This window comes from Microcebus murinus, chromosome 10, assembly GCF_040939455.1.
Source record: "Microcebus murinus isolate Inina chromosome 10, M.murinus_Inina_mat1.0, whole genome shotgun sequence".
Classification (NCBI taxonomy): Eukaryota; Metazoa; Chordata; class Mammalia; order Primates; family Cheirogaleidae; genus Microcebus; species Microcebus murinus.
The window spans coordinates 92542743-92614831 of NC_134113.1; the positions used below are offsets into that span (position 1 = coordinate 92542743).

The 72089-nt window shown below is 37.7% G+C and overlaps 1 protein-coding gene across 1 annotated transcript; it reads left to right on the plus strand.

Moving 5' to 3' along the window:
- The first annotated feature begins 12130 nt into the window (after positions 1–12130).
- On the plus strand, positions 12131–33186 carry KLRB1 (killer cell lectin like receptor B1). Its single transcript, XM_012747062.2, has 6 exons — positions 12131–12505; positions 27360–27458; positions 28142–28216; positions 29568–29722; positions 30104–30219; positions 33022–33186. The coding sequence occupies exons 1-6, from the start codon at positions 12421–12423 to the stop codon at positions 33167–33169; spliced, it is 678 nt and encodes a 225-aa protein (XP_012602516.2). The 5' UTR covers positions 12131–12420; the 3' UTR covers positions 33170–33186.
- The last annotated feature ends 38903 nt before the right edge of the window (positions 33187–72089 follow it).

Consider the following 72089-nt stretch of genomic DNA (forward strand, 5'->3'; position numbering starts at 1 on the left):
AGGAGCTTTAGTGGCCAAAGTAATGTGTCTATTTAGATACCTGACTCTATATCATACAGATAGAAATCAAGTTCTTGATAGCTCAGACCAGACCTTATTCCCTGTGATAAATTTTAGTGCTTCCTGTGCAAAATTGAAAGTAAGAACATTTTCCAGGTCAAAAATCTAATATTTGGAATAATAACTTTCCACACTACTTCACAAATTACTTAAAATAAATAACATTTTTGAATGACTAACGGGTGCCACTCTACTTTGTACACATAATTTATTTTTTATTTTACAGTGACTGTCTAAAATAATGTAGCTAAAATATATTGAGCTTACCAGGAGTTAGCAAAGCTCTCTTAAGCCTACTACATATATTGTCTCTGTCTCCACTGGGCAGTATTACCTCAAAATTATTCTGATTAAGAAAAAAATTTAAAGACTTTAAATATCTTGTCCAAGGTGATAGAATAAGTAAGTAGGAAAGGGCGTACTGACACTTAACAAAGTATGTGATACTTAACTATCACATACTGACAGTTGATGTGGTAATTTACCGTAGCTTATAAACATTTGTTTCTGTGGAGAGTTTTGTGGTAAGTATTTCCTATGCAACTGACCTAATTTTGTTTGCAGTGGAAATTTCTGAACTTTGAACATCAAAAACTTTTATGCAGTATCTTTTTCTCACCATAATTTTGAAAATCTTGTGAATATTGATATAATCTATTGTGGAACAAGTTTTAGAAAGTGCACTTAAGTATTCGAAAGAGTTTGTATTTGATGTTTTGTATTAACCAGTGGGTTCAGGTTTCAGAAGTCATGAAATTTGTTGTATGATCTGCTTGTATTAACTATAAATTCAGTTATAATGCCAAACTATACATGCAAAGTCATGTTTTGCAGACAAATATAACCATTAGCCTGGATTAAATGTGGAAAATTCATTAGGAAATGTTATGAACTGAATTGACCCCCAAATCATAGGTTGAAATTCTAACGTCCACTGCCTCAGACTGTGTCTGTGGTAGAGATGGGGTCTTTTAAGAGGTAATTAAGTTAAAACATGTCATTAGAGTTAGCCTTAATCCAATATAGTGGCATTGTTTTAAGAAGAGATTAGTACACAGACACATACAAAGGGAAGAGTATGTGAAGATAGAAGATGGCCATGTACAATCCAAAGTGAGAGGGCTCAAAAGAAACTGACTCTGCCAACACTCTGATCTCAGATTCCAGACTCTAGAACTGTTGAGAAAATCCACTTGTATTCTTCAAGCCACCCAGTCTGTGGCAGTCCATATGGAAGCCCTAACCAACTGGTACAGGTGGTTGTACATCCCAGATCTACATCCCAGTGCAAATGTGAAGCATAGCATAAGCACAATAAGTACATCACATACTCATTTTTTCTTCAATTATACATTTTCCACATACTTTCATGTAATCATTAATTCTCTGGCATTATAAAAATAGTCACAGTTCAAGGGAAAATTTCCATTTCATAGCAGAAATAGGAATAAATTGATATTACCACATTCAAATATATTATAAATATGTTTTGTGTGCAAAATCTATAGAAACACAGACACAAGCATACAAGGTACCTATTTTTATAGAACACTGAAGAATTAAGACTTAAAAAAATGAAGCTTACTTGGTACAACTGGACTCTAATGATTGAAAAGGCCTAGCAAAGAGATAACCCATAGCCAAATGATGAGTTCCTTCTGTGGTTGGAATTTATCTACTTTAATTACTGGAAACCACATCTGGTCCTTTTAATATTTTAAAAAGTTCTTAGACATCAATAAGTATTTTTAATTGTTTAAATTTAGCAAGAATAATTTTGTTTATGGTTCTATATTTGAGTGAGCTGGTTATGGTTCACACAAGCTCATGTGTCAATGACAGATGAAGTAGGACACAGTGGAGTGGTACTGCTACACACTCTTTAATCCTTAGAGGCTTTTACTCACTCTCCCATCTTCATTGTCTTACTGAATTTCTCCAATGATTTACCATTTTCCAATTCTGTGGGTGAGGAGAGAGAAGATATTTTATTGAAAACACTGTCCTTGCATCTTCCACCCTTTCAGACCCTAGGCCTCTCTTCCCTTATTTGTCATCCTTGAACATTAGCTCTTCCCTAGTTACAAAACTTTTCTTTCCTTTTTTATTGTGTTAAAAACATTTAACATAAAATGTATCAGCTTAACCATTTTTAAATGTACAGTTTACCTGTATTAAGTATATTGACATTGTTTTAAAACAGCTCTCCAGATCTCTTTTCATCTTGCAAACTTGCATCTATGTACACTTTAAACAATGCCCCTACCTGCCCCCTTCTCCCAGACCCTGGTAGCCACCATTCTATATTTTGTCTCTATGAATTTGACTCCTCTAGGAACTTCATATAAGTTTAATCATACAGTATTTGTCTTCTTGTAATTAGCTTATTTCACTTGGCATAATGTTCTCAAGTTTCCTCCATGTTCTAGCATGAGTCAGGATTTCCTTCCTTTTTTAGGCTGGATAAATTTCCATGTTTTCTTGTATGCATATACCAGGTTTTAGCCCTACTCCTGCTGATAGACACTTGTGACATTTTTATCTTTTGGCTTTTGTGAATAGTACTGCTATGAACATGGGTGTGCGAATATCTCTTTGAAACTGGCTTAGTCCATTTGTGCTGTTATAACAAAATACCCGAGACTGGGCAATTTACAAAGAACAGAAATTTATTTCTTATAGATCTGTAATGTGGAAAGTTCAAGATCAAGGCACTGGCATTTTGTACATAATAAGGATCTTTTTGCTGCATTTTTACATGGTGGAAGAGGCAAAAAGGACAAGAGATGAGTGCTGTGTCCTTCTAAGGTGGAAGGCAGAAGGATAAAAAGGGTCTAGCTAGTTCCCTTCAGTCCTTATGTAAGATTACTGATTTATTCACAAGGATGGAGCCCTCATGAGTTAATCAGTTCACAAAAGGCCTTACTTTTTTTTTTGAGACAGAGTCTCACTTTGTTGCCCAGGCTAGAGTGCCGTGGCATCAGCCTGGCTCACAGCAACCTCAAACTCCTGGGCTCAAGCAATCCTTCTGCCTCAGCCTACCAAGCAGCTGGGACTAAAGGCATGCACCACCATGCCCAGCTAATTTTTTTTTTGTAAATATATTTTTAGTTGGTTAATTAATTTCTTTCTATTTTTAGTAGAGATGGGGTCTCGCTCTTGCTCAGGCTGGTTTCGAACTCCTGACCTTGAGCGATCTGCCTGCCTCGGTTTCCCAGAGTGCTAGGATTACAGGCGTGAGCCACCGTGCCCGGCCAGACCTTACTTCCTAATACTACTGAAATATGGATTAAGCTTCAGCATGAATTTGAAGAGAGCACATTCAAACCAAAGCAGAGACCCCACTCTCAATTTTTAATATAAATATCCAGAAGTGAGATTATTGGATCATGTGGTTCTATGTTTAGCTTTTTTGAGAAACCTTCATACTATTTTCCATAGTGATAATACCATTTATAATCCCACCAATAATGCACAAGGGTTCCAAATTCTTCACATCCTTACCAGCATTTATGTTTTGTTTTGTCGACAGTAGCCATCCTAGTAGGTTTGCGATGATACATCATTGTGGTTTTAATTCTAACATCTCTTCCGTGTCTGGTTCTGAGGCTTGCTCTGTTTGTTTCTCCAAATTTTACTTTTTATCTTTTGAAATACCTTGTAATTTCTTTCTCGATAGCCAGGCTTGATATACCAAGAAAAAAGGAGCTGCTATAATTAGACCTTTGTAATGTGATGGTGAGGTGTGAGGAGAGGGGAAGTGTGATTAGATCTCGATTCTTTAGTGGGGCTATGACTCTGGACTGTGAAATTCACAAGCGTTTTCTAATTTTTTTCTCTCTCCCCTTAGGTGATAGAGGATGGCTAGTACAGGCTGCAGTTGTGCATTTCCTTTCACCAACATTTAAGGGTAGAGTAGACTGAAGCGGAGTTTTTCCTTCTCCCGTGTGGAAGGCTAGAGCTGACTGTATTTGATATTACTCTTCTTCCAAGCCAGTTAGGCTCTAATAATACCCCCATAGATTAAGTCCTGGTTTACTTGTTTCTTCTGAGGGAATACCTTGTTAAAAAGAACAGAGTGCTCTGGCATATTTTAAAATTATTCCTTTTCTTCTCCTCTTGCTGGAAGCATAGGAGGATTTTTTTTTTCTGACGCATGAGGCTGGTGGTGAAGCTCCTGGAGGGAAACCTCACAAAACTGTGGGGATCGCCTTATGCCTGGGTGCCTGGAGTTTTTAACTCTCAAAACTGTCCACACTGAGCCTCCAGCACCCCATCATAGTTTAGGTTTTCCTATTGTGGCACTGGCTGCCATGGTGGTTTCTTCTGCTGAGTCTCTGTATTTGTCTGTTTCTACAATCCTGGGGACGATGGTTCGCCCTGTTTCCTCACTTTTCCTCCATATCCTAGAAGAGTTGTTGATTTTTTCTCTGTTCATTTTTCTACTTGTTAGGATGAAGTGCAGCTTCCAAGCCCCTTACATAGGGAACTGGAAATTAGAAGTCTTTTTTCATTTTGGTATTGATTTGAAATTTTACAGTGATTAGTGATATTGAGCAACTTTTCATATGCGTGTTGGCCATCTGTATGTTATCTTTGGAGAAATGTTTATTCAAGTCCTATGCCTGTTTTTCTATTGGGTTATTTGATTTTTGTTAAGTTGTAAGAGTCTTTATATATTCTGGATATTAATCTCTTATCAGATATATGACCTACAAATCTTTTATCCTATTCCATAGTTTTCCTTTTCACTCTGTTTATTGTGTCCTTTGTTACATGAAAATTTTTAAGACTCTGTTTTGTCTATTTTTGCTTTTGTTGCCTGTGCTTTTGGTGTCTTATCGAAGAAATCATTGCCAAGTACAATGTCATGAAATTTTCTCTATGTGTTTTGTTATAGGAATGTTATAATTTTAGGTGTTATGTTTAGGTCTTTAGTCAATTTGAGTTATTTTTTTAATAAGGTATAAGTGTCTAAATTTATTCTTTTGCATGTAGCCATCTAGTTTTTCCGGTACAATTTGTCAAAAAGACTGCTTTTCTTCATTGAGTTGTCTTAGAATGCTTGTCGAAGATCATTTTACCACATACATAAAAATTTATTTATGGGCTCTATATTCTATTCAGTTGATCTATTTTTCCGTCTTTCTGCCAGTTCCACATTGTTTTGATTACTATAGATATGTAATATGTTTGAAAATCAGGAAATGTAAGTCCTTCAACTTTGTTCTTTTTCAAAATTGTTTTGACTAAATATTCAGAGTCTCTTGAGAGCCCACATGAATTTTAGGATTTTTTTTTTACTTCTTCAAAAGATTCCATAGGATTTTGATAGCGATTGCACTGAATCAGTAGATAACCTTGGATAGGATGAACATCTTAACAATATTATGTCCTTCATCCATTAACATGAGATATCTTTTACTTATTAGTGTCTGCTTTAATTTCATTCAGCAATGTTTTGTAGTTTTCAGTGTACAAGTCTTTCATTTCCTTGGTTAAATTTATTCTTAAGCATTTTATTATTTTTAATGATATTGTAAATATAATTATTTTCTTAATATCCTTTTTATATTGCTAACTGTTAATATAAACAACTGATTTCTATATGTTGGTTTTGTATCCTGCAACTTTGCTGAATTCATTGATTAATTCTAATAAGTTTTATTGTGTGTGGACTCTATATGGTTTTCTACATATAAGATTATGTCCTCTGTGAACAGAGAACATTTTGCTTCTTCATTTCCAAAGTGCATGCATTTTATTTGTTTTTCTTCCCTAAGTGTTTTCACTAGGATTTTCAGTACTATGTTTAGTGTGGTGAAAGTAGGCTCTTTGGCTTGTTTCTAATCTTAAAGAAAAAGCTTTAAGCTTTTCTTTATGTGAAAAAGCTCATCTTTTCACATTGAGTATGATGATATCAGTAGGCTTTTTATAAATGTATTCATTATGTTCATGAATGACCTTCTTTTCCTTATCATGAAAGGATGTTTAATCTTGTCAAATGATGTTTCTGCATCAACTGAGATGATCATGTGATTTCTATCCTATCCTATTAATGTGGTATATTATATTGACTTTCACATGATGAACCATCCTTATATTATAGGAGTAAATCCCACTTGGTCATAGGATATAATCCTTTTAATGTGCTATTGAATTTGGTTTACTTGTATTTTGGTAAGGATTTTTACATCCACATTTATCAGGGATTTTGATCTATACTATTTATACTTTTCTTTCTTTGTAGAGTCTTTGCCTGGCTATTGTATCAGGGTAATTTTTGCCTGATAGAATGAACTTGGAGAAGTTCTCATGTCTTCAATTTTGTGAAAGAGTTTCAGGAGAATTGGTGTTAATTCTTTTTTTAGAGTTTGGTAAAATTGTCCAAGAAAGCTTTCTGGTGCAGGACTTTGTTTTTTGAGAGGCTTTTGATTATTTCTTCAATCTCTATGCTCATTACTGATCTGTTCAGATTTTCTATATCTTTATAATTCAGTCTTGGTAGGTTGTATGCTTCTAAGAATTTGTACATTTCTTTTAGGTTATTCATTTTGTCGGCATACAATTGTTCATAATATTCTCTTATGAACCATTTTTATTTCTGTAGTATCAACTGTAATGTCTCTTTTTTCATTTTTGATTTTAGCTATGTAAGTCATCTCTTTTTCATAGTTAATCTAGCTAAGGGTTTATCAATTTTGGTGACTTTTTCAAAAAAAAACTCTCAATTTTGTTGATTTTTTTTCTATTATTATTATTTTCTAGTTTGTTTTTCTCTAGTGTAATCTTTATTTTCCTCCTGCTAAATTTGAGTTTGGTTTGTTCTTATTTTCTAGTTTCTTAAAGTATAAAGTTAGGTTGTTGATTGAAATCTTTCTTCTTTTTTAGTCTATGCATTTATAACTATAAAATTTCCTTAGCATTGCTTTTATTGCATCCGCAAGTTTTGGTATGTTGTGTTTTCATTTTCATTTGTTTCAGGCACTCTCTGCTTTCCATTGTGAGTTGTTTCTTGATCCACTGGTTGTTTAAGAGTTGTTTAATTTCCACATATTTGTTGATTTTCTGGTTTCCCTTGTGTTATAGTTTCTAGTTCACTCCATTGTGATTGGAAAGGACACTTTTTAATATTTCAAAGTTTTTGAATTTGTTAAGACTTGTTTTGTGCATTAACATGTGGTCTATTCTGGAAAATATTCCATATACACTTGAAAAGAATGTATATTCTGGTGTTGTTGGTTGGAATATTTTGTATAGGCATGTCAGGTCCAATTGGTCTACCGTGCTGTTCAAGTCCTCAGTTTCCCTACTGACCTTCTGTTTGGCTCCTCTGTCAACTATTAAATGTAGGGTATTAAAGTCTCCTCCTATTATTTTGTTGTTGTCCATTTCTCCCTTTAATTCTTTGAAAGCTTATTTTTATATTTAGAAGCTCTTAGGTTTGGTGCATAAATATTCATAATTGTTATTGGTGACTTGACCCTTTTTTCACTATATGATGTCCTTCTTTTTCTCTTGTAGCAGTTTTTAACTTAAAGTCTATTTTTTATGATATTAGTGTAGTCACCCTTACTCTCCTCTGGTTACTATTGGCATAAAATATATTTACACTTTTCCTCATTTTTAGCCTATGTTCATTCTTAGATAAGGAAAGATTTGCTTTACCATTTTGTTATTTTTTTATATCTTTTATGTGTTCCTCATTTCTTCTCTTACTGACTTCCTTTGTATTTCATTGATTTGGGGGATAATTATATACTTTCTCTTCTTATTTCCTTTTTTCTATATGCTATTCATATTTTCTTTTTGCTCACCATTGTAATTACTTAAAGTATCTTAATGTTATAGCATTCTATTTTAAACAGATAACAACTTCAATCATATGCAAACACTCTACTTTGTAGCTCTATTCCACCAACACATTATGTTATCGATGTCACAAATTATATCCTTATATATTGGATACACATTAACATAAAATTATACTTTTTTGCTATATGCTTTATCACTTAAAATCTATGCAACAAAGTTACAAAAGTAAGGATTAACATATGTGTTCCTATATTTACCTTGTTGAAGAACTTTGTATTTTCTTACAGCTATATTTTGCAGTCTACTGTCCTTTGTTGCAACTTTACCATTCCTTGTAGACCACATCTGATGATAATGAACTCCCTTAGCTTTTTTGTGTCTGGGAAAGTTTTAATTTCATGATCATTTTTGAAAGATAGTTTTGCTAGATACAGTATTATTGTTTGACAGTTTGTTCAGCACTTTACATCAGCCTACTCTCTTCTGGCCTGCAAAATTTCTGCTGAGAAATTCACCAATTATTTTAAGAACTTCATTTCATATGATGAATCACTTTTATTTTGTTGTTTTCAAGGTTCTTACTTAAAAGTCCCTGATTTCAGATAATTTAGTTATAATGCATCTTGATGTGATTCTCTTTAGATTTATTGTAGTTGGAGTTCTTTTAGGTTGTTGAATCTGTATATTCATTTCTTTCCTCAGATTTAGGAAGTTTGGGGGATTTTTCCTTTACATAAATTCTCTGCCTCTTTCTTTCTCTCATGTCTTTCTGAGATTTCCAGAGTGTCTATATTGGTCTGTCTGATGGGGCCTGATAAGTCCCTTAGGCTATCTTTGCTTTTCTCCATTTTTAAAATTTTTGCTCCTCTGATTCAATGATATTTCAAAAGGCCTGTTTTCAAGTTCGCTGATTCTTTTACTGCTTGATTAAGCCTTCTTTTGATCATTCTAATAAGCTTTTCAGTTTAGTTATTGTATTTTTCACTCAAGATTTGTCTATTGGTTTAATAGTTTCTGTCTTTTTTATATAACTTCATTTTGCTCATGCCTCATTTGTAAAATTTCCTGTAGTTCTCTGTGTTCTTTTTTAGTTTATTAAGCATCTTTGTGACAATTTTTAATTTTTTTTGCCAAGCAACTCATAGGTCTTTGTTGCTTGACAATAGGTTTTATTTTGTTCTTTTGATTGGGCCATGTTTCTCTGTTACTTTGTATGCCTTGGAATTTTTTTTTCTGGGATTTGGGCATTTGAAAAGACAATGACCTGTCCTAGCCTTTGCATGCTTTCCTTATGAGGGAAAATTTTCACCAAACAACCCAGTTTGAGGTAATGAGACCTCTCAAATCTTTTCTCATGTCCTGCTCTCCTTGGTGTCTGCCAATGAAACTGCAATTCTGATGTTCTCCTTGCCTCTGCTTTCAGTAGCTTCCAAACTGTGCCACAAGTCCCCTCACCAGTCTGAGGCAGGCAAGACAGAAACCATTTCCTCAGGCAATCCCCAGACAAGTCAGAACATTGGATACACAGTCCACTCTTTTATTTCCATGAGGAGGGAGGAGCCCTTATGTGGACAGTTTCCTCCTGCTTGCTTCGCAGTATGATGCATAGAGAAAGGACATGAATGAGCATGTCAAATGTCACAAATTTTGCTACCCCTTCCTTTGTGATTCCTTCTGGTTTTACAATGAGCTGGTGCTACAGCTTCCCAACTAGTCTCTAGAGTGTTCACAGAGGTATTCTGGTCTGTAATTTTTGAATGCAATGTGTCATGCAAGAAGCAGCTCCTCTAGTTTCCTACTCTACCATTTTGCTGATGTCAGCCTTTTAAAAGTTGGAGTGGATTCTCTTAGCTCATGATTAGTACTTGCTGATTCTTGTATTTTGACCTTTGTTCACAAAGTTATTCTCTTATCACATCTTTTTTTAGCCATCTTCTGGCCTCTATTGTGCTTCCTCATGTTTAAGAGTAAGACTGTTTTTATTGTACTGTATTTTCTTATCTACCTCAACTCCTACTATTCACCTGGCAAAGCTCAATGTCAACAATATGTGATCTAGTTAAGAACCTGTCTTTATTGTACCCTTATCTACTCAATATTACCACTACTATTACTATATTCTAAATCTCAGAGTTACTTATAATCATTCACTCTTTGACATTTTTAGCTTTAATGTTATACTGTGTGTGTGTGTGTGTGTGTGTGCAATCTCTCTCTCTCTCCATTTTTTAGTGATATATTATTCCTGAATTCTGACAGGTGTCATTTAGGTGATTAGATGATCAAATGAATACATTAGCACAACTATAAAAATTCTTCAAATGTGTACTTTCTTGATATATATATATGTATATATATATATATATATACACACAAACACACACACACACATATATATATACATATACATACACAAAAATGATTGTATAATAAGGATCTTTTGTGATAGAAGATAATTGTTCAGGTGGTTGGTTGTTGCTCTCCATACTTCATATAAGCAAAATGATTTATAAATATATTTTGTGCACATATAAACAAGTGAAGACTCTTCTTTGGTTGATATTTATAGCTAGTTTATACTTTTCCAGCTTATAGGATTTTGCAAGCATCTGTTTGAAGGAAATATCTTACCTTAAATTAATTATTTTTGATGTGGCCATTATGGATTCCTAGCAGTCACAGTCATGCTTCAGAACTTGAAGTTAAACTTCAGGGCAGTAAAGCACTCTTTTAATCCCCTGATTACATCATCAGACTTCTATTTATTCCATTGACCTTTCCAAGATATCTCCACAGTTTTCACTTACTACAAATTGTTCTAATGCCGTCCATGAACCACATGAAATATCTGGAATGATTTTTAGGACATTCTTCACCTCAAGCTAACTGTGTTTTTGGAGGTTTACATTGCAGGAATCTGCATTATTAACACATTTTCAAATGATTGTTAAGTATACTAAAGCTTCAGATCCTTATGTTCATTAAAGCCTACATATATGAAAGCTCTAGAGTAGTTCTACAAGTATATAGAATTATTCTGTTTAGATGATCCAGGTTACTGTTTTATAATTCTGGTAGGTGTCTGTATCCTAAAAATTTAAATAAGGTATGTGGCAGAACCAAATATCCTAGCACTAATAAAATGACTGCTAACTATCTAATAAATAGTTAGAGAATACTTCAATTCAATTGCTAAATAGTGGATTGTGAAGTTCTCACAGATGGATCCATCTCACTTCATAATTATCAGTGATCTTTAGGGAATAAGTGTGTGCTCCCATGACAAACACATGAAAATGTAAATTTTCTTCCATGAATATGCACTTCGTATTTTCTGGGTTCACAGCCAGGAGACTGGTCAGGCACCATTGCTCATGCCTGTAATCCTAGCACTTTGGGAGGCCAAAGCAGAAGGATAGCTTGAGGAGTTCAAGACCAGCCTGAGCAAGACCTTGTCTCTGCAAAAAAATACAAAAATTAGCTAGGTGTGATGATGCGTGCCTGTAGTCCCAGCTGCTCAGGAGGCTGAGGCAGGAGGAACCCTTGAGCCCAGGAGGTGCAGTAAGTTATGATCATGCCACTGTACTCTACCCTGGGCAACAGAGAAAGACCCTGTCTCAAATTTAAAAAAAGAAGTAAGAAAAAAAAAAACTAAAACAGCCAAGAGACTGCTTCCACTGTCAAGTAATTTTGAGCACCTGGTACTATAGTCCAATCATAGAATGTGACTTTTAGGAAGTTCCTGATTTTGCTCTTTTTTCATGTATAATGTGAGGATGTCAGACTTGATGGCATCTGAGGTCTTGCTTAAGATTCTACTGAAAATCCTTAAAAGAAATAGGAAATTCTAACGCTTTCATTTTTCATAATTCTGGCAGACTTAAATTTCTTTTAATTTTGTGGAGATTCTATTATATCTACGAGTACCTACAGAACTAAGCTAGGAGTAGTCTATATATCTTTAGCTCATTGTTTTTTCAGTTGTATAATTCAGTGGCCTTTCCCACATTTATACTCCCATTTTTCACATTTTATAACTTTCTCTGGAGCACAGGTATATCAGCACGATTTTAGAGGTTTTGAATAGCATCATGGACTTTTTTGCATTAATTTTAATTTTATCAATATTAATTTTATCAATATTGTATTAAATATTACTTATTTTAATTACTCAGTTTTGGGGGGCCCTCTTAAATGTGAACACTATGTGAGTGCTTCATTTGTCTCACCCTGATCCTGTTCCTAAGATAGAAGCTCAGATGAGATAGTCAGAGGAACAATAGCAAACAAGCCCTTCCAGAATTTTGTCAAAAACCGATCAATTGAGAAAAATAGATATTACATATCAAAGTATAATAGACACACAATAAGTTGATCATCTCGATAATTGGTGGAGAAACCCCACAACTAGAAGTGTGGGCGGGTGGGGACAAAAGAGAGAAAACAAAGCATTTCAGGCAGGACACTTCCTTTCGCTGATTTTGTCTCATAGAATTAAGGGTTTGTTCTTATACACAAGTTTAATGTCACCTTCTCCTGTCTGCAATGGACAGACGAGTGATATATGCTGATTTTACAGTATCCAGAGATTCAGGCCCTGAAAGCTCATCACCCTCATCTCTTCCTCAGGGTAAGTGGCTTTAATTTTCCTTTTCACATTTGTATATCTTCCAAAATTAGATTTTCCTCTTATGTGTATGGTTTTAAATCATTGCTTTGAAGACAAGCAGCAATTCCATATTAATGTTTCATAGGTGTAATGTAGCATGCCTGCGGATAATCACAACTGGAGGAAAAGTAAAAATCTCATAAATTTATTTTTTATCAAGATAGTCAGCATGGAAAGGAAACATCACTTCTCTTAATGAGCCTTGGTTAAAAGACTCCAAAGAATAAACATTTTGCATGTATAAATGAAAGGATATTTTAAGAGACACATTGCAAATTTGCTATAATAGCAACTTACTTTATTCCAAATCCTACCACAAAATATCAATATTATGATTAAATTCCAGCGTATTTGAATCCATAAGATTCATTTCAGAATACAAAATGTAGACCTCATGATTAGCGTCCTCTGCTCTCCAAAGAGAGTGGGGAATTTCCTGGGAGAAATCATATTCAAGATCAAAGACTTGAATATAATTACAACCTGATAGTTTCTAATTTGAAAAGTATCACGGTTTAGAAGGAGATATATACAACTATTGTCTACCTAGAATTAAAAGTTAAAATTTTTTTTTAAAGGAGGAGATAAGAAACTGGACCATCTCAGTGATGAATCTATTTAACATTTGTTGAAATTGGCACTTTTCTGTGTGTCAGAGGAGTTAGTATTCTGAGTCAAAGGAATGGGGAACACCATGTGAGCTAATATGTGATAAATAGTATGGCTTGGGGATGAATAAGAGGCCAGAGACTGAGGCAGAAAATAAGTATGAAATTATTATGACATAGTATTTCCTCCTGAAATCTAACTGAATTTACTGACATTGATAACATTATTTAATACAATTATTTTCCAATCTTATATTCATTCCATATTGTGCCAAGTACGTGAGTTGTACTTTTTAGGGCTGTTTGTTACATATTTAAAACTTTCAAATTATCAAAGTTTTTGGTCAGGAATAAAGTGTTAGGATTTTCAAAAAATTTTCACTATAATCTTCATATAGTGGTCAGAGAAAATTGAAGCATTTTGATAACTACAGGGAGGATTTGGTTGAGCCACTTATTCTTTCTTTTTAAATGGAGTAAGGCCAGTTTTTTTTCGCTCTATTCAGATCTAGCAAAAGTATGTGGGGTTGGGCTTTGAAAGGTGTCAGAAAATGAACATACAGAGAGGTAGAATTTCCCCAAATGCTACTACCTACAATCCCAAATCATTGTATCCAGAAAATTTGTCTACTTGGGTTGTAACCATTATCATACAGAATATCACCTTAAAAGTAAATCTAAAAGAAAAATAATAAAATAAAGCCAGAGCAAAATATGTCACTACAGAGCACTGATCTGGTATTACGATGGCTGTGAAACCACTACTGGACTCTGTCTAAGATGTGCAGGCTGTGGTGACTGTGTGGCACAGTGATTGTATCTAAAGCAGCAGCAAAACCAGAAAGAGAGATGTGCGTGATAACTTTAAATTTGTTTATGTCCAAATGGCCAAGGATTTGGTCTGCTAGAAAAGTGGATAATGTGTTTGCAAATGCTTCTAGAGTTTATTCATTCATTCAAAAATAAGCACTTACTATGTGCCAAGTATGCTGAAAATACAGCAGTGAATAAAATAGAGAAGATGTTTTTGCTTCATAGAGTTTATATTACCATGGAGGCATACAATCAATAAAGTAAATAAATAACTAAATATGTATAAAAGATTAGATGGTGCTGGTGCTATCAAGAAAGAATTTAGGCTGGGTGCGCTGGGTCACCCTTATAATCCTAGCACTTTGAGAGGTAGGGGAGGGAGGATAGCTTAAGCTCAGGAGTTTGAGACAAGCCTGAGAAAGAGCAAGACCCAGTCTTTTCTAATAGTAGAAAAATTAGCCAGGTGTGGTGGCACACACATATAGTCCCAGCTACTGGAGAGGCTGAGGCAGGAGAATCGCTTGAGCCCATGAGTTTGAGGTTGCTGTGAGCTAGGCTGACGCCACAGCACTCTAGATGGGGCAACAGAGTGAGACTCTATCTCAAAAAAAATTAAAATGGAAATGGAATTTAGCTTTGGGGAAGAGTTGGTACCATATCAAACAAAATAATTATGGAAGGCCTCTCTGAGAAAATGCTGTGTGCATCAGGACCTGAAAGAAGTGAGGGACAAAGGCATGATCTCTGCGGAAAGAACCTTCCAGGAAATTGGACCAGCAGCAAGTACAAAAACCTTGAGATGAGCACATGCCGTCGTATTGTGGAGAGAGTCTGCGTGCAGAGTGCACACATGCAGACCAGGTGGAGATGAAAGCAGAGAGGTAACAGGGAGCCAGATTGAACAAGAATTTGTAAACCATTTTATAGACTATGATTTGCATGAAGGAAAGCCATTGAAAGATTTAGAAAAATGAAGTGAGATGATTTAACACCCTATTTACACCCAAACAAAGAATAGCTCTAAGTAGATATTTCCAGGTCATTAAAGTTCACCTGACCTCTTCAGTGATCTATTGTTAACTTCATTATTGTAATCTCATGCAGTGCAGCAAAAAAGACTTAGTACAGGAGAGCATGCACCCCCAGGTGTAGAGCAATACTCTACTCAATTCCTTAAATTTTAGCATGAATGAGTAACAATTTTTAATAGTCACCAAATTGTCTTTTTATCTATTGTTTAAAAAACACTTAAAACTACAAAAACAAAATCTGCTATTTATTGAATAGTCACCATGTGCCAGACACTATGCCCAACATTTAGGAGAATTGTTTCATATAATCGTCTCCAAAACCTTATCAAGTAAGGTTTTGTGAAGGTTGGATATATTGCCCCAAAATAACTTGTTCAAACTCAGATCTGCTCAATTTGAAAGACTGTTCTTAATGCTAGACTTTAGTAATAAAAATTACTAAATTAATTTTAGTAATACATTTTTATTAGATTTTTTTGTTTTTTATTATTTATTTAATTTTATTTTTTCCAGCATATTATAGGGGTACAAATGTTAAGGTTACATATATTTCCCTTGCCCTCTCTCCCCCCTTGATTCAGAGCTTCAAACGTGACCATCACCCCAGTTGGTGTGCATCATATTCATTATGTATATATATACCCATTCCCTACACACGTGCCCGTCACCCGATAGATGTTATTCATATATATCCACTTATGTGTTGATCAGTTAATACCAATTTGCTGGTGAGTACATGTGGTGTTTATTTTTCCATTCTTGGGATACTTTACTTAATAGAATGGGTTCCAGCTCTATCCAGGCATATACAAGAGGTGCTATATCACCATTGTTTCTTTTTAATTTTTTTCCCTTTTATTTCATCATATTATCGGGGCAAAAATATTGTTAGGCTTACAAATATTGCCCCTGCCCCCCTCCCTCCCACCAATGTGCCAGAGATTCAGGTGTGTCCAATCCCTAGGTGGTGCGCACCGCACCCATTATGTAAGTATACACCCTTCTCCTCCTCCCCCTCCCACCTGCCCACCACTGGATAAAAATTTGTTTGGTGTTTTGTGTTTTTTTTTGACATTTTGGTTACATTGTATATCTTTGCCTCTCCCTAAGAAGGGTTAGACTTATGCCCTTCCCCTCCAAAATGCTCACCACATCCCTAAGATTGAGTCTCTACACCCCCCATCCTGAATCCCTGGTGAATATTATCACAATTTGAGCACCATAGCTTTAATGAGTCAGTACCAATTTGATGGCCAGTAGATGTGGAGTCCATTTTCCATATCTTGTGTCGCCTCACTTTGGATAAGGGGCTTAAGCTTAATCCAGGATAGCATAAACGGTGCTAGCTCACTGTCGTTTCTTAGAATTGAGTAATATTCCATTGTGAGCATATACCACATTTTAATTATCCACTCATGAATTGACAGGCATATGGGTTGTTTCCATGACCCTGCATTAGTGAATTGTGCTGCCATAAACATTCAGGTGCAGATGTCTTTATAATAGAATGTCTTATGCTCTTTCAGGTAGATGCTGAACAATATTATTGCTGGGTCAATAGTATTTCTATTTCTAGCTGTTTGAGGTATCTCCAAATTCTTTTCCACAAAGGTTGCACTAATTTGCAGTCCCACCAGCAGTGTAAGAGTGTTCCTGTCTCTCCACATCCTGGCCAGCATTTGTTGTTTTGGGATTTCTTGATATAGGCCATTCTTACTGGGCTTGGGTGGTACCTCATTATGGTTTTGATCTGCATTTCTCTGATTATTAGAGATGTTGAGCATTTTTTATATGTTTGCATGCCATTATTCTGTCTTCTTTGGAGAAGTTTCCGTTCATTTCCATTGCCCATTTCTTGATTGGATTGTTTGATTTTTTCTTGTTAATTATTTTAATTTCTAGACAGATTCTTGTTACTAGAGTTTTATCATAGGTGTAGAGAGCAAATATTTTCTCCCACTCTGTGGGTTGTCTGTTTGCTCTACTGATGGTTTCCTTGACTATGTAGAAACTTTTTAATTTGATCAGATCCCATTTGTTTATTTTTGATGCTGCAGTGATTGCCTTGGGGGTCTTCCTCCAAAGTTATTTACCTAGACCAATGTCTGATAGGATTTTCCCAACATCTTCTTCTAGGATTCTTAAGGTTTCATGCCTTAAGTTTAAGTCTGTTATCCATCTTGAGTGACTTTTTGTGAGAGGTGAGAGGTAGGGATCCTGATTTGCTCTTCTGCCTGTAGCTAACTAATTTTCCCAGCACCATTTATTGAAGAGAGATTCTTTTCCCCATTGTATATTTTTGTCAGCTTTATAAAAGATTAGATTACCGTATACTGATGGTTTCATCTTTGGTATCTCAGATCTATTCCAGATATCCATGCTTCTGTTCTTGTGCCAGTCACAGGCTGATTTAACTATTATTGCTTTATAGTACAGCTTGAAGTCAGGAAGACTGATGCCTCCCAGTTTGTTCTTTTTATTTAAGAATCCTTTGGCTATATGAGGTTTTTTTCTGGTTCCATACAAAGTGAAGAATTATGTTTTCTAGGTCTGTAAAGAATGCTGGTGGGATTTTGATGGGGATTGCATTGATTCTATAGATCACTTTAGGTAATATTGACATTTTAACTATATTGATTCAACCAATCCATGAACAAGGTAGATTATTCCATCTGTTTAAATCTTCTGCAATTTCTTTTTTACTGTTTCGTAGTTCTCCTTGTATAAATCTTTTGTATCTTTCATTAAGTATACTCCTAGATATTTAATTTTCTTTGGGGCTATAGTAAAAGGTATTGTGTTTTTGATTTGAGTTTCTGCTTGATGGTTCTTGGCATATATGAATGCTTCTGATTTGTGTATATTGATTTTATAACCTGAAATTTTACCAAATTCAGTTAGCAAGTCTAGGAGCCTCTTGGAAGAGTCCATGGGGTTTTCTAGGTATAATATCATATCATTGGCAAAGAGCGAGAGTTTGATTTCATCTGCCTCCACTTGAATGCCCTTAATACCCCCTCCTGCCTGATTGCTATTGCTAGGACTTCACACACTATATTGAATAGGAGAAGAGATAGTGGGCATCCTTGTCTAGTTCCAGATCGAAGGGGGAAAGATTTCGATTTTTCCCTGTTTAGAATGATATTATCAGGGGGTTTGTCATGGATGGATTTGATAAGTTTAAGGTATGAGCCATCTATGCTTATTTGCCTATTTCGATAAGAGTTTTTATCATAAAGTTGTGTTGGACTTTGTCAAATGCTTTTTCTGCATCTATTGACAGAATCATATGGTCTTTGTTCTTGATTTTATTTATGAAGTGAATTGCATTTATAGACTTGCATATGTCGAATCATCCTTGCATCTCTGGAATAAAGCCCACTTGGTCATGGTGAATTATTTTTTTGTTATGTGCTACTGAATCTATTTGCTAAAATTGTATTTAGGATTTTTGCACCTGTCTTCATGAGGGATATTGGTCTGTAATTTTCTTTTTTTGTTGCATCCTTTCCTGGCTTTGGTATTAAGGTGATATTGGCTTCATAGAATGAGTCAAGAAGGATACCATCTTTCTCAATGGTGTGGAATAGTTTCTGTAGTATAGGTATGAGTTCATCTTTGTATGTTTGGTAGAACTCTGAAGTGTAGCCACGTGGCTTGGGACTTTTCCGTTTGGGGAGGTTTTTAATTACTACTACAATTTCTGACGTTGAGATTGGTCTGTTCAGGAATTCTGTTACCACCTGTTTGAATATAGGAAGGTTGTATGAATCCAGGAATTTGTTCATTTTCCCTTCGTTATGTAGTTTTGGGGCATACAGTTTTTTATAATAGTCAAATATAATGTTTTGTATTCTGTGGTGTCTGTTGTGATCTCTCCTTTTTCATTTCTTATTGAGTTTATTAGAGTCCTTTCTCTTTGAGTCCTTGTCAATCTAGCAAGAGGGTTATCGATTTTGTTTATCTTTGTGAAAAACCAGCTTCTGGTTTTGTTGATCTTCAGTATAGTTCTCTTGTTCTCCATTTCATTCAGTTCTGCTTTGATCTTCGTTATTTCTTTTCTTCTATTAGGATTGGAAATTGTTTGCTCTTTTTTTTCCAATTCCTTGAGCTTATTCATTAAGTTGTCAGTATCTAAGCTTTCTGTTTTTTGGATGTGAGTCTTAATTGCTATTAGTTTTCCTCTCAGGTAAGCTTTTGCTGTATCCCACAGGTTTTGGTAAGAGGTATCACCGTTATCATTTTGTTCAAAGAAATTCTTGATTTCCCTCTGAATTTCTTCCTTTACCCAATAATTTTTCAATAATAGATTGTTTAGTTTCCATAATTTTTTGAGGGCTTGAGTGTTTCTATAGGAATTAAACTGTAATTTTATACTGTTATGGTCAGAAAAGATACAAGGTATAATTTCTATTTTCTTGAATTTTTTGAGATCTGATTTGCAGCCTAGGATGTGATCAATTTTAGAGTAGGATCCATGGGCTGCTGAGAATAATGTAAATTCAAGTTTATCGGATGGAATGCTCTATAGAGATCTGTCAGACCTTTTTGATCAAGGGCTTTGTTCAGGTCCGTTATTTCTTTGCTTATTTTCTTGGAGGATCTATCCAGATCATTCAATGGAGTGTTGAAGTCCTCTTCTATGATGGCAATGTTGTGTAACAAGGTGATTAGATTAGACAAGGTTTGCTTTAAGTAATTGGGTGCTCCTGTATTGTGTGCATAGATATTAAGAATTGTTAAATCTTCTTGTTGGATCTTCCCTTTCACTATTATACAATGGCCATCTTTATCCTCTTTTATTTTTGCTATTTTAAAGCTTATATTATCTGCAAATAGTATAGCTACTCCAGCTTTCTTTTGACTCCTGTTTGATTGGATGATAGTTTTCCATCCCTTGACCTTCAGATGGAAGGCATCTTTGTGGGTTAGATGTGTTTCCTGTAGACAGCAAATACAAGGCTTGTAAATTTTTATCCACTCTGCCAGTCTATGTCTCTTCAGAGGACAGTTTAAGCCATTTACATGTATTGAAAGGATTGAAATTAGAGGAAGATTACCACTCATATTGTTGGGTGGTGACTTGTTGCTTTGTTTTACTTCTTGAGCCATCATGTAGTTCGAGATCTAACCTTCAATTCTTTGGTGATTTTACTTTGAGGAGTGTCTACTGCCTTGTTTGGTTAGAAATGCTGGTCTGAGAACTTCCTGTAGGGATGGTCTGGTCTTTGCAAATTCCTTGAATGATTGTTTGTCTGAGAAGGACTTTATTTTTCCCACATAGATGAAACTTAATTTTGCCAGATAAAGAATTCTAGGTTGGGCTTTTTTCTGTTTTAGAAGATTAAGGATAGGCACCCAATCTCCTGGCTTATAAGGTTTCAGATGAGAAGTCTGTTGTTAGTCTGATAGGCTTACCTTTTTAGGTCATTTGTTGCTTTCATCTCACTGCACAGACAATTGTTTCTTTCACATTTACTTTGGTCAGCCTAAAAACCATGTGGCAAGGTGATTGCCTGTTTGCATTGAGTCTCCCAGGAGTTTTGTAGTTCTTGTATTTGGATACCAAGATTTCTGGCCAGACCTGGCATATTTTCTTCCAGTATTCCGTGAAATAAGTTTTCCAGCCCTTGTGAATATTCCTCTTCACCTTCTGGAATCTCAATCAATCTGATATTCAGCTTTTTAACATAATACCAACTTCTTGTAAACTTTGGTCTTGTCTCTTGTTTCTGTGTTCCATTTCTTCCTCTGATTAGTTTAGAGCATAGGCATAATCTTCAAGTTCTGAGATTCTTTCCTCTGCATGGTCCATCCTGTTCTTTAGGCTTTCCACTGAATTATGGAGATCCTTGATTGTTTTCTTCATTGCCAGAATTTCTGTTTGGTTTTTCTTGATAGTCTCAATTTCTTTGGAGAATCTTTCATTCATTTCCTGTATTGTTCTTGTGGTTTCTCTATGTTGTGATTCTATTTTCTCTTCAATTCCATTTATGTTTGTAGCAATCCTTATTTGGAAATCTTCCTCTGTCAGTTTAGTCATATCACGTAAGTTGGTGTCTGAAGATGGAGAATGAGTATTTTGCTTTGGAGTTGACTTTTCTCTTTGCTCTTTCATGTTTCCTGTACATTTTTGTTGATTCATTTTCATCTGGGTGCTTTATTGAGGATCAGAGGTGCAGGGGATGGATTATAAGTTAAAATCTGGAATTCTGGAGGGATGATCCTGGGCAGATCAGGGGATATGTGCTGTAGACCTATACTGTCGTAGAGGAGTTTGAGCCTGTTGGATTATCTTTGGCCTCTTGTCTTCACCATATTTTAATAGACATTAGTGAGATTGGAACCCTAGCTTAGACTCCCCGGAATTATATCCCTCTTGTGAGCGTGATTCCCCTATCAACTAGTCATATGAAGAGAGAGGCACTCTGATGAACTATGAGGTTGTTCTCTCTTTTCGTTGCTTGTGTTTGCGAGTGGAGGTCAGTTATCAAGCTATCCCAATACCTATGTAATGAGCTCTAAACTCTTAATGTGGTAAACAGGACTCTCAGCCTTTGGGGAGTGCCGTGCCTCTCCCAGGGAATCCTTGGGCCCTATTATCTATTTAGTTGGGGTGAGATAAGCAATAGGTATTAGCAAGTTTAAGAGATTAATCTTCAAGGTTGCTTGATCTATGGCTACAGGGGAGATGCTAAAAAGTTATTCAGAGATCATTCACTGCATATTTCTGGCAGCTCCTGGTGGAGAGAGTCTTTTGGTGCAATTGTTAAGGATTCTGGTTGAGATTTTCCTTCTCAGAACCCAGGTCTATAATTTGGCAACTGCCTGGATACCAAGGACAAGCCCTTGTATTCTGCTTTTAACAGATGATCCAAACCAACTTGCTGTAGTAGGACAACAACTCTTTTTACTCTGCCCCCCCCAAGGATGGTGTGAAGTTTATCTGGATGGTGTGAAGTTAAAGGCTCAGGGCTATTGAAAAGGCCCTGCTCAGGGGTGCTGAGGGAAACAGTACTGAGAGCGACCTGCCTGGCAACTCTGCTCCTGCATATGAGGGGTCAGGCCCTTCCCTATGGAATACCAGTGGTCTGGTCGCAGACAAGGACCTTCTGCAACCCAGGCGGGCCTTAGCCTTAAAAGCAGACTCTCTCACTACTGTGTGTTTCCAGGGCTGGGTCTGATCCTTTGGCTGAAGACACTGTCTTCTAGATCACCTCCAGGATATGAGTTCATGTCTCAGCTTGGGTATCAGTCTACAGAAACTGTTACTAAACCCTTTCAGGGGAGGGGTCTGGGCCTTTGGCGAGAAACAGGCCAGCAATGGATACTAAGCAATAGTAGATAGGAGTCCAGCCTCTGGTTTCAGTTTGAATAATGGCTTGTTTCACTACTCCACCCAGGGGTGGAGTCTGTAGTATTGGAGAGAAGCACCTATCTCAATACCCCAGAACATGCTGAGGGTACAATTGTCCCAAGTCAGAGTTGGAAAATCACTCTCTTTCCCATTTCCACCTGGTTAGGGTGGGTTCTGTTCATTAGGAGCAAAGCAGAGGCAGTTGGGTGGGATAGGGAACTGCCTGACCTCACCAGAGGACACCACCTGGGGAGCAATCTCTCTCTCTCTTCCCTCCCTGGTGGGACTTGAGAATTTGGGATCAGCCAGGAGGCTTCAGCAAAGGGTGAGCTCCTTCCATCTTCTGTCCCCTCATTAATGGCTCTTGAGCTGCCGGGGACCACTGAGAAGCTCCGCTGAGAGGTGAAAACTATCCCTTTTCTGTGTGTCACCAGCAGAGCTTGGGCCACTGCGGACTCCTGGGGAGGATCTGCAGAAGATCGTGCTCACTCCCTCTTCTCCCCCTGCATCCTTGCAGGTTAGATGTGTTTCCTGAAGGCAGCAGATACTTGGCTTGTCTTTTTTAATCCATTGGCTAGCCTATGTCTCTTAAGTGGGGGGTTCAAGCCATTCACATTTTGAGATAACTGATAGGTGGGGCAAACTTCTGTTCATCCTTTTGGGTTGAACCTTTTTGCTTTGTGTTCTCTCTTGAGCCATTGTGGTATCTGGCCTTTGATCTTTAGCTTTGAGTAGATTTACTTTCATGAATGTTTATTGTGCTGATCTGTGGGTAGCACTGTTTTGAGTACTTCTTTTAGGGCTGGTCTTCTCTTGGTGAATGCCCTCAGTCTTTGCTTATCGGAGAATGTCTTTATTTCTCCTTTGTATACAAAATGTAGTTTTTCAGGGAACAAGATTCTAGGCTGGGCATTTCTCTGTTTCAAAACAGTGAGAATTGGGCCCTAGTCTCTCCTTGCTTGTAAGGTCAGAAGAGAAGTTTGATGTTATTCGGATTGGCTTTCCTTTGTATGTTTCTTGCTTATTTTGCCTTACAGCTAGTAGAAGGGCCTCTTTAGTTGATATTTTGGTCAGTCTGATGACCACATGTTGTGGTGTCTTCCTGATTGCATTGAATCTCCCAGGGATCCTTTGAATTCTTGTACTTAGATATCTAGATTTTTAGGAAGGCCTGGGAAATTTTCCTCTATTATATCTTCAAACAGCTTATCCAACCCTTGTGTGTTTTCTTCTTTCCATTCTGGAGTCCCTATAACCCTCACATTAGGTTTCTTCTCATAATCCCACATTTCTTGTACACTTTTATTTCTCTGTTCTATCTCTATGACTGACTTATTTAATTGGAAGGTGTTATCTTCAATCTCTGAGATTCTTTCTTCTGTTTGATCGACCCTGTTCTTGAGGCTTTCCACTGTGTTTTGTGGTTCCCTGAATAGATTCTTCATTTCCAAAAATTCGGTTTGATTTTTCTTTATTATTTCAATTTCTTTAGTAAATTTTTGTTTTAGGTCCTGGATTTTTTTTTGTGGTTTCTTTGTGTTGGTTATCTCTTTTTTTCTTGCAAGTCATTGAATTTTCTTATGACCCATGCTCGAAATTCTTCTTCTGTCATTTTGGTGGTCTGATTTTGGTTGATGTTCATTTCTAAGGGGCTGGTGTTCCTCTTTGGGGGTGTGCTTTCCATTTGAGTCTTCTTACTTCCCAAGTTCTTTTGTTGATTTTTTCTCAACTGGATCAGTTTTTCTTCTTACCTTTAGGTATTTGCTTGGATATGACATGCCCTGTTTAGTCCTGAGCCCTGTTTAGTCTCTGAGCCAGTAGGTGGTGTTTGTATGTGACATTTGACTACACCCTGTATGATGAATCAGTAGATGCCATAATAGGGTGTGCACAATGACCTCCCTCTCAGTAGGTGGCACTTGCTAGGAGGACGAGGCTACAGTGTTATTTTTGTGTCCTGTAACCAGTTCTTGTTCTTCTGGAGAGGCACTCTAGTGCGTCAGGTGGTGGGTGGGGCTCTGGGACTTCCACGTGTGTCCTTATTCTCCACCTCAGTGAGGGTTGATCTGGGATTGAGTCTGGGCATAGCTGGGTTGCGTAATCCTGCCCTCAAGCACCACAAATGCTGTTATCAGGGGTCAATGTTCTGTTCTCTGTTTCTGGGCAAAGCTGTTATGGAGGGCTGTAATGTCCCCACTCAGTCAGAAAGTCTGCGTGTGGGGGTGGGGCTGTTTGAGACCTGCAGTCTGGAGCAGGCCTCAATCATTTCCATCCTTCCCAACTCCATGGCTTCTCCTGGGCTTCTGCCAGGCAGACAGACTTCATGCCAGCAAGTATCCCCTGGTTATGATGCAGGGCAGGAGGTTCCCTGCACTGGATCGCAGCCTGGGCTGGGGACATGGACCCCCACCTTGGGAGAAGGGTTGCCCACAAGCACACTGATGTGCCCCTGAAGGCACACACATGTTAGTAGGATTGTTCAAGGATATCCCTTCTTTGCCCTGGGGCAATATGAGACCTGGGTGCATGGAATCTGGTCTGTAGGTCTGACCTCTGGGCCCCAGAATTTAATCCCTGACCTCACCTTGGCATGAGTGCCAGTCCTAATTCTCCCATGGGGAGCCCAAACTGGGTCATTGTCTCTCAGCCTCAGGATCTGCCCTGTTCTCCTGGAGTCATCAAGCCAGCAGCACCTGGGAGGGCTGGTGGGTAGGGTGCTCACCATCTAAGTACCCCTCAGTCAGCTGTAGGCGCCCCAAGAAGAAGGTCCTATTTCCTGGAGATGCCTCCAGCTGGTGCCTATATTGTCTCTCTTGGCAGCCGCAGATAGGGAGGGTGAGGGGAGAATGGAGCAATATGGTGCCTGCCGAGCAACTCAGGTCTGTGCACAGGGTGGTGCCCTGAGGGAGTTGGGAGCCTGGTGCCACCTGTCCATCAGGCTTACCGCTCCCTGGCAGTGGCCATCTCTGGGCTGGTGTCCACAGGTCTCTCCAACTGCTGGGGAGCCCACCAGCAGTCCAAGATGTGAGGGAGGGGAAAGTTAGCTGCTTCTCCTACCCTTGTCGCTGGTCTCCAAGCTTCTTGGGAGCTCTCTTCTTCCAGTTCTCCTCTGCGACCTCCCATGGAATCTCCCATAGTGTCAGGTACCCCTCCTTCCAACCCTTGCCCCAAGTATGTTTGTCTGCTTGCTTATTTCTTCTATCTTCTTCTAAAATCTGTCTTTTCTGCAGAGACACTCTGGCTGGTGGTTTTCCTCATCCACCCTTCTGCTGTCCCAGTAATAAAATTACTATGAAATTAAAATAGTGACTATATGGAGCTTTCCTTATTTTGCAAACAAACTTGGAGTTTTAAGGAAGGAAAGGGTGAAGAAGAGAAGAGATAAAATGGTGAAATAATGTATATATTAATAAAACTGAAAGGAAAGACATCCTAGTGTTGTACTAGGCTCATTGACTGGGTGTAGCCACTCTTATGTCACACTAGCTCTCATTAGAAATTTTGAACTCATATTGCCAAGCTTGGTTTCCTCATTTCCAGATGCATCCATGGGACTTTGTAGTTTCCTCTAGATGTCTACTCCTATCTCCCCACCCAATTGATACATGCCCTCAATAATATCTGATGATCATCCACATGTCACTACCTTGACTCTAATGTAATATTCTTCCCACAATCTTTTATGATATTTAGCTATACTAAATTATATCTTCTCATCAACATTTCAGGGAGAGAGGACTCACTTATATAAATGTCAGCATCCTAATGCTAGAGACTATTAAATCTGTGAACTGACTTGCACAACTTAATTCTCAAATGTAATGTGCACCAAAAAAAGTAGAAATGGCTATATAGACCATTCTGAAAAATATAATGAAAATAAAAGACAGTATTGTAATCATTTATATTGAGAAATATTAGAAAATATTTTTAAAAGGATAGATAATATAAATAAATCAATAGCTTCAGATAAATTAGAAAAACTTTACTTATGAATGCCCTTGGCTCCAATAATCCATTTTAGAATATAATTTATAATTGTCATATATCTGTTATAAACAAAATGGGAACAAAAGAGGTCTTATAATTAAATCAGAAATATAGGAGCTGTCTAAACATAACTTCAAGCAATGTAATTGAGACATATCAAACCAGAGTAATTTCCTGCCAGAACTTATTTAATTTTGATAGCTAAAACCCAGTGTTTCTAAAGAATATTTTCATAAATAAATCCTTTTATTGTTTTCCCTATGAAATTCATGTTATAAAGCAAAATATATAGCTGTGATTAATTTATAACATTTCATTAATCAAAATAATCATAACTTCTGATGACCATGATATGTACATAATATAGTAATTACTATGATTACAGAGAAAAGCAAAGATAGCTGACATTTTGTTTAGACTATGCAATGTTGCAGAGATAAGTGCATGTTATATTTTACTAGTTTAATACTGAAAATAAATGCACTCACAAAATATTCTTCCTTGAATGCCATACATTTGATTCAATTGGAGATGATTATTTTAGATAACAATAAAGCAGAGTATTCTGTGTTAAAGAATAGAAAATAGAAATGTTTTATATCACCAGTAACTATCATGGTGCTTGGCACAAAATAGAGACATAAAATATCTTGAATAAATGAAGATTTTCCTTCTTAGATAAAATGTTTTAACTTACTTCCTGCAATAGGGCATGCACTTCATTTTTGTATATCACTTGGCAATTTTCAAAACATCTTCCCATCTAGCTCATTTGATTTTTATCCTTTGTATATAAGATATACGTAAATATTCCTATTTCACCAATGAGCAGACTCTCAGCTGTGTCTGAAGACCTGTGCTGTGGGACTCTACTTTTAAGATTTCTGATAAAGGTTCTTTCCTACCTGCAACCTGTAAGCTGAATCTCATTGTCTCACTGTTATCCAAACCGACTTTGATTTTTGTACCAGATGTACTCAGCTGAGTTCATTGAGTAATTTTTTTTAACATCTCAGACCTTTGTCAGGGTCCACGTTGGCATCAATTTGCTCTGAAACTTGGCTGTGCTGGAGTTACTCTTCTTGTCTTAGCTGTGATCAGGTTGACTATTTCAGGTAAGTAAGGCAAGATCATTTGCTTCACAATATTTACTCATCATAAACATCAGAAAATCTTAATACAATTTGGCCACCCCAAACTTAGTGAAAGACCAATTAAATAAAAAGTTAGAAAGCATTGTTTCTGACAGTCAGCTTATACATTGAAAACTTCAGTCTTTCACATTTATCTTCCTAATTGCTCTGAAAGTCATCATGGTGTACTTACTATATATGTGCTCTAAGAACTTTAAAAAAGATCACTATTGTGAAAACAATTGACAATAACAAAAAAAGTAAAAATTCCAGTTATTTACAGATTATTAAGTACCTACTAAATTCCCTATTGCAGTAGACCATCTCCCTGCTGGGATAGGCATAAATACATTCGTGCTGAAGATCAGAGAGTTCAGACAAGAGTGTAAGCAATTTAAAAGTTTAAGAAATGCCTTTAGGTTGATTTATCTACTAGATAATAGGTAAGCTAATATCTGTGTGAGTCTACTTGTTAATATTTTTCTTATTTATGTCAGCTGCCTCTTAACTAGAACCTTTGTTACCACGTTGCTATCCTTTATCTTTTGTCCTCAGTCTAGCTTGTTGAGATAACTTAGTTTCCTAAACTGATACATATAACCTGTCCACTCTGCCACACATTTCAGCATTTAATCTTCTTAATGGTGGTGTTTCCTTACTTATAGTGATATCCTTACAACAAAAATCACCAATAGAGAAAAGCAGTGTGGATGTTCAGCAGAACAGGAATGAAACAACAGGTAATTTTGTGGCTTGAATTTCCTAAGAAAAATAGTTAATATTTGATAAATATCATGCATGACCTTAGTTAAAGTTCACAACAAACTGTATGTTTAAATACCATTATCACCGTACTTTTATGTTTGAGAAAACTGAGGCACAAAAAGGTTAAGCAACTTGTTGAGGGTCACACAAACGGTAAGTGGTGACACCAGGAATTGTACTTGGGTGGTCTGACTTCAGAGCCTAAGATCTTAACCACCAGGGCGTGCTGCCTCATGAGAAGCCTCTGCTGGGATATTTGATCATAAATAGGCAAACATCGAGTTAAATGTAAAATATACTTTTAAGTGAAATATTTGATTATTTTAATGAATGTGTCAAACAGTTAAGTTTGGTCTGAAATTAATTAATAGAACTCAAAACATAGAATGAATTCTTTCCTATTTATCATATTTCCTCAATATGTAGCAACATTAATCTTGTTCCAGTGTGTGTGTATAAAGACGACTATTGGTGCCCTCTCCAGCGAGCCCACCCTCCACCCACCCGGGGTCTCCTTCCACCTTCCTCCTCCTTCTTCTCCACCCCCCCTAAAAATGATAATATTGTTGAGTAACTGTAGCAGAATATGATCTGTTTGCACATTCTCACAGAACAGAAACTTTAAGAAGCTTGGAACATCTGTCTGGAAAATGCTATCCAATAAATAGTATTAAATGGGCAAATATATCATTTGGCAATTGCAAATTTTCTTGTGATTTTTTTATTTGTAGTACTTATTAATTTAGTGAAAAGAATTATTATTTGCTTTGCATTTTGCATGTTGTTTAAAGTCAGCATTTTTTAGATAAGTTTGATGCTGCTGTCTATGTAGTAGAATAAGTCCTGGTGGTGAATTTAAGGAAACTGAGAAATAGTCTTTTTTAGTTTTTTATTTTTTTATTTTGTGGCAAATTTCTTATTTCATGATTCATCCCCAGTGTCTTTCTGGTGGCTGTTTTTAAAATCTTTGGCTGAGAAATAGTCTTGACTCTACCATCCATCAAATCCATTGGGTGGATTTGAACAAGATATTCTGTTTCTCAGTGTCTTAAAATGTAAGATATGTCTGTTTAAATTATTCTGATGGCATCTTCCTATTTTAGTATTCTGTGATTCAATTTATGCTCAGCATAACTGGCCACTAATTCCCAATTCTTGGTACCAGAATAAACAGTAGGTCTCATAATTATAATAAATCCATCATTCTCACAGGGATAATCAAAGACTTCTAAGCATTTATAATGATGTGTGTGTGTTATTGTGTGGTGTGGGGGGACAGGTTAGAAATATAACACATTTATTTCTTCTTTTGGTTTCTTATTTTAGAGAGCCCACAACTGTCAGAGTGCCCAGCACGTTGGCTACCACTCCAAAAGAAATGCTTGCTTTGGTCTCAAGATACCAACTTTTGGAATAACAGTCTATCCTACTGTTCCACAAAAGAATCCAGTTTGCTTCTTATTCAAGATCAGGAAGAATTGGTAAATCCTTAAATAAATACCTTAGTAAAACTTAGCACTCCCTTTAAAGCATATTGAGATCTCTGGGCTTTAGCCCAAAGCTTTTAGGCAATGGAAGTGAGGACTTAACAATTCAAGATGCTCACAATTTGAGAGATTAAACAGACATGTAAACAAATAATTGAATAGAAGGTGATGAATAAAGCAAAATAAATAAAAACATGTAAAAAGAAATATCATTCTATATAATTACAGAGAAGCGACAACTCTGGTGAGTCATCAGGAAAGACTTCAGCGAGGGGGTGATGCTTGAACTAGGTTTCAGGGGATGAGGAGAAGAATACAAAACATGAATAGATAAGCAGATTCAATATTCTGTTATTTCTTTTGTCCCATTTATAGAAACTCATACAGGAACTGATAAAGGATACAGCAATTAACTTTTGGATTGGATTAAATTTTACATTATCAGAGAAGAATTGGAAGTGGATAAATGGCTCTTTTTTAAATTCTGCTATGTGAGTATTAGATGAGGCTAATTTTAATATTTAATTCACATCACGTTTACAGTATAAGGTAGTAACATTGTTGAAGATTGAGTTTTGTAGTTTTAATTTGGTTTAGAAACTCTCAAGAGGTTCAGAATAGGCTGGGAAGACGGATGATTCTGGAGTTGGTAGAATAGTTCCATGTATGAAAAGACATCAGCCCTTTATAAGAATATATATTTTTATCTGCAGTGGAGTTTTAGATGACAAGGAATAAACCAACTCCTTCGGGGAGGGCATGTGAAATTTTTAAAAAATGTCTAGCTGGAGGGCATTGGCATGCAGAATTTTTTAAGTAGTGTTTTACAAACTGGGAAAATATATCTCAGTGAACCATGAAACCACTTTAAAAAATTGAAAGGATGACTATAAAAGTAAATAATTATAAATATCAGAATGTGGAACTCAAACACTGAGAGGCTCTACCCACTTTAAGACAAATGTTGCAGTGTATTTTAACCGTGGTGTAAAAGAGACATTTTTGAGGGGCTGTGATGAATACATGGATAAGCCTCAAAAAAGCTGTTTGCTGTTTTTTCTTTAGTGTTTCACTATTATTTCTTGTGTAATATGGTCCAGATAACTATAACTGTAAGAACAGGCTTGATGCTATATAATTAAATGTCATATTTTAGCAAATTTCATAGTTAATGTATAATAAAGGATAGGGTTTTATTTCCCCTTGCAAGCCAAAGTGTGCAGGCATTCAATTAATTTCTGTTGAGAAATTTCAATGAGTTTTTCAAAAAAGATGATAGTAAGAGTTGCATTTAATAAGTCTGTGAATGATTTAATCAAATTTGCATAATTTACACTTAAATGTATATTTTATCATTCAAAAACAAGAGTACAAAAGGTTGAAATTTAAAACATAAGAGCATGTTCAATTTTATCTAAAATATAGGGATAATTTATTAAGTATGGAAAAGTATTAAACACTGAAAGAAATGTTGGCTTAATTAGAAATTTTTTACATTATTTGAGCCATATTTTAAAATATTTTTAAGTGTGAGAATTTAAAATGAAGATTATGTAAAAAATAAGTGTTTTGGACAGAATTAATTTATGAAAAAGCAAACAGCCATTTTGTTTAATAACATCACTACTGATTTTCTATAATACTTTCTGGAGATTATTTTCTATATTTTACTTATAAATAAATAAAAATCTATTTGGTATTAACTTTTATCTTTTTATACATAGTAAGAGTTAATTTGTTTATTATATATAGTAAGTGTGTGTTTCTCAATTTGGCCATGATGTAAACTATTTATTTTATTGTGGTTTATAGTAAAAATAAAATTAGAAAACATTGAAGTGTCTATGAGAAATATGTGTAAAGTGGATGGATTAAATTCAGTTGAACTGCCAATTTTATTCTGAAGAGAAAAATGATGCTTAAGACAGTAGTAATCAGATAAACCTGGAAGGTATGTTACAGTGAAAAGAACACCAGTTAAATCCTGCTTTTATTTGAACTCTCTGAGCCCCAGTTTTTAGGAGAAAAATTGGGGGGAATGTGTTTTACAGGACTTTTTGAGGATTAAAGGATATAATGTTAGAGAACTGGTCAGCTATATCATCAAGGAAGGTCAGGGAAGCCATTGAGGGCCTTATAGAAAGGCAGTCATTGATTTGATCAGATTGACATTAAAAAAATTAGCCTGAAAATTGAAGAAAAAATTAGAAGAGTGGAAGAGATAAAATGTAGGGAAGTTTTACAATAGCCCAGCTGAAAGAAGTTGACAGTTTAACTAGAATATTGGACAGTAGGAGGAAATCAGACTAGCAGCTCAAGTGCAAGGAGCTTCATGAAAAAATAAAAGAAAGGGAAAAAGAAAGGCTGTGATGGAGCCCTGCCCACTGTCACCAGCTCATCTTCTTTTTGAGACTATTAGGTGAGTGTTGAACTCACCCTATCCTTGCATCCCAACCCTAATACTGCCCATCCATCATTGAATTCTAGCTCTACTTCCACCTGCAGTGAACCACAGGAGTCATGCTTGTTTGAAACAAGTTGAAGCAGACACCCACTGACATCTGTTTAGAATGAGGATAAACGGGGCTCTGACTGCGTATCCCAGGAACTGAGCCTCTTTTTCTCACTGCTTCCAAATTCTACAGACCCTGTGTATCAGGGGTCCTCAAACTTTTTAAACAAGGGGCCAGTTCACTGTCCCTCAGACCATTAGAGAGTGTACACTGTGGGCCCGGGAAGAGTCGGCTGCTAAGCAGGAGAGGCAATGGCTGCAAAAACACCTGGCAGGCCAGATAAATGTCCTAGGCATGTGGCCTTTGGGCTGTAGTTTGAGGATGCCTGCAGTGTATCCACCACACCTCAATATACTTATCACATGAGCACATGCTTCGTTTAAGCATTGCAACACTTTCATATGGATCATCTTAATGCCTTCCCCAAATGTTAGGTGGTTCTACCCTACATTTGGTGAAGTTAAGGAACTATTAACATTAAAGTAGTAAAGTAAGGAGATTTGATTCCCAGTTTCCAAAGCTTCTTTGGTTTAACATCACTATGAAGTTTCTTGGTAAAAGGATTCTTTTCCAGTGAAGATGAGTTGAAAGTTTTGGAGGTTTATATTTGGAGCTTTATCTTAAAAGTGCTTACCTTTATATTTATGGTTGTGTACTTACAATGTTTACTAACTAAGTCTTCCCCTATTTCCTGAAAGACCTAGGAAATAATGGGTAAATGTGGATAATTATTAGAAGGCACTAAACACTGAGAGGCTTTTTTTTTTTTTTGCTCTACAGAGTAAACATTAAAGGTGATGCTGAAGAAGACAGCTGTGCTTACATCTCAAAAACAGGTGTTTCTTTTGAAGACTGTTATGCAGATAATAGATTTATCTGCCAAAAACAAAGAAATCCTGTCATAAATAAAGTTTATCCTGACTCTTGACTATGAATTCCATCTCAATTTCTTTACTTTCTGTAACAGTTATCTGTACTTTTAACTGCACATACTGTTACTACTGCCTAATGTACATTTAGTGGCACAAAGTGAACAAGAATTCTGTAACTATTATGAATCTCACAAAAGTTTGTGTCAAATGTATTCATTGCATAAATGAGAAAACAGAGAAATAGAGAAAGCATTTCTCATTTAAGAGACAGTGGGAGTTACAGCCACTGGGGTGCTGGGGTGCAGGGCAGACTGGGGAGCTACCTCCTCCCCCCAGCCCACATCTCTCTTGCCGAAAGTGGTAGGCACCACCCCTGGAGGTGGGGCGAAACAAGAAAACCAACTCTCCCCCAGATCTAGGGAGAACCCGTTAGGCCTGTGTAGTGCGTAAACACACAGTATAAAAGACATCGCTTCCCAGAGCAGCTCAGGCCACTCAGTTGAACAAAATGCGGAGACTGGATCTCCTCCCGGTCAGGGGCAGGCTCCAAAAGAAACTACTCCCATCAGGGGAAACTTCCAAGGGTGGTGGAAGAGCTTCCCCCAGTGGCTGATCAAGAAACTACAAAAGAGGGGACACCTGAGTTCTAGCAATTGATCCAGATGGGGAGAACTCAGCATAAAATCTCTGGTACAAAAAATCAAACCAAAAACACTCCCCCTAGGAGATACACCAGCTCTCAAGAAATGGAGACTGAGCAAACCCAAAACACTAAAATGACAGAAGAAGAATTCCAAAATTGGATTGTAAGAAAGCTCAATGATATGCAAGATAAAAATGAATGACCAACACAAGGAAACTACAAAGAAGATACAGGACTTGGAACAAAGATTCACTAAGGAAATTGAGATCTTGAAGAAGAATCAATCCGATATCCTGGAAATGAAGAATTTATTCAGAGAAATTCAAAACACAGTGGAAAGCCTCAAAAATAGGGTGGACCAAACAGAAGAAAGAATCTCAGAGATTGAAGACAACTTCAAATCAAATAAGTTAATCACAGAGATAGAGCAGAAAAATAAGAGACAAGAGCAAAGCTTACAAGAATTGTGGGATTACACAAAGAAAAATAACCCACAGGTCCACTGGATTCCAGAGAAGGAGGAAGAAAAAACCCAAGGGTTTGAACCTCAATTATTTGAAGAAATAATTGAGGAAAATTTCCCAGGTCTAACTAGTAACATAGAATTAGAAATTCAAGAGGCCAAAGGACTCCTAGGAGACACAATGCAAACAGGAAAACACCACATCATGTAGTCATCAGACTGACCAAAATACCAACAAAAGAGACCCTCCTAAAAGCTTTAAGGCAAAAGAAACAAGTAACATACAAAGGAAACCCGATCTGAATAATGCCGGATTTCTCAACTGAGACACTACAAGCAAGGAGAGACTGGGGCCCCATTCTTATTCTTTTGAAACAAAATAATGCTCAGCCTAGAACCTTGTACCCTGCAAAACTAAGCTTTATATATTAAGGAGAAATTAAGACATTCTCAGGTAAGCAAAATCTCAGGGAATTCATCAAAGGAGCAGCCCTACAAGAAGTACTCAAAACAGTGTTACGCACGGAACACCATAATAAAAACTCACGAATATAAAAACAACCAAAACCCAAAGATTAAAGGCCAGATATTACAATGGCTCAAGAGAGAAATCAAAGCAAGCGCATCCAACCCAACAGAATGAACAGTAATCCACCTCATGTATCAGTTCTCTCAATAAATGTGAATGGCTTAAACTCTCCACTCAAGATACATAGGTTGGCTGAATGGATAAAAAAATACAGGCCAAGTATATGCTGTCTTCTGGAAACACATCTAACTTGCAAGGTTGCATGTAGACTAAAAGTAAAGGGGTGGAGATCAGTATTCCAAGCAAGCGAAAACTAAATGAAGGCTGGCATGGCAGTTCTAATCTCAGATGATTTAGTTTTTAAACCAACAAAAGTAGTGAAAGACAAAGATGGTAATTATATAATGGTGAAAGGCATAGTTAAACAAGAAGAGATAACAATTTTAAATATATATGCACCCAACATAGGTGCACCCAGATTCATAAAGCAAACCTTACTGGATCTAAGCAAATTGATTAATAGCAACTCCATAATTACTGGAGATTTCAACACCCCACTGACTTCACAGGGCAGATCCTCCAAACAGAAAATTAATAAAGAAATAATGGACTTAAACAAAACTCTAGAACAATTGGGTCTGACTGACATCTACAGGACATTCTACCCAAAATCCACTGAATATATGTTCTTCTCATCAGCCCATGGGAAATTATCTAAGATTGATCACATCCTAGGACACAAAGTAAGCCTCAAGAAATTTTAAAAAATAGAAATCATACCATGTATCTTCTCAGATAGCAGTGGAATAGAAGTAGAAATTAACCCTAACAGAAACTCACATTTCTAAACAAAAATGTGGAAATTAAACAACCTCCTACTAAATGATTACTTCATAAATGAAGAAATCAAGATGGAAATAAAAAAACTCTTTGAACAAAATGACAATGGAGAGACAAGTTATCAAATCCTCTGGGACACAGCTAAAGCAGTGCTGAGAGGAAAGTTTATTTCCATAAACGCCTATAACCAAAAGTCGAAAAGATCACAAATAGACAATCTAATGAAATGACTCAAAAAGCTGGAAAAAGAAGAACAGACCAACCCCAAACCCAGCAGAAAAAGTGAAATTAACAAGATCAAATCAGAACTAAATGAAATTGACAACAGGGAAGCTATACAGGAGATTAATAAAACAAAAAGTTGGTTCTTTGAAAAAATAAAATTGACATGCCATTGGCTAGGCTAACGAAAAGTAGAAAACAGAAATCTCTAATAAGCTCCATCAGGAACAAAAAAGGAGATATCACAACTGATCCCAAGGAGATACAAGATATAATTTATGAATACTACAAAAACCTTTATGCATACAAACTAGAAAATGTGGAGGAAATGGACAAATTTCTAGAAACACACAGCCTTCCTAGGCTCAACCAGGAAGAAATAGATTCCCTGAACAGACCAATCTCAACAGCTGAAATAGAAACAGCAATTAAACATCTCCCTAAAAAGAAAAGTCCCTGTCCAGGTGGTTTCACACCCGAATTTTACCACACTTACAAAAAAGAACTGGTGCCCATCTTGCAGAAATTATTCCACAACATAGAGAAGAATGGAAACCTCCCTGACACCTTTTATGAAGCGAATATTACTCTGATACCAAAACCAGGAAAGGATGCAACAAAAAAAAGAAAACTATAGACCAATATCCCTAATGAATATAGATGCAAAAATTTTCAACAAAATCCTAGCTAACCGAATCCAGATCTTATAAAAAAAAAATAATCCATCACAACCAAGTGGGCTTCATCCCAGGGATGCAGGGATGGTTCAACATGCATAAATCTATAAATGTAATTCACCACATAAACAGAAGCAAAAACAAAGACCACATGATTCTCTCAATAGATGCAGAAAAAGCTTTTGACAAAATTCAGTACCCTTTCATGATACGAACACTTAAGAAAATAGGCATAGAAGGGACATACCTAAAAATGATACAAGCCATATATGACAGACCCATAGCCAACATCATACTGAATGGGGAAAAATTGAAAGCATTCTCACTTAGAACTAGAACTAGACAAAGCTGCTCACTATCTCCACTTCTATTCAACATAGTGCTGGAAGTCTTGGCTACAGCAATCAGACAGGAAAGTGGAGTTAAAGGTATCCAAATAGGGGCAGAAGAGATCAAACTTTCACTGTTTGCTGATGATATGATATTATATTTAGAAAACCCCAAAGATTCAACCAGGAAACTCCTGGAACTGATCAATGAATCTAGTAAAGTCTCAGGATACAAAATCAATACACAGAAATCAAAGGCATTCATATATGCCAACAACAATCAAATTGAGAACCAAATCAAAGGCTCAATTCCTTTCTCAATAGCAAGAAAGAAAATAAAGTACCTAGGAATATACTTAACCAAGGAGGTAAAAGACCTCTACAGGGAGAACTATGAAACACTGAGGAAGGAAATAGCAGAGGATGTAAGCAGATGGATATCCATATCATTATCGTGGGTCGGCAGACTTAACATCATTAAAATGTCTATACTATCCAAACTGATCTACAGATTCAATGCAATACCTATTAAAATCCCATGATCATTCTTCACAGATATAGAAAAAATACTTTTACCCTTTGTTTGGAACCAAAGAAGACCCCGCATACCAAAAGCAATTCTAAGCAACAAAAACAAAATGGGAGGTATTAATATGCCAGATATCAAACTATACTACAAAGCTGTAATAATTAAATCAATATGGTATTGGCACAAAAATAGGAATATTGACCTGTGGAACAGATCTGAGAATCCTGATATGAAACCATCCTCATATAGCCATCTAATCTTTGACAAAGCAGACAAAAACATACACTGGGGAAAAGAATCCTCTTTCAATAAATGGTGCTGGGAAAACTGAATATCCACTTATAGAAGGCTGAAGCAGGACCCACACCTTTCACCTCTCACAGAAATCAACTCACGCTGGATAACAGACTTAAACCTAAGAAATGAAACTATTAGAATTCTAGAGGAGAATGTTGGAAACACTCTCCTAGACATCAGCCTAGGCAAAGAGTTTATGAAGAAGTCTCCAAAGGCAATCAAAGCAGCAACAAAAATAAATAAATGGGACATGATGAAACTAAAAAGCTTCTGCACAGCCAAAGAAACAGTCATGAAAGTAAACAGACAACCTACAGAATGGGAGAAAACTTTTGCATCCTACGTATCCGATAAAGGGCTGATAACTAGAATATACTTAGAACTCATGAAAAACAGCAAGAAAAAATCAAACAATCTTATCAAAAAGGGGATAAAGGACTTGAACAGAAACTTTTCTAAAGAAGACAGAAGAATGGCCAACAAACATGAAAAAATGCTCAACATCTCTAATCATCAGGGAAATGCAAATCAAAACCACAAGGAGATATCACTTAACTCCAGTGAGAATGGCCTTTATCAAAACGCCCCCAAACAATAAATGCTGGCGTGGATGCGGACAGATAGGAACACTCCTACACTGCTGGTGGGACTGCAAACTAGTTCAACCTCTGTGGAAAGCAATATGGAGATACCTTAAAGCGATACAAGTGAATCTACCATTTGATCCAGCAATCCCATTGCTGGGCATCTACCCAAATGATCCAGTGACACTCTACAAAAAAGACACCTGCACTCGAATGTTTATAGCAGCACAATTCATAATTGCAAAGCTGTGGAAACAGCCCAAGTGCCCATCAATCCAAGAGTGGATTAATAAAATGTGGTATATGTATACCATGGAGTACTATTCAGCTCTAAGAAACAATGGTGATATACTACATCTTATATTTTCCTGGTTAGAGTTGGAACCCATACTACTAAGTGAAGTATCCCAAGAATGGAAAAATAAGCACCACATATATTCACCAGCAAACTGGCATTAACTGAGCAGCACCTAAGTGGACACATAGGAACTACAGTAATAGGGTATAGGGCAGGTGGGAGGGGGGAAAGAGGTGGGTATATACATACATAATGAGTGAGATGTGCACTGTTTGATGGATGGTCACGCTGGAAACTCCGACTTGTGGGGGGAGGGGGGAAAGGGCATTATTTGAAAACTTAAAATCTGTACCCCCATAATATGCAGAAATAAAAGAAAAATTATAACTTTTTATCATCTATCCAAGTAATGGGTAACACAGAATGTTATACTTATGTTTAGTAATTAAATAAAAACATCAGATGCTAAATTAAAAAAAAGAGAGACAGACAGTGATGTTCTATGGAAAGAATCTCAGACCAGCTGAGGGGAATCGGATTCTAACTCTGTTGTACATATGTCTTGGCTCATCTCCAGAAAAGTTGTAGTAACTGGTTTCTAAAGTCCTGTGTGTCTAACATAGTGTATGATGTTTTTTTATAGCATCACACCACCGAGTTGCAGCAGAACATTGATTAAAGTCCATTCTCTCAACTCTGACACCAGAGAGCCATAACTAAAGGAGTTTGGGAAGGGACCTTAATGCTTCCCATCATTCCACAGTGCTTCCCATTTTAATTTTCTCATTTTCCCTTTTTCTTCCAAATCTCCTTTTTTTATGGCTCACACACAAGCTGTAGAGAATATGTAATTAAATTTTTCATTATTCTAAGGGAAAATAAGTGGTATATTTTTAACTGAAGCTGGGGAAACTAAAGTAAAAACAAAAAAGCAGGAGTGTTTGTTCTGGTAGATTTCTTGAGTGTCCACTTTTCTTAAAAACATGCCAAATTTTCCATAGAAATCAAATTAATTATAATATTGAATTTACCTTATAAGGAAACTTATAATAAAATTTCGGTAAAGTAGATGTGTACTTACCCAGATAATTCAATGCCAAATTGAATTATATAAATTCATGTACATACTCTAATGACCAAACTAACATCTCAATTCCTGCCTGTGCATGAAGATCTATAATACTTGTTAATGACACATTTTGATATATCAAAACTCAACGTATAATTCATTTTGTACCAATAACTTAGGAAAGAGAGTACTTAGAAAAATATTTTAGATAAATGCATCATTACAAATTAATATATAATAAAAGTGAAATTTTGAAGCATCTGACACTTTGAGGGGAAGCCATGTCATGACACTAGCAGAAGAGAAATCTGAAGAAAATATCCCCATGACGGACAATGTACATTCCCACCTCTTTGGAATAATACTCATAGCAACCTGCTAAGGTGATTCAGGATAAGGCTAAGTCCAACCAGCTAGTCCAGAATTCATTCCAAACACGGACATTTTCCTCCTTCTATACCTGTTAGATCTGAAATCAAGCAACCTTAAAGCACATAATCTGTAAGAAAGTTTTACAATGAAACTAACTATGAGAAGTTAGGTTATATGTCACTGTCATTTGCTTTTGTAATATTAGACAATTACATAAACTTTCTACATATTGGATATGATACTGCTGAGATCATCCCTGAAACTCAAACTATGAAAGTTTGATTCCACAAGTGAGGCATGTCTAACCATATTCTAGGCAGCTTAAAAAATATTGGTTCTAAGGGGAAATTTTTGGTTACAGTATTTGAGTCAGTGTTTATTGACATAAACTGACCATAAATCTAAGTCATGGCAAAAAATAGAATACTTAGTAAGGCATTCAGGATCTGCCATCTACTTATTATTAAAAAGACAAGAGATAACAAGAGCCTGCAAGAGTATGGAGAAAAGGAGAATCTTATTCATTATTGGTGAGGATGAAAACCGGTACAGCCATTATGGAAAACAGTATGGAGCTTCCTCAAAAAACTCTCATACAAAACATCATCCAATTTTTGCCTATATAATATATCCAAAGGAAATGAAATCAGCACTTCATAGAGATATCTGCACCCCATGTTTATTGCAAGATTATTTATAGTAGCCAACATGTGGAATCAACCTGTGTCCATCAGCAGATGAATAAATGCAATATATATATATTATATAATGAAATATTATTCAGCCATAAAAAGGAGGAAATCCTGCCATTCGTGACACATGGATGAACTAGAAGGTGTTAGGGTAAGTAAAACAAGCCAGACACAGAAAGACAAAAACCATATGATTTCACCTATATGTGGAATCTAAAAAAGACAAACTCATAGAGGCAGAAAGTAGAATGGTGGTTGCCAGGTGTTGGGGGCACATGGGGAGATATTAGTCAAAGAGAACTAACTTTCAGTCATAATATGAATAAATATGGGGATCTAATGCACAGCATGGCAACTGTAGTTAATAGTACTGAACTGTTTACTTGAAATTTGATAAGAGAACAGATTTTATGTGCCCTATAGACACATGTATACACACACACACATATGTATGCACAAATGATATGGATGGTGATGGATGTGTTAATTTCATTGTGCTAATCATTACACAATGCATGTGTATATCAAATCATCACATTGTACACCTTGAATATATGCAAATTTTAATTAAATATTTTACCAGGATTCTTATTGAAACTCAATTCTATAAAGACAGAAAAGGAAACCCAATGTCAGGCCTAGTCAGAAAGGACTCGGGAGCTTGACTAAAGTTTGGGAGAAAGGAGAGAGTTTTTGTCAGCTTTAGATTCTCAAAAAAGATAAGTGTATGTGTTGAAAACATATATATATACCAGTCCTAACATGTCTCATTTAGCACAGTTTGCATTAACCAGAGATGAATTGTACCCTTCACTCTAAATAGGGAAATAAACTATAAAACTGGCCCACAGACTGTGAGAATTAGGCTGTTACAGTAAGAACAGTGGCAACAGAACGGGGACTGAGAATCTGAGCTATGCCGGCCGGGGGAAAAGGTTAGGGCACCCCAAGATCAGCATGGCTCCATTGGAGACTTGTGAAAATAACCAGATGTAAAATAGAAATCCATTTCCTCAGGAAGTATGAAACATTTTTCCTTACAACACTTCTGACACCAAATGTGTGGGATTGTCCATATCAATAACCAATTCTCCAACTCTCTACAGACCAACTGATGTCCAGCAATTCTATTCAATTCTGACACTAACTACCCAGACAAGTATAAACTCTGGTGCTTTTGACCAACCAGCTGTGGATGGGGGATACCATGACCCCATCCTTGGGTTCAATTATTATTATTCTAGAATATTAGAATCATTATTGTTATGCTGGAATAACTCACAGAACTCAGAGAAAGCAGGTTACTTACTAGTTTATCTATTATAAGGGACATTATAAAGGATACAAATGAACAGGCAGATGAAGAGGTACATAGGGTAAACTCTGGGATGGTCTCAAGCGCAGGAGTTTCTGTCTCTGTAGAGCTGGGATGAGCCACTCCCCTGGCATATGGGTGCACTCACCAGTCCCAAAGCTCCCTGAATCCCCCATCATTTAGGGTTTTTTATTGAGGATTTATTACATAGGCATGATTTATTAACTCACTGGTCATTGGTGATTAATTCAGTCTCTAGCACCCTGGAGGCCTTGGGGTGGGTCTGAAAGCTCCACCCTCTAATCACATGGTAGGTTCCCCTGGGAAACAGCCCCATCCTGAAGCCATCTCTCACCCACCAGGATTCATGCATAAACTCAGGTACCTTGAAAGGGTCTTGTGATGGATAACAAAAGGTGCTCCTCTCACCCTTTATCACTCAGGAAATTCGAAGGGTTTTAGATGTCCTTGTGAGGAATCAGGGACAAAGATAAAATATGACAAAAGATGCTCCTATCACCCCTATCACTCAGGAAATTATGAGGGTTTTAGAAATTCTTTGCCAGGAAGTGGGGGCAAAGATCAAATATATATTTCATATCATGTCACAATGTCACAGACCCTGCTCTTCACACACAGATCCCTTATAGCAAAATGGCCATGCCTGCCAGAGTGTTTACATTTGGTATAGCATTTACAGAGCAGACATAACAATAGCTCCAATGCAAGTATGCTGAACTTTGGAAGAAGCCAGTGTGGGTTAGGGACACATTTAAAAAAAATTATCTTAATGATCCTATGAAGCCATTACATACATTTTTTTATTTTTATGCTGATTTGATTCTCTTTCCCCCTTGAACTACTGCTATGTGTCCATTATCTTAAGCTTATACAGAACCATTTAGCACAGAAATCAGCCGATGGTTAGCTAAGTCCAATTCTTTCTCAGACTGATCATTTTCTACAGATATTACCTCTTGAGGAGGTTTACCTCAATTTCCCAATATATTCACTAATTAATAATCAATATCAGTATTAGCATAAGACTTGCTTAGATGAAGTTAGTTGAATCTTACCAATAATACAGTATTACACCATATTGCAGTAGAGTCATGGTGCAATTTAGTTTCATTACAGAAATAATTAGTAAGAATTACAGTTATTTGCTTTACCTTCCCAACGGACTCTACTGTTATGCATACAGTCCAATTTTTAGGTTCCAAGTTAAGTGGGGGCAAGCCAATCTCCCTGTCTCATCTCACAGGAATGTACTGAGGCTGGTTTCCAGCATGTGTAATTAATATTAAATAGCAGGGCATGCCTCCTTCCAATGTAGAGCTCACAGTGGTATTTAGAAAAAATTTTATCTAACTTCACTGTATGTTTTATTTCAACCTGTTCTGGGGGTGAGGGCAGTCATACAATATTGATGTAAATTACAGGTGTCCCCAGAGAACTTCCATAAGTTTTGGGGGGGCCACAGATTCCCTTAGGTGGGTCTGCTGCACCTCAGCAGTCAGGATGGATGGTCCCCAAGGCCACTTCAGCCTGTATTTGTGTTGAAATGTCAAGTGCCCTGTTGGGGCCTTTCCTCAATGCTGGGTTCTAGCCTCATCCAGCATTGTTTGCTGAGTCTTCATGGTCCACTTTGCCTCATTATCTATCTACATTGAACCCCATCCTTGGCATTCCCCCTCGAAGAGAACTCCCTCTAATCTGCCTATTCTGTTGATAAATCTTTTTCCTGTGAATGCTGCTCTTCCATAAAAGTACCTTTAGCTTGTCCCAGGATATCTAGACCTGCAGCCATCTCCCCTAAGGCTCTTTTCTGTCTTGTGGGCAGGTGTTTAGTTCATCATGAAAGCTATTGCCATTCTGTACTAATGGCCTGAGTGCAGTTAGGATACAGGTTCTGCACCCAAAAATGTTAAGTCCCCTGTACCAGGGTTAGATGAGTGGCGGTCACCCCTAGATGTAATTTAGTTTGAGTATGCCAGAATGCCCCACCCCCCAGATCCATAAAGTGGTGTTCACTGCTTGTATCCTGTCAGGACCCCATTGTTTTCCCTATGCTGCTGAATAACTTTCTGTCCATAAAACAGGAGAGATACGTGTCTGTGCATAGCACACGTAGCATGCTGGGCAGGTTGCCATTATATTTTGTCCATTATAACCAGGGAGCTTGCTAAGCATTCAATCATCAAGGTTTATGGTTACAGTGATCCATCTGCTGGGAGCCATAAACTATAACTTTTGAAGTCCCAGTAGGAAGCAGCTCTCAGAAATTCCTTCTTAAATGATATCCTTGCAGTAGATGTGGCCTAAACATTAGGAATCAAAGATACTGGCATGTTATTTGGGTTCCATTTAGTCGTTAACAGTCGGTCCAGTTCATCATCATATCATAGGACCAGTGATGCCACTCAAGATTGCAGGCTGCCGTTCGACCTTGTCAGGTTCCCAAAGCAGATATGGTCTTGGAAAACATACAGTGTCATGCTTCTGGGCATCTGGTATAATTATACAAAGAGATAATATGATTCTCTTGCTGTGAGTTTCTCTCAAGGTATTCATATAATGTTGAAATTTCCCTTGTTGCCTAACCCACATGTTCATTCTTTTACCGTCAGACATCATTTCTCCTTTTCTCCATTTTTCATCTATTTTAACCAAAATTTTCTACCTTTGGAAATGATGTTAGGTCCAGCCGCTGTGCTGGACTTGATTGCAGGCAGCAGTGCTAATCTAGGAAGTGCCTCTCCCTCAGCCCACTCCCATCGTATATGGTAGAGTTACAGGGAGACAGAACTAGTGGACTGTCTCGACCACTCGGTGACACAGTAGCATTCGCTGTCAACCCCAGCGTTGCCAGATGAGGGGAAGACACAACCTTTCTTATCAGACCTTTAGAAGTTCTGACATAGGGGTTTAAAAGTTACAGTTACAGTTTCATTTTTAGGAATCATCCCTGCTCTGGCACCCACAGCTGCATTTCTGTTTCTGGGATCATTGCAATAGGTAGAAATTGGAGGCTGTGTGGGGAAGAATTGCATAGTCGGTACAGTTCATCATCATATCATATGACCAGAGTGATGCCACCACTGTCCTCCTCTACTCCCTCCTCCCCAAATCCCCCAGAAAACTGGAGGAATGTGCCCACTGGGGACCCTCCCTTAGCCCGCTCATGTTGAGTAGAGCACACACTCATGAAGTCATGTAGGCCAGCCCTTCATGCCTTTATTCCCCCCATGTTAGACAGCGAATGCTTTAATGCCCATTTCAATTCTCTATTAAACCGTTAGTCTGAGGATAGTATGCAATATGATATGTCCAACTGATGTGGTATTTCTTTGCCACTGTGGAATACAGGCTCTGAAATATGTCCCTTGGTCTGAGGAAGTGTAACTCAGTAGCTCAAATTGATACAGTAGCTTCTGCTACAATCCTTTAGTAGTATTTTGACCATTTGCATCTATCAATGGTATGAAAGCTCACTCCAGAGTAAGTTTCTTTTTTTTTTTTTTTTTTTTTTGAGGCAGAGTCTCGCTCTGTTGCCCAGGCTAGAGTGAGTACTGTGGCGTCAGCGCAGCTCACATCAACCTCAAACTCCTGGGCTCAAGCAATCCTCCTGCCTCAGCCTCCCAAGTAGCTGGGACTACAGGTATGCGCCACCGTGCCTGGCTAATTTTTTTCTATATATATTAGTTGGCCAATTAATTGCTTTCTATTTATAATAGAGATGGGGTCTCACTCTTGCTGAGGCTGGTTTCGAACTCCTGACCTCGAGCAATCCGCCCGCCTCAGCCTCCCAGAGTGCTAGGATTACAAGCATGAGCCACTGCGCCTGGCCTCAGAGTAAGTTTCTATTCCAGTCAGGACCCATTTAGAGCCCCTTGTGGATACTGGCATTGGTGCCATGTAACCCACTTGCCAGCTATGTCCAGGACCTTCCCCCACACACTGCTCCAGAACCTTCTCTGTAGCCATCTGAAGTCTCTGTCTCTTGTGTTGGCAGTCAGAACAATTCTTGTTGGTGTTTTGTGCCTCAGAGAGTTCAATAGGAATGTCTATATTCAGACTATCTCTGAATTGCTGCAACCCCCCTCATGTCCACTGATTTGATGGGCCCAGGTGGCCACCTCCAGGCTGCACACCCAAAGATCCCCTTGGTGGTTCCAATCACCTTGTGACTCTGCAAGAGGATTCTTCTGATGGCATCAACATGTCTACTTTAATGCACCCCTATATTCCCAGAGTCATTTCCTTAGGGTTGCACCCCTTAATGGTCCAGTTTCCCATTGTCCATCTACCTGACTATACCACCAGGCTATTAGCCATTGCCCATAAGTCAGTAAGAATTCAAACATTGGAGTTTTACATCGTTCATTCTTCACTGCTAGAAAAACACCATGCTGTTCAGTGCATTGAACCGATTCATTCTTACCTTTCTCAGAGTCTTTCCATGGACTGGTTTTAATGTGGTGGCTTTCCAGACAGGAAACTGTCCTTTCACTTCATAGCTGCCATCCATAAACCAAGCAGCTCTTTGTTGTTAGATTGTCCACATGGTAATAGGTTCTGGCAGATCCCCGGATGGTTCTAAAGTCAGTGCTAGGGGAAAAGAGGTTACCTTTTCATGCATATGGTGGATACCTTCTTGCATTCCCCTTGGTTGCATGCTTTTGTGGAAAATAAAATTTCTATTTTATTATGGCTCTATGATGGGCATGACCTTCCTTATTAGAACATTTCTCTGACATGACCTAAGACATTATGGTTATCTCAGATTTAATGAATATTTCGGTGTTCTTTAGTCATTAAAGCAATCTCAATTAATGCCCAATAGCAGTTAGTAGTTGTAAGTCAAATGGTGTGTACCAGGTAACAGCATCTGGAAATTTTCTAACTCAAAATCCCCAAGGTCACCACCGGGAGGCACTAGTGGGCTATTGCCATAAACTCCAGTCTACATGAATGAGAATGACAGACACTTTTATGGTATTATAAAATCATAGTTGAGTGGGGATGTAAGGGCCCAAAGGCATCGAGACGGCTACCATTTGTTGTAATTCAGACAAGCCCTGCCTTGTTTAGGTCCTCACTCATACACTGCTTTGTGTCAGGCATTCTCACGGGTAGGATCTGGCAATATTCCAACTTCTTAGGTATGGGTTCTCCAAAACCTAAATGTCAATCAAACTCTGTCTTCTAGTTTGGTCCTAGGTGTGAGTAATGACAGCAGCGTTTTTGTTTTTGTTTTTGTTTTGTTTGGTTATTGTAGCTACTGTTTATTAAGTATCTGCTAAGTACCTGGCGCTCGGCTAAACACTTTATACACTTTGCATCTAATTTTCAAAACAACCTCTTTTCTTAGTTTTTGAAATACATTTGCCCTTTTATTGTATATGTTTAAGGGATACAACATGAAGTTTTGATATACTTACACATAGTGAAATGGTCACTATAGTTAATCAAATTAACCTATTCATCATCTCGCACAGTTACTGTTGTGTGTGTGTGTATGTGTGTAGAAAGAATGCCCAAAATCTACTGTCAGCAAATTTCCAGTATATGATACCATATTATACTTCTAATTCTCATGTTCTTCATTAGATCTGTAAATTTATTCATCTGCAACTTTGTACCCTTTGACCTACATCTCCCCATTTCCTACCTATCCCTTATCTGCCCACATTGACCACTGTGTGACTCTGTTTCTGTGTATTCAAGTATTTGGGAGACTTTTAGATTCCACATACTTGAGAGATCATGCAGTATTTTTTGTGTGTGTTGATCTTATTTAACTTAGCATAAGCTTTTTCATAATCTTTTCCATCAATGTTATCATAAATGACAGGATCTCCCTTTTGTAAGGCTGGGTAATATCCAATTCTATTACGTATACCCAATTTTTTTTATCCATTGACCTGTCCATAGACTTGGTTTCTTTCTTTATCTCAACTATTGTGAATAATTTCATCATAAACATGTGTGCTGATATCTCTGCAAGGTTCTGATTGCATTCATTTGGCTATATACCCAGAAGGGGAATTGCTGGGTGATGCAGTAGTTCTATTTTCATTTTGTTGAGGAAACTCCATGCTGTTTTCCCTAATGGCTGCACCAATTTACATTCCCACCAAGAGTGTACTGGGTTCACTCTTATCCATACCCTTGCCAACACTTATCTTTTGACTTTTTGATAATAACTATCCTAACAGGTATGAGATGATAACTTATTGCAATTTTAATTTGCATTTCCCTGATGATTAGTGATGTTGAACATCTTTTTATACACTTGGCCATTGGTACATCTTCTTTGGAGATTTCTACTTAAGTCCTTTGTCCAGTATTTTTTTAATTTTTAAGACAGAGTCTCGCTCTCTTGCCCTGGCTATATTGCCGTGGCATCAGCCTAGCTCGCAGCAACCTCAAACTCCTGGACTCAAGTGATCCTCCTGCCTCACCCTCCCCAGTAGCTGGGACTACAGGTATGCACCATGATGCCTGGCTAATTTTTTCCATATATTTTTAGTTGTCCAGCTAATTTCTTTCTATTTTTTTGGTAGAGCCGGGGTCTTGCTCTTGCTTAGGCTGGTCTCGAACTTCTGAGCTCAAATGATCCGCTTGCCTCGGCCTCCCAGAATGCTAGTATTACAGGCATGAGCCACCATGCCTGGCCCTTTGCCCAGTTTTTTAAATCAGATCATTTGTTTTCATCCTATTGAGTTGTGAAAGTTTCTTATATATTTTGGATATTAACCCTTTATCAAATATATGGTTTGCAAATATTTTCTCTCAATCTGTAGACTGCCTTTTCATTTTGTTGATTGTTCCCTTTGGCATGCAGAAGATGTTTAGTTTGTTGTAATCCTACTTCTTTATTTTTTCTTTTGCTTTCTGATTTTTTGGTGTCATATCCAAAAAATCATTACCAAGGCCAGTGTCAAGGAGCTTTTCTTCTATGTTTTCTTCTAGTAGTTTTATGGTTTGGTCTTATGTTTAAGTTTTTATTTTGAGTTGATTTTTGTGTAAGGTATATGATAAAGGTTCAATTTTATCCTTTTGCATGTGAATATCCAGTTTTCCCAACAACACTTATTGACGAACTAACTTTTCCCCATTGTGTCTTCTTGATACCCTTATTGAAATTTAGTAGACTGTATACACTTGAATTTATTTCTGGGCTCTCTATTCTGTTCCATTGGTTTTTATGTCTTTTTTGGTCACTATAGTTTTGTAGCATCATTTGATGTCAGAAAATGTGATGTCTCCAGTTGTGTTTTTCTGTCTCAAGACTGCTTTGGCTATTTGGGTGTTTTGTGGTTCCATAGCAATTTTAGAATTGTTTTTGCTATTTCTGTTAAGAATGCCATTGGAATTTTGATAAACATTGCATTGAATCTGTGCATTGCTTTTGAGTAATATGGACATTTTGACAATATTAATTCTTCCACTAGATGAAGTAGGATATCTTTCTGTTTGTGTCTTTAATTTCTTTCATTAGTGTTATAAAACTATAAAGTTTCCAGTGTACAGATTTTTACCACCTTAATTAAATTTATTTTAAAATATTTCATTCTTTTTTATGCTATCAAAAACGGGATTGATTCCTTGAGTCCTTTTTCAGAAAGGTCATTATTGGTGTACAAAAGTGCAACTGCTTTTTATATGTTGATTTTGTGTCCTGCGACTTTAGTGAATTTATTTATTAGTTCTAAAAGTTTTTGTGTGTATGTGTAGCTTCTTAGGGTTTTTACATGTCATCTAAAACAGGGGTTATTTTACTTTTACTTTCCGATTTGCATGGTTTTATTTCTTTTTCTGGTTTGATTGTTCTTGCTTGTACTTTTAGTATCGTAACGAATACAAGTGGTGAGAGTGGGGGTCTTACTTTGTTCCAGATCTTATAGGAAAAACTTTCAGACTTTCCCCAGTGATTATACTGTTAGCTGTGGGCTTTTCATAAATGGCGTTTATTACATTGAGGAAATTTCCTTCTATATGCAAATTGTTGAGAGCTTTTATCAAGAAAACATGTTGAATTTTGTCAAAGGCTTCTTCTGCCTCAATTGAGATGATCATGTGTTTCTTTTTTCATTCCATTAATGTGGGGTATCACCTAGATTGCTTTGCATATGTGAAACCACACTTGAATCCCAGAGATAAATCCAACTTTTTCAGATATATAATCTTTTTAATTTTGGTTTTGGTGGATTTGTTTTGCTATTATTCAATTGAAGATTTTGCGTCTGTGTTCATCAGAGATATTATATTGGTCTGTAATTTTCTTTTCATCTCGTGGCTTTTTCTAGCTTTTTTTTAGGGGGGGAGGCAACTTAAACAACAGACATTTATTGTCTCACAGTTTAGAGGCTGGAAGGCAAAAATCAAGGTGCTGTTCCTTCTGAGGCCTCTTTCCATGGCTTACAGACAGCCTTCCCTCAAGTGCCCTCCTCGTGGTGACTCTGTGTGCATGCAACTGGTGTCTCTGTCTGGCTTCCATGTCAGAGGGATACTAGCCTCATAAAATGAGTTTGTTAGCATTCTCTCTCATCAAATCTTTTTGGAAAACTTTACGAAGGATTGGTACTAATTCTTTTAATGTTTAATAGAATTCAGCTGTAAAGTCATCTGGTCTTGGGCTTTTCCTTTGGGGAAATTTTAATTTATTACTTCAATCTCTGTTAGTAATCTGCTTGGGCTTTCGATTTCTTTCTGATTCAATCTTGGTAGGATTTGTGTTTGTAGGAATTATCCATTTTCTCTTGGTTACCCAATATGTTGGCAAATAATTATAGAAAAAATTCAATAAAATTAAGAGTTGGTTTTTTGAAAAATGAACAAAATTGACAAGCCCTTAGCTAGAATAACTAAGAACAAAAGAGAGAAGACTCTAATAAATAAATGGAAGTAGAAATATTACAACAGACAAATAGCAGTTTATTTTTTGTTGCTTGTGCTCCCTACTGCCTCCTTCTCAGGTTATTCCTAAAAATTGTACTATCTGGGCAGGCCCTTGGATCTTTGCTGAATTCATTAACTAGCCTTTGGTTTATCATGTGAGTCCCCACTGCATTTAAGGCAATCCCAGCTTGCTCATCAGTTTTCTATATTATCATCATAACATCCATATAACGGGTTATTATACTTGGGACGTCCCTAAAGTCCAAATCCCTTCTGACCAAATTATGACAATAAGCTGGTGAGCTTAGATAACCCTGTGCAGTACATGAAATATAAATTGGGATTCAAGAATGAGACAGTGAAAAAAGATCAATCACTGGGTACCAATGTCTTTAGCCTGTTACATTTTTTATATTGTTGTAACCATGCCTGGGACTGCCTAATCAATGGGTGGTATAACTTTATTTAAGCCTCAGTAGTCTCCTGTTAGTCTCTGTGAATCATCTGCCTAGTTCACGGGCCATACAGGGCTACTATACAAAGAGTTCATTGGCACCAGCACTCCAGTTCCTAGCATGTCATTAATTAAAGTGGCAATCTCCTTTTGCCCAACAGGTATTTTATATTGTTTTAAATTAACCACTTATATGGGCTTGGGAAATTCTAGTGGTTCCCATTTAGCATGTTTAATTAAGAGTGACTTGAGGGTAGACTTACATGCCTTCTGTTTTACATAACAGATGTTTCTCAACTTGCAATGGGGTTTTGCCCCAATAAACCCATCATAAGGTGAAACTATCATAAGTCAAAAATACAGTTAATACATTTAACCTACTGAACATTGCTTAGCCTAGCCTAAACTTGCTCAGAACACTTATATTAGCCTACATTTGGGAAAGTCATCTAACACCAACTATGCTTTATAATAAAGTGTTGACTATCTCATGTAATTTATTAAATACTATACTGAAAGTGAGAAACAAAATGGTTGTATATGAGTACAGAACAGTACTTGAAGTTTCTACTGAATGCAAATGCATATCACTTTGTCATCATCATGAAGCAATCTCCAGTGAGATATAATGTCTATTCCAATCATACATCAGGTAAAGGAGACACAACCACCTCACATAAAGTCTGCTCAATAACCTCGATTTTCACCCAAACTTGCATTTTCACCCCATCAATGGTTACATCTCTGTATCTTCCCAAGGTAACCATACTCTCTATTGAGACTTTACCAACGTGTTTCAGAATCCCAGGGCTCTCATGTCAAGGAATCCCAGAAATGTCCTCCTCCAATTGCCGTTTACCCACACGTGCCTATGGTCTGTGGTCCCCAGCCAGGGGTCAGCCCAGAAGATCCTGACCCCTCATCAATCTTTCCCTTGATTCATCTGCCTGTGTAGGCACCCCAGTTGATTCTGAGTAGGATTTCTCATTGTAATCTTAGTCTTTAAGATTTTTAAATTTCTCTTAACTGTGGTAAAAATACAAAAATCCTGTGTGGGGCCCTTTCACGGGTTGGGAGATCAGCAGGTTGTCCCAGTGACTCACCCAACTTCTGATAATGCTGCATCACCTTTCTTTCGACACCATCAAAGTCCGCCATATTCATCCCATTTCTAAGTAACCATCTAAGATTCTAAGACTTCCACCCTGCTGGGATGAGTCCTTTGACTCTCCACTCTGTGTGTCCCCATTTTCCTGCTAATTTCCTTAATGTTCTGGTATTAGTAAAGCCCATGCAGGAAAGCTGAGACAGAAAATCCAATAAGGCTTCTCAGACTTTTGCATTTTGCAGCAGTAAGATGGCTTAGGGTGTTCTTATGAAAGGAGCATTTACCATTTCCTGAGTAATGGTCATATTCAAATTCATGTGCTTTGCATGGGAAAGAGCTGCTTCATGTGGGATGTTCTCTTGGTATTGGGGTGGGGAGGCTGTCTATCCTCTCAGGGAAACACATTTTACAGTGGCTTTTCTCCAGTCACCAGGCGGCCCCATGCCCATGGTGGTCTTGAAATCTCTCTCTTGAACACAAAACATCTCAGGACACAGCTTAGGAAACAGAGCTCTGTATCCATCTTCTACATAAAAGATGAAGAATCTTCCCCAAATTTTACACATTATATGGACATATTCATTATAGTCAGTGTACACTGCATGAATAGCCAGTTCCTGTTTTATTCAAGAAATAAAATAATGTCCTTTTAAACTGATCCAATTATCCAATTATGGAGCAATAGGATAAAATAGAAGGAACTTAGGGATTTCTGAAGAAAATATCCTTTTCCTTGCTGAACGAGAGTTGATACACTATGTAGGAAGTTAATGGGATGGGATAGGTTGTGTGTGAGAGCAGGTTTCTAACATCAGTTCTCAAGATTGAGGAACACAACTTCTGGTTTTACTTCTTCTGTGCATGACAAAAACTGATACTGTCTCTCTGGAAAGTTCCTCTTCTCACTGGGGCTAAGAGGAAGCATACTGAGAGAGTCAGCTTTTCCCCGTAAGAGCACTATTTGTTCAAAAGTAGACATGCTTTCTAAATAGAGTCCTCAGCTGGAAAAGTCCTCACCCCAGATCTACACTTTAATTTAATCTTACCCAGCTCTCAGTTCAGAGAGTGCTCGAATATAACTTACATTGTGGAGGCTGCATTTCACATAATTAACATAACAGGATCGCACCTGCCAAGCCTCATCAGTATTCTGAAATAACGTGGAGTAATACGAGCTGTCTTCAAAATTACTTGCTTTCCTAACATCAACATGAAACATAACCTACTTTTCCAAATGGATATGGAGAGGGCTAAGCATGCCAACAACAGACAGTACAGATTTGATGTTCTAGAAGAATTTCATGGAAAGAAGAAAATGTAAAATGAATAAAGAATGCCACAAAAATAGGATAGCAATTCTCCAGAGCCTTCTACATAATCTGTACATTCTGGAAACAAAATATAAGTAGGTGTAATTTTGTTTCTTAGCAGGCTTATCATTTATGTAAGACGTAATCATCCACACAAAACAGAAAACAACATATAAAAAGGACCTTGTCCTAGTTCTTATTGTAAAAAGAGCTATAATAAGAGGACTTATATAATTTCCAGACTATACATTGATCATTTCCAATTTGAGATCCCACATTTGAAAGGGAAAAGGCACAGTTTTTGGATTACAGGTAAAATGAAAAGAAATGAGCTTTAGATTGCTGAACACAGAAGTCTGAAGTGCCAGTTGAGTTTATGAGCTGAGAATGTAGTTAAACAGAGTCAGCAAACTTAAGCATACACAGAGGTCAGCTCCTCCTTGTGTCCAAGCCTTTTGCCAATCTCCAGGTAAGTTGGACATACGTGAGAGGCTCCAGATGCTATTTGTGAAGTAAAAAAATTCTGACTCATCTTCCTGAGAGTCAGTGTCTCCATATTCCTCATCTCTTCTCTCTGCGTCAAACTGTTTTCTGCTATTCATCCAAGTTATCTTATAAACAGATCCCCACTATGTGAATAAACGATAACTGATTTTCCCCCTATTTTCACAATTTTACTTAGGTAAAGTTGACATGAAATAAAATGCACATTTAAAGTGTACAATCAGATAAGTTTTTACATACATGCCATTCACCCGTCAAACATCACCACATTCAAGATGATGGGCATGTCCATCAACACGGAATGCTTCCTCATGCTCTGTTGTCATCTATTCCTCCCGCCCCGGTCAGCATGTCCTCCCTGAGACAACCACAGACCAGCTTTTCTGCCGCTATAGACCAGTTTGAATTTTCTGGGATTTTACATGGATAAATCATACAATATGTACTCATGTGTGCCTGGCTTTTAAAATTCATCCTAATTATTTTAAGATTTGTCCATGCTGTCATGGTATCAGTGGTTCATTTCTTTTTAATTGTTGAGTAGTATTCCCTTGTATAGATGTACTACAGTCTATTTATTCATTCACCCATTGATGGACATTTGGATTGTTTCCAGTGTGAGGCTACTATAAAAACAACTGCTGTAAAAATTTATGTTCAAGTCTTCAGGCACATACGCTTCCATTTCTATTAAGAAAACATCTATGAGTAGAATAGATGATCATATGATAGCTGCGTGTTTAGGTTTTTAAGAAACTTCCATACTGTTTTCTGAAGGGATTGTGCCATTTTACATTTCTACCAACAGTGATGAGAGTTCCAGTTCTTCCACATCCTCACAAAAAGTTGGTATGGTCAAAGGTTTCAAATTTAGTCATTCTAATAGGTATGCAGTGGTTTGCACATTTGGTTTTAATGTTCATTTTCTTACTGACTAATGATGAGCAATATTTCATGCATAATTTTTCCATCCATATATCTTCTTTGAGATGTGTCTGATTGTCTTGCTTATAAATTTATTGAGTTATTTGTTTTCTTATTATGTATTATGAGTTCTTTATATTGTCTGGTTATAAATCTTTTAACAGATATTTAATTTGCAAATATTTTCTCCTAATCTCTGTCTTGTCTTTTCATTTTGTTAACACACTATCTTTTGAAGAGCAGAAGTTTTCAATGATACAAAAGTAGATATAGACAATTTATAAAGATTAATATGTTGTCTCCTACACTGATATTGTACAGAAGACCAGGATTCTATTCTAGGTTTTGCCATTGATTGATTAAGTCACCTAGCATTTAACATCGCAGTTTCCCTATCTACTGACACGGCCCAATTACAGGACAGGGGATGAAAACAGAACATAAAATAACGACACAGACACACAAGGACATGACACGACTTGATTGCCCAATGTACCGGTCACTTTATTTTTATACCCCCCAGACCCAAGGTTAGTTCCTTGTACGTGAGCATCTGAGCATAGCAGCGATAACCATTAATTCCGGAGTTGTATCACAAGGGAACAATGGTTCCATGATCTCAGACCTCAAAACAGTTACTTAAGGTGCCAGACATAGCTCAAAAGCCAAGGCTGAGATAAGCAACATAAAGCAATGCAGCCATTTGAAGAACTTCTTGTTCTCTTTCCCAGTTGGCGGCTCCCCAGCCAGCGGCTGGCCCTCCCAGTTGTGCCTGTCTTAGTTCGCCCCTCCTTTGAGGAGTCTTACCCATTATTGACTACCAACCATCACACAGGGGCCAGCCCTTGGGAATGTTCTTCTCATCTTTATGGCCTCCAGACTCCCACCATGGGGGCCCACCATGTGGGAGCAGGGCAACATATACTTATGTGCAGAAACTCAGGCCTCTTATCATGTCATGAGGCAGCAACCGTGTCTGAAGAAAATGCTGACTACCGCTGAGTCAGGCAGCACACGTACATTACAGGCTATAGTGAATGATTAGTATAAGGCATAACAGCAGAATAAGCCCCCAACAATCTACACAGCAAGTATTTGACTAGATAGTTTTTAGGTCACTTATCATTCCAAAACTTCCTGATTCCCTAAAATCATTAAGCAAAAGTAAGGAATATTTGATACCAGTTGGGAGAGGAAAGATATAATTATGTTTATATGTATTTCTACATATATATATATATACACACACACACACACACACATATATATATATACAATCTGTCCATTTTAGGAGGAAAAAAATCACTTTGTTACTCCAAAAATTTCTGATTAAGCTTTGTGCTTATCTTCAACAATTGACTAGTATTAACTCTATAAGCAGATAGTATTATATATCATTTTAAGATTTAAGAATGTCAACACATCCCAAAATATACACAGTTTTCAAAACATATTAAACCAATTTTTTGTAGAAAGTAAGTCAAACTGTTAACCTTTTCCTCTTTTATACTTAAATCCAAATGTCACACCTTCGAAAAATGTTTCCTCTCTGTTTATGATAAATCTGCTTATTTCTACAAAAGAGTCTAAGAAAGAAGAATATTCCTTGATCCATCTAGATTTTATGTGCTGAACAAGGTAACGGTAAGCTCAGTCAGGACTTGGGGGAGGAGTGAGAGTAATAGTGAGGAATAGGGAGAAGAGCCTCCCCCCTTTAAACTTTTAGTGGAGCCTATGTGAGCTCTTTGAGAGAGAATGTAAATAATCATATTATTTGGGGAAAATACTACAGGTTAAGTTTCTGTTTTGAATCAGTAAAGTACCCTGATTCTTCTTAACCTTCTTTCTAGGATATTTTATTTTATTGATCATAACAATAAAAAGGGCATTGAAATAGTGTATTTAATAAACTATGTTTTCACTGCCTTGGCCAGGAAAAATACCCAACAGTATGCCTCAGAACAAAGCTGGGGACATATTTTTGCTAAAGCAACATATTCCTTAGTGTTTGTTCTAAAATTCAGTATCATAAGTTATCAAGAGAAATAAATAAGTTTAAATTCTCTACCGTGATATGCCCTTTGCTATGGTGGCTTTTGGCCTCTAAACAAAGTATAAATTATTCACTTCATTCTTCTCTTTATTTGCCTGAAAGCCACATAGCACAGCAATAAAAAACTATAGACCTCTATCAGTGCAGTAAAATAAAAAGAAATCCATCCATTGAAAATGATAGTTATTTAGAGTGTGAGGAACCATTATTGATATGGTGAGGAGGAGATAATGGATATAGTCAAAAAATAATTCTTGAGTACCATAGTGCTGGGACCTCCGTTGAAAGAAGACCTTCATATGATCTAGAGAAGTCTAAAACAGCAGCTCATGCATGGGGGAACAATGTCCCGAGCTGACCTATTAAAGTCTTAAGATATAACGACTAAAGTCTTAAGCTAAAAATGCCATCATAAATATACACTTTGATATATTTTTCATATTGTATTCTATCACTCTCTTATGACCATCAACATTTAATTAGAATATATTTACTAATTATCCAAACTTAAAATAAGGACTTGGAATGTGTTTTAGTATAATTGATGGTATTTAAACTCTGCAAAAGTTTATAGTTTTATATTTAGGAAATACTTGTTGCTTGTGGGAAAAGGTTAATTTTCTTATTCTGTAATAAGCACTTATAAATAAAAAGGAAACAAACATTCTAATTTTAAAAAATAGACTGAGAATATAAGTAGGCAGGTTGATTAATAAAACAATGCAAATATCCCATATATATGATTTCCTATTTAATTTCTCTATTGTGTAAGATATACAACTAAAGTAAATTATATGTAATTTTATTATATTATATTAGTATGTATAACCTGAATACATATATATGTTGGAAGGGTTCACAGGATAAGGAGTTGCAATGGAGAGCTAAATATTCAAGAGTTGGGTTGGATTGGCATGAACAGAGTGCCAAAGTTGACAGAGTATGCTGTATTTTATTAACTTACAGAGGTTAATTTTGTACTCTAGTGGGTAACTAGAGTGCAAAGGGAAGAGCGGAATTATGAGAGAGGAGGCTGTTATTATAGGAAATCAAAACTCAAAGGGCCTCACACACCACGTTGAATAGTTCAGAGTTTAATCTAAGGACTATGGAAAGTTAGAAAGTTTTAAGCACAGGAGTGCTGTGTCCACTGATTGCATTTTAGAAAGATCTTACTGACTGCACTATGGAGAATGAATACAGACCTAGATGGCATTAGTAAATTAGTAATTAGTAATTCCCTTCTTGAGCCAGACTCATTTCCAAATGCCTTACAATTCAATCTTTTGACTTAACCATTCTTAAAGAGTAATCTAAAACACCTTAATTACATATTGCAACAGATAATAATTATAAAAACCGTAATCACAAAGTATAGAACTAATATTTATATGAACAAAAATAGGTAAAAGCAGTTGATATGCAGTGTCCTTGGGTAGTAGAATAAAAGGCAATGAATCAACAAAACTATTCTAGGCCAATGTATCGCACAATTTCTCAGCAAATCACCTCCAAAAGCAGAGAATGAATTTGTCTTAAAGACCTAGGCATAACTTCCTGAAAAATTAATCTCATCTTAAATTCTTATGCAAATATTACACTCTAATCCTTAATATATTTGTGAGTTTGATTTGATATAATGTCTAGATTACTTTCCATCAAATAAAATTGATATTCCGGGAATATGGCTCTCTGGTCATCTGTTAACTATTATCATATCATCTTTAACCCACACTCTACCTTCTGCATTCACTTTACTGCTAAAGATACTAGTACCCACTTCAAGAAGCTACTCTAGGTCTCTTGTCAGAAAAAAGGTTTATCGGCTTAAACCACATACAGCAGTGCCATTTGACCCTGTCTTTATTATCTCACACATTGATCACAAGATTCTGGTAGGCAGTAGACACTTCCTTAAATTTTTTGCCATCTTGTCAGTAAAACAAGGATTTTGTTTATGCCTACTAAATATGGGTCAAAAACTATATTAAGAATTTTAGGGAGGGATCAAGATGGTGGATGAGAAACACCGCCAGAAAGAGTGTCTCTGCAGAAAAGACAGATTCTAGCAGAATTTAGAAAAAAGAAGCAAGAAGACAAGCATACAGTGGACGAGGGCCGGAAGGAGGGGTACCTGAGACCCCGGGAGACTCCACGGGAGGAGGCTGCGGAGGAGAAATGGAAGCTGAGACCCCCGGAGCAGCCCGGAGACCAGCGGGAAGGGTAGGTGGATAAATCACCTTTCCCCTCCCCTGCATTTGGGACTGATGGTGGGCTCCCCAGCGGGTGGAGAGACCTGCGGACACCAGCCCAGAGACAGCTGCCGCCAGCCAGCCGTGAGCCTGTAGCGGACGTGGCACCAGGCTCCCAAATCCCTTGGGGCACCTCCATGTGCACAGACCCAAGCCACGCGGCAGGCACCATATTACCTCCTTCTCCCCTCCGCGGAACCTACCTGCGGCTGCCCAGAGAGACAATACAGCCACCAGTCGGAGGCACCTCCAGGGAATGGGACCTTCCCTTTTGGGACCCTACAGCTGACTAAGGGGAACTCAGACTGTGAGCTACCTACCCGCCAGCCCTTCCAGGTGCTGCTGGCATGGTGTTCCCAGGAGAACGGTGCAGGCTCAGATGCTGAGAGCCACAACACAGATTGGGCTGCCTGTGGGTGAATTGGGACCAGAACTCCTCTCCCTGGTGGGGATACAGGTTGAACTCTGGGACCCAGAGGTCGGACCTGCAGACCAGATCCCCTGCACCGAGGGCTAGCATTGCCCGGGGCACAGAAGGGTTATACGTGAACAGCCTACTGAGGTGTATGTGCCTCCAGGGGCGGATCGGCGTCCTAGAGGGCAACCCTCCTCCCAGGAGGAAGCCGTGCGCCCAACCCAGGTGGTGTTCCTGTGCAGGGAACCTCCCCGCCGACATCACAGTCCCGGGAGGCCTGGTGGCTTGTGGTCTGGCCTGCTGGCAGAGGCCCAGGAGTAGCTGCAGAATTGGGGAGGGTGGAAAGAAGCGAGGCCCGCTCCAGACTGCAGGTCTCAGACAGCCCCACCCCCACACCCAGACTTTCTGCCTGAGTGGGACCATTCCAGCCCCACCCTGACAGCTTTTCCTGGAAGCAGAGAACAGAACTTTGACCCCTGCTAAGGGCATTGGTAGTGCCTGAGGGCAGGCTTACCCAACCCAGCTCTGCCGAGAACAAGAGCTGATAACAGGACACAAAAACAACAGCATAGCCTGTTCCTCCAAGCAAGTGGCACCTACTGAGAGGGATGGCATCCTGCACAGCCTTTTCACGGCACCCACTGACTCATTATACAGGGAGTGGTCGAATCTCACCCACAGACACCACCTAACAGCTCAGAAACTAAACAAAGCGTGTGAATACCCAAACAAAAACCTAAAGGAAAGAAACAACAACTGATCAACATGGGAAGAAATCAGCAAAGGAACTCAGGAAATATGAAGAACCAAACGGAAAACACACCCCCAAAAAGGAGCACCAGCCCCTTAGAAACAGACAACAACCAAAACCTGGCAACCCAAACGACAGAAGAGGAACTTCCAATGTGGATCATAAGAACACTCACCCAGCTGCAACAACAACTCAATAACCAACACAAAGAAACTACAAAAAGCCTCCAGGATATGGACCAAAAGGTTCACTAAAGAGATCGACACAGTGAAGAAAACTTTAACCGAATTCCTGGAGATGAAGAATCAACTCAGGGAATTACAAAATACTGTGGAAAGTCTCAACAACAGGGTAGATCAAACAGAGGAAAGAATCTCAGAGATTGAAGATAACACCTTCCAATTAAATAAATCAGTCACAGAGATAGAGCAGAGAAACAAGAGAAAAGAGCAAAGCCTACAAGAGCTGTGGGATTATGTGAAAAAACCTAACGTGAGGGTCATAGGGTTACCAGAAGGGGCAGAAGACAACACTCAAGGGCTGGACAAGCTATTTGAAGATATAATAGAGGAAAATTTCCCAGGCCTTGCTCAAAATCTTGATATACAAGTTCAAGAAGCCCAGAGGACCCCTGGGAGATTCATTGCAAACAGGAAGATGTCACATCATGCAGTCATCAGACTGACCAAAATATCAACTAAAGAGGCCCTTCTAAGAGCTGTAAGAAGAAAGAAGCAAGTAACTTACAAGGGAAAGCCAATTCGAATAACACCAGACTTCTCTAATGAGACTTTTCAAGCAAGGAGAGACTGGGGCCCCATTCTCACTCTTCTGAAACAAAACAATGCCCAGCCTAGAATCTTATTCCCTGCAAAACTAAGCTTCATATATGAAGGAGAAATAAAGACATTTCCAGACAAGCAAAGCCTCAGATAATTCACCAAGACAAGACCAGCCCTACAAGAAGTACTCAAAACAGTGTTACACACGGAACACCATAATAGAAACTCAAGAATATAAAAAAAACCCCAAACCCAAAGATTAAAGGCCAGATATCTCTATGGATCAAGAGAGAAATCAAAGCAACAACATCCAACCCAACAGAATGAACAGTAATCTACCTTACCTATCAGTTCTCTCAATAAATGTGAATGGCTTAAACTCTCCACTCATGAAACATAGGCTAGTTGAATGGATAAGAAAATACAGGCCAAGTATATGCTGTCTTCAGGAAACACATCTAACCTGCAAGGATGCATATAGACTAAAAGTAAAAGGGTGGAGATCAGTATTCCAGGCAAGTGGAAGCCAAAAGAAGGCTGGCGTGGCAGTTCTAATTTCAGACGATTTAGTTTTTAAACCAACAAAAGTAGTGAAAGACAAAGAGGGTCATTATATGATGGTGAAGGGCACACTTCAACAAGAAGAGATAACAATTTTAAATATATATGCACCCAACTTAGGTGCACCCAGTTTCATAAAGCAAACCTTACTGGATCTAAGCAAATGGATTAATAGCAACTCCATAATCACCGGAGATTTCAACACCCCACTGACGGCACAAGACAGATCCTCCAAACAGAAAATTAATAAAGAAACAGTGGACTTAAACAAAACTCTAGAACAACTGGGTCTGACTGACATCTACAGGACATTCTATCCAAAATCCACTGAATATACGTTCTTCTCATCAGCTCACAGGACATTCTCTAAGATTGACCATATCCTAGGACACAAAGTAAATCTCAAGAAATTTAAAAAAACAGAAATCATACCATGTACCTTCTCAGATCACAGTGGAATAAAAGTAGAAATCAACCCTAACAGAAACTCACATTTCTACACAAAAATGTGGAAATTAAACAACCTCCTACTAAATGATTACTTCATAAATGAAGAAATCAAGATGGAAATAAAAAATTCTATACTCCTACACTGCTAGTGGGACTGCAAACTAGTTCAACCTCTGTGGAAAGCAATATGGAGATACCTTAAAGCGATACAAGTGAATCTACCATTTGATCCAGCAATCCCATTGCTGGGCATCTACCCAAAAGATCCAATGACACTCTATAAAAATGACACCTGCACTCGAATGTTTATAGCAGCACAATTCATAATTGCAAGGCTGTGGAAACAGCCCAAGTGTCCATCAATCCAAGAATGGATTAATAAAATGTGGTATATGTATACCATGGAGTACTAGTCAGCTCTAAGAAACGGGTGATATAGCACATCTTATATTTTCCTGGTTAGAGCTGGAACCCATACTATTATGTGAAGTTTCCCAAGAATGGAAAAACAAGCACCACATATACTCACCAGCAAATTGGTATTAACTGAACAGCACCTAAGTGGTCACATAGGTACTGCAGTAATAGGGTATTGGGCAGGGGGGAGGGGGCGGGTATATACATATATAATGAGTGAGATGTGCACCATCTGGGGGATAGTCATGCTGGAGACTCAGACTTGTGGGGGGAGGGGGGGAAATGGGCATTTATTGAAACCTTAAAATCTGTACCCCCATAATATGCCGAAATAAAAAAAAGAAAGAAAGAAAAAAAAAGAATTTTATAAATAAGAAAATACAGCTAGGGATATGTTTGTGATGAAGTGGTAGCAAGTTGGCAAGTGGAGCTGGTGGTCTATGATAAGAGTTTTAGCAACAGTAAGGGTGTCAAACCTGAACTAAGCAATGAACCTGAACAGCGGAACAGGCCAGACTAACAGAATCTAGGATTGAAAGGAAATAACTGAAATAAGAAAATCATCTTCAAAAGACTGAAAGGGATCAGAACGTGGTACCCCAAAATATGCCACTTCTGCATAAGGATTATAGTAAACTGAAGACATTTGAAATTCAACAGATGCAAAAAAGAGGCCTTCTCAGGGTTTCTCTTATCCGATCAAATGTGATATCTCCTGAGAATGAAGCTGTTCTGTATGCTCTCTGTGGTTATTTTCAGCAAAAAGATCAAAAGCAAATCTATCACCAGTTCCTCTCTCAGAAAGATTTATAGTTATGAGGAAGGCAACAAAACCACGCATCTGCATAAACAAACATTATCACAAGCTCTTTTATCTCTAGTTCTCTTGAAAAACATATTTGTCTTTCCTAAAGACACTTATTTGTTCTCCTCCTAGCAGCATTTTCTTCCCTTTCCCCTTTTCCAACCACGTTATAAATGTCAGCTCTAACTTTAGCCATTTAATGAGCTAGCTGTTACTTTTGTTAGCTCCTGTATGCATTCTAATAAACATTTTTTTCTTGTTAATCTGTTTCTTTTCAGTTTAATTTTCAGGATCTCAGGTTAAAAAAAAAAAAAAGCTGAGAGAGTAGAGGAAAAGTGTTTTCAACTGTAAGCCAGACACTTTTGGAGGCATCGCAAACACACCAGTTTTGTAAAACATTTAGGAAAGCAGAGTTTTAGTTTCCATTATAGAGAGAGGATACAGAAAACATTAAAATATATATTTTAATAACATGAAGAAAAATATAGCAGTTAAAACACGTTTAGGTGATTATAGAGCAAGGACAAGAAGATGGTCAGGAAACAGCTTTTTTTCTTTTTTTAATTAGATAGAGTCTGGCTCTGTTCCCTGGCTAGAGTGCCTAGGGGTCAGCCTAGCTCACAGCAACCTCAACCTCCTGGGCTCAAGCGATCCTCCTGTCTCAGTCTCCAAGTAGCTTGGACTACAGGCATGCGCCACCATGCCCGGCTAATTTTTTCTATATAATTTTGGTTGGCCAATTAATTTCTTTCTAATTTTAGTAGAGACAGGGTCTCGCTCTTGCTCAGGGTGTTTTTGAACTCCTGACCTTGAGCGATCCTCCTGCCTCAGCCTCCCAGAGTGCTAGGATTACAGGCGTGAGCCACCGCGCCAGGCCAGGAAAGGGCTTTTAATAAGATGGCATTGAGGAGAGAGCTGAGGGAAATGCAGAAACAAGCTGTGTTATGGGGAAATAGTTTTCCGTGCAGAAGAAACAAGTGCAAAGACCTGAGTCAGGAGAACAAGCTTGGTCAAGGAGAACAGTGAGACTGCACCCCAGGCAGCAAGAAGAATTGTAGAGAGAGATGTTTGCAGAAGTACATGGGACCTTATCATATAATAACTTGTGAACCACAGGAAAACCTTCATGTTTTACCAAGTGGGATAGAGGCATGGAAGGTTTATCACCGGGGCATACATCATCAGATTTATATTTTCATGAATTTATTCTAAAAAATGTCTGCAGTTCTGGCTTGAATGTGTATATGTTTCCAAACTTTTAGTTTTAATTCTTATAAAATGACAAAATTATTATATAGGTTCAGATGCTTGTATTTCTAATTTTACATAAAACTTTTATTCTCTTTATCCTTCATGATGTCTAGGTTTGTGATGTTTGCCAGAACTCTCAGCTGACATCGACTGCATGCCTCCATAATGATTTTACTTTTATCATTTTACTAGAATTGAAACCAGAATTTTTGGAATTCCAAATAATCTTTCAGTTTTTGCAAATAGTCATAAGCTAACCTTTATTTCTCTCCTCTCCATATCAACTGTGAAATAACTATCACAACATAGCCACATTTTCACAGGAAATTCTTTAAGGTTTCTGGCACATAGAATGTGTCATAATGGCGAATAACATGTCATAATCACACACAGAAACTATTTATTTGAAATACTTTGCATGCAATTCAACTTCTAAAGATATAAAAGCCAAGTATTACATGCCAATAAAATATTAAAGTACTTTGAGGTACCCAGTAATCTGTCACTGATTTGGCAGTGACAGAAAGAAAATATGGGATAAGTTTTGGATACCAAATGATTCATCATTGAAGATAAATTTTAAACTAAACACATTATTTGACAGCATTAGTTTTCTAGATCCTTCTTTCAACATAAAATAGGCTTTAATATAACATAAATGTTTCCAGTTGAAGAATAGCATTGAGGTAGTAAATATCAAATATACAATCACCCAGGTACTAATAACATGATAAAAATGTAAGCTTAATTTATTCTTTTGTTTGAAGTCATCATTGTAGAATATGCAAGTCAATCTATAAAATTAGTAAATAAAACCAGTAAAATGTGATTATTTCTTTTTTTAAAAAAGAAAGTCACACATAGTTTTAAAGTTTTAAACCAAATATTCAATTTTTATGACAAAAAATAAAAATACTGAAAAGTATAAATGCTGATAATTTTATTTTGGCATTAAAATACTTGGGAAAAATTCTTATATTCTGAGACCATATATATACATATAAATGCAAATGTGAATGCGTATTTACAAACATTCTCAAAAAGTATGAAGTTGGTTAGTAAAGTGGCAGCACAACATCTAACAGCTGTCCTGTGCATTAGGGGACATGAGTCTTGATTGTCCATTCATAGATTTTTTTATTTAAAGGGACAATAACTTTTTTCAATTTGGCAGCAAACCACTCCAGAATGGACTATAGTCAGAAAACTGTCAAATCTCTTCCGGTAAGACCTTCAGAATGTTAAAAAAAAAAAAAAGTCTGTTTCTTAAAAATGAATTGTGGGCAGGCAGTTAGATGTAGTACTTAGAATTTCTGTTCGTTGTAAGTGGGGATATTTCCTCCGAGTTGTAGGAGGTCTACTAGGTCTACTAGTTTATTTTTAGAACTAGTCTTCCCTTCTTATATGTTGATTGGAGTCTTGGCAGATATAACTTCACTGATTTGTGAGCAGCAGCACATGTTTTACTGGAAAACTGAGACCTTTCTACCACAGAAGGGATAAAAGCTCAGGAGTAGAGCTCAGGTATATTAGTGAGGAACAAACAATCATCAGTCTTCAGATTTAGCAGTACTAATGACTAGTGAGAAGACATAGTTTATAGTTATTGGAGGGGTAGAGGTGTTTACAGATTTCTGATTGATGTCAGCATTAGTGGGTTTTTTTTTTTTTATTGAAGCTGTGGAGAAAAGTTAGTTATTTTATACAAAAGGAAAAGAGTTTGCTCTGAGGGAAGCAGCATATAACTTTCTACCTCTATATTTTAATGTGCATTTTTAGTAGGATTATGCGTAGAGCATTGATTTGTCATGGAGGTTTGAAACCTTCAATCCAAGTTTTAACTCCAAAATATTGTTTATATCTCAAAATTTGGCACAAATGAAGTTGTAACTGTATCTTAAATGAATGTGGGAGTAGATTTCAGATTAGCCACTGTGCTAACACGCTCAATGCACGGTGCACCTGATGCTCCATTTCCAGGTAAGAGTTTGGTTTGAGGTGAGTAGTCATTCCAATTCTCAGTATATGCCCTTGTAACTTCATTTGAAGGTTTGAGCTTGGGTTTGTCATTGTCTATAAAATGGATAATTTGCTATATAAGAAGCAGTTATATTCTCATCAATCCCATCTATAGGAGTCAAAAGATCATTACACTGTACCTCTTGCATTTTTCCTCTTCTACACTGAGTTGATTTAATTTTTGATCCAACATTGGTGAAGCTACTAGAGGAGTATTTTCCTTGGAGCATATGCAATATCAGTTTTACTTGCCTGGTAGTTTTATAGTATGTCAACTTCCGTGACCACATCATTACTTTTAGAAACACCTCCTACATTGACATCTGTTCTCCTCATCCTATTTTTCATATTATTTTTTGTGTTAATTGGATAGATACTTATTTCATTTTCTTGGTTTGGACCCAACAACCTTAAGTTTCATACACAGTCTCCATCTCTTCATTATTGCGTGATCTGTCATAACATGTTGTCCTTCTCCATGTGTGTTTCTAGTGTCTCGTTTTATTTGGGGGGGTTTTGTGAGGACTCTCATGTCTTTGCCAAGGGATGAGTCAGGATCTTTTATTTGGGGAGGCAAGGGCATCTCTTTTATATCAATAGATGGAAGAGGAATGTCATGAGTTCAGAAAAAATATTTTTATTCTTATCTTTTGGCACTGCACTATTGCACTCAGTTCACTTTTATCTACTCTTCAGGGCTGGGTTGTTCCCACTCAGGTCCAGGCCTATCCTGCCTGCACGCAGTAAAATCAATCACTGTGACATGGGCTCTGCAAAAGGGAAAAGATTTCATCACAAGGCCACTGAGGGAGAAGAGCTCTCAAATCTGCCTCCCTGAAGATGACCAGACTTAGGGACATTTATGGATTAGGAGAGTGGGAGGTGTGTAAGGCAGAGAGAAAGGTGAATAGCACCGGGCAATGCGAAGTAACGGGTTCATTCTGCGCAAGCGTAGTTGGGGTTGATGTCATCTCATAGGACATATGTTCAGAAAATGGCAACTTAGCATGATCCCAGGGTGGAGCTTTTGGCCCTGCAACATGAAAAGGCCATCTCTAGGGCATTTGTGTAAGCCCACTTGAAGAGCTGATGGTATCAACTGGTTTTAACTGGACAGGCATTGGCCCAAGTTCCAGAGAAACAGCTGAAGGGGTCATTACCATAGTGACCTATGAAAGTTATCTATGAAACAACTTACATAACCCAGTGGGTTATGTAAGTTCCCGCTCTCAGTGGAGTAAACTTCCGCTCCCATGGCCTTCAGCTTCATGGACAAAGGTAACAAAAATAATATTGGTAACAAAAAGCAAGTCATTCTTTGACCCTTCTCTGAAAAAAAAAAAAAAAAGAAAAGAAAAGAAAAAAAAAAAAGCAAGTGACCAAGAGCAAGCAGGACAGGCAAATCAACGCCTTGGTTTCACGATTGAGAGTCTATTCCACATTTCAGTGATATTTAGCTTCAGCAGACTTCTGAGCAATCAGGGAGAGACGTTTCCCCTGTCAGTATGAGGCAGGGCACTGTCCCTGGCTGGGAGCTCAGGGCCGAGGGAGGAATCTGGGGTGGGCGGCCTTTCAGCACAGTTTGGTTTTCCGAAGTAGTTTGTAGCAACTTCTCCCACTGATTGCAGAGCATTCACATGGCTTTTCGTACCACTTTGATATGTATTAATAGAACATTTAGGAGGGTGCAGATGGTGCTTTTTACTTTGTCTTTCTCAAAGGTGAATTCTCTAAAGGTGTGCTACTGAGCTGGAGGGAGCTTAATCTCACTGTGCCTGCTTCACAGAGACCCTGATGTGTTTCATGTACATGGCAGGAGTTTGAAATGTGCAGTTTGGACATTATTTTGAACCTCATAAAAGCCTCATGGAAGGCTTTCATATTAGAAGTGTTGAAGGGGCACTTGCAGTTTGCTCCTGCTTTTTCTTTTTGTTTTGGAAATAGCTCAGAAAAAAACCCCTTATTTTCTTTCTCCTTCATAATGTCTAAGTTTTGTGATATTTGACAAGACTCTCTGCTGACATCTCTTGCATACTATTTTTTGGTTCTGGGATACTAAGGCATTTTGTTAAGTAGAAGGGCTCTTGAGTTTGAAATCCATCAACAGTAGGGTGTGTAACAGATCAAATTCATGTTTGGTGCATATAACACCAATAAACCAATAACACCAATAAAGTTCTTAAAGTGACAGGGGACTAACTCTCACTGTCGTCTTCTGGATTTTCTTCTTCATCTTATTTTTTTGTTTGTTTTTGGAACCTTTGCAAATAACTATATTGCCACGAAAAGTAAAGACCTAATATATGTCTGAATTTTGGGAGAAGGGAGCGCAGACAGTAAAAATAAGATCTTAAAAATACTTATTTCAGTCTACAAAAGAATCTACTAGATTGTTAATAGTTACAAACAGGTTAAAAAGAGAGAGAAGGGGCTTCATTATAGATCCAGAAAATCAAACATGAAAACAGCATCAAACCACAGCAAAATTTCTCTCATCAGTTCAATCAATATTATGCAATTAATTGTTGTTCTACTGGGTCTTGAGTTGGCAGTCTTATGAAGTTGTCTGTTTCTTAGCTTAAAAGAGTTCTGGAAATTCTGATCAACCCACTGAAATGGTTTGGACATCATTTAAACCTGGCCCTAAGAGTCTATTCTTTGGAGTGTAGGGAGTTTGGGGTACCTGGTACCCTTTTTTTCTATGACTCTGAGGTGGTCCTTTTTCACTGGCATCACAAACTCTGAGCTCTGTCTGATTGCAGAGCCTTCAGGCAAGTGTCTGAGCAAAACAAAAGTGTCTGTGACAACTACATTTTTTGGGCCCATTTTGCAGAAGATAAAATTGAGGTACAAAGAAGTTTCCCAGGGTGGTAGAGGTAACAAGAAGAGAGTCAAGGATTATAATCTGGCAGCCAGTTCCTACACCATAATACCCTGACCTGTGTACTGGACGCTCTCAGAAGAGTCGCTTCCATGCTGAGCAAAGTCAGAGGACCCTTTCTGGTCCTAAGATGCTGGGATTGCATCCCCAGCCACCTCCCCACCCCCGCCTCACTTTCTGAGGTGCTGCTGTTGGTGTGCATGCTCCCAGGAAGTCTGGGGGGCTTTGTTGTCTTGGCAGATCCAGCTGGAGAGAACTCAACTCTGAGATTGCTCCCTGTGAACTCTGAGGGGCACGTGTGTCCTTGGCACACATGTGAAAAAGCACCCCTCCACGGGGCTCAGGTACCTTTTAATACACGTTTTCCAACATTTCAAGTGACCTACTTGGCTTACAGATGATGGGGTTCTTCAGGGCTGACAGCTGTCAACTGTGTAGCTTGATGGATTGAGTGACATTGTGCATACAGGAATATCATCAAGTCCATCACGGGGTTACTGTCACAAATAGTAGTAGATTTGATAGTATTCTTGGTAAAACCAACTTTTCTGTGATAAAGGTAGAGGATCTAAATGTGTTTGTTTTTTGCTAAATGTGTGTGTGGAGGAAGTGGTGTACTGGCTTTCTTCACTTCCTCCTTGGTGTGCTGTCATTTTTTTTCTTCTCTGTGGAGGCGGGGGTGCGGGGGATGAGAGGACACAGGGAACTCAGTAGTTCCTTGTCTGTGTCCCTGCTGCTCTCTCTGCAGCTTCCCTCCCACTCTTCCCTCCTGGTGTCGGTGCACTCTCAGTTCAGCTCTCAGGCCTTCGATAAAGTTTAAGTTAAATTAGGCACAGTAGGAGATGAACAATGGCATTAATAACTAAGAAAACAGAAGTTATAACAATATAACATAATACAAGTTATTCAAAGCTTATGAATTGTTTATTTCTGGAATTTTTCATTTCATATTTTCAAACTACGGTTGCCTGCAAGTACCTGAACGCTAGGAAAGCAAAACAAAAGGGAAAGGGGGGAACTAATGTAGTTAGAAAAAGAATCAACTTTGCAATTATATTTTTGCTTTATTCCGTTCGGCGACTTAACAAAAACCGATAATAATCCATTGTAAGAAGGGCATTTTGAATCACTCAGTGAGTATGTGCGTGCTTGGTACTGTTTTGGTTCCTGAGAGACAAAGCGGCCAGGTCCCTCCTCTCAATGTGCTTAGCTGCAGGGTCATCGTGAGTTGGCCTGAGGAAGTAAAGCCAGAGATGAATCTGACACGAGCGGGCAGTACACCAAACAATCTGAGAGGGGATTGAGGGTGTGGAGAAGTGGAGGAGGACTTTGTGAGCAGTGGGAGCTATGTGTCTATCTCATCACTCATAGCCTGGTTTTGAGCAGCTATTGTTTCAATATAACAAAAGAAAATCTGTAGAAATTAAGTTTGGAGGCGGTTTCTCAGAGAGAAGGAAGTCAAGTAACTTCCAAATAATTTCCTTTTTCAAGTAACCTTACCACATATTCCTCTGACACAAAATGTTCTCCTTCCATAGAACTATATTCTTTTGCCAGGAAAGCCAACATATCCCCAGGCTTCAACTCCACAGATTCATTAGATAGGGATGTAATAAAGTATTATCTCCTAAGCATTGGCAGGGGGCAAGTAGCAGAGATATGCAATGATTTTTCTTTCAAAAAGACTGCCAGAAAATTGCTCAAGTATGTTATCAGAAATGCTGAGGATTTTACTTTTGTTTTTCTTTCAAGTGTAGAGAATTTTTTCTTTCTCAGACATGAAGCGGCCTACTCCTCACATAGTGTTTCTATCTTTATCTCCTTGGTCCTTTGGTATAATGTTGACTGGAGCTTGGATCTCACCTGTCCCTGAAGTAGTTTTTAATTTCACCTTATGGTGTCCTTAAAGCAGGACTCAACACCATTCCTGGTCACCATCACAAATCCACTTATTCCGAAGTATTAGGAGCAGATACCTGTGTCACTGAAGATGTATGGAGAAATTTGAAGGGCAGGTCCACAACATATAAGATACATCATTCTCTCAAAATTCCCCCACGTGGTGTTTCTTAGTTCTTTACAGTGGAGCAGACAACTGTTTTCTTTATCTCCCCTCTGCCCTCTGGAACTCAGCCTTTAAGATTTCACTCTCCCTATTTGTGGATTTCCCCGAGATTTTTCAATCTTTCCCTGTTCTCTTGAATGAAAAATTAGCTCTCTCGAAGATTTTATCTTCACTCTTATGGAAAACACCCTGCCCAACCCCTGCAAAG

Bases quoted from the DNA above. Each gene is read 5' to 3' on its own strand.
- KLRB1 (XM_012747062.2), top strand. From the start codon at position 12,421: ATGGACAGACGAGTGATATATGCTGATTTTACAGTATCCAGAGATTCA. The intron at 29,723-30,103 runs GTAAATCCTTAA...TCCCATTTATAG, and splicing joins TTCAAGATCAGGAAGAATTG to AAACTCATACAGGAACTGAT. The intron at 30,220-33,021 runs GTGAGTATTAGA...TTTGCTCTACAG, and splicing joins TCTTTTTTAAATTCTGCTAT to AGTAAACATTAAAGGTGATG.